Raw genomic sequence first — 72089 nt, 5'->3', positions numbered from 1 at the left:
TGAAGTTTGGAAACCCTAGAGGGGGAAATACAGTTTTTGAAAACTTGTGTTGGGGCAAAATTTTTAGTTTTTAAAGTTTGGGGTGCAAAAAGAGATAAAATTTTAAGGAGTTAGGGTTCTGTTAATTCTAACTGTTTATGAGTGGGTATTTGGTATTATCAAAGATAAAGGGTGAAAACTTGAGATTGCAGCTTACCTTGGGTGGAAAATAGTCCTTTAGCCAAATTATTACTATATTTTATGAAATTTGATAAAAAATGATAGGTATAAATAATTATTTTGTTTGATTAAAGATAATAAAATAATATTAGTATATTATTTTACTTAAATACCTTTAGGTTTAATTATTCGAATATATTTTTTGTTTTATTTGTTGTTTTAATTGAAAAAATATATTTTTACCATAAAAAAATTAATAAATAAAAATATAGTTATCATAAAATCAAAATTATATTAGTAATCTTTTAATACTTAAGATAAAAGTTATAATCAGATTATTATCTCTTATACATCATTATTGAAAATAAAATATTATTAAAATTTTTTATTATTTATCAATCAGATAAAATAACATAAATAATAAAAAATAGATTATCAAAATAATTTTTTATCTCTTGAATCAAACGCCACTTTAAAGCTTTGTTCATCGGTTTGTCGAATGAGGGGACTGTAAATTATTGATTGACAAACCAATAATGTATACAATAAATTTATGTTATTTTGTGAGCACATTGCAAGCACTTTGGCACACAACCATTATATGGACATCTAAGTGACACATGGCAAAAGTTAGTCACTGTAATACACTTCACTTCCTATTTTGTTTTATATGCCAACGAATGTTATACTAGCGTCGAACCCTTAACCTTGAAGAGGTTACAAAACCACCCCGGAAGAGCCAAAGACTAGTATCTAAAAGCCACCTCCTATTTTGTTGGTACATGTGAACAAAGTGACATAAATCCGTGGTACGAAGTATTCTTGCGGTTCTTTATATTCAACCTTTATCACTGATTTTGCTTAATATCTTTTGACAGAAATTACAAATTTAGAATCTGGACAATAATGAGAGATTAAAGGGATTTTCACCTATCATAAAACTAAAGGGAGTTGGGTTGAATGTTCAAAGGAAGCTTGCTTGTCTAGTGGAACATAGCCATATACAAGGTTAAAACTACAGGTCGGTGTTGGGTCACTAGTATCACATGTCTAGTGGAACATAGCCATATACAAGAAAATAGACTTTGACGTTCAAGCCCAGTCATCCATAACGATCTTGCTTGTTTACCTTTGCCAAAATATTGAAAGAAAATCCCTCTAGATATAAATTGTCTGTTGGCCTTGATTTCAATGCCTTCTTATCCTATAAGGCATAAAAAAAGCTCTAGGGTTATATGTGTTAAGAGGTGTTAATATTATGGTGCATTTTGGTTATAAAAAGAAATAACAAAACGCAACGTTTTGGTTTGGTTTAATTAAGAGTGAAAAATGTTTCTCGGTATCTGTCCAAAGATTAAAAAAATCCTAGATTCTCTTCTTCTCCCATATTTCTCTTCAACTGGAATAATATTCAGATATTGATTTATCGAATTATTGAAACAGATGATGTTTGTATTTCTTTTCGAATTAATCAATGATTATGAAATGCTGTTACAAGGATTGCCAACATGGCAAATCCATATTTGTATAAATAGTTTGTAAACCCTAATATTTGATTGGCGAATAAAAAGTAAGAAATTTCCATGATCTTTCGAGTATTTTTTTTCTCTTCATGTTTTGGCTACTTTATTGCAGCTCCTGAAACAGTGCGTTTTATGAACTTTTATGACTCTTAAGCAAGATCTCGGTGTTGGATCTACATTTCAACCAACTCATATGAGTTCAAGAAGTTTTTCGGTGTCGAGTCCGCAACCTATCAACTCTAAATTGAGTGAAGATAATTATCGATATTGGTAAGTTCAAGCACTATTTTTTATAGGAGCTTATGAGTTAGAATGTCACCTTACAGGTTTGGTACTATTGAAAAATAAAACAAGCCAACTTTATACATTCTGAAACAATAAAAATTTGCGTACCCGGTTTTAATCCATTCGTGTTGATGATGATTACAATCCAAGCATGATTTGAAGTTTGATAATTCATCATTTCCATGACACGATTTGCTTTATGTATTTTGTTTGGATTCTGTAATTTTAAGAGACAGTTCTTCGTATATGTGCTTTTGATTCTTCAGGAGAAGAGAAAAAATATGTTTTCTCTGTACTTTGCGTTAATCTGCTGAGAGAAGACAGTTTTTGGACATATATATATATATATATATATATATATATATATATATATATGCAAGTCCAATTGCCCAGTTAACAGCCCTCCAACTGTCCATTAACAATTAATGAAACTGGGTCAGGTCGACCCATCATAGGTGGATTCAGACCTAATATCTCTCACTCACACATGACGGGAGATCTGAACCATATACTTAGACACGGAAATCTCATACAACATTACATTTCATACTTACAAATGTGTAATGCGATCTTATGAGAAACCTACACTTGAGAGCTTATTACTATATATCTATTAGGAATAACATAGTTACTTCAATCCGAATAAAAATATAGTAAATCATTAGTCTCATTGTACCCTAGATTTATTTGATAACATTAGCGCCTTTTAATCTCTTTTATGAGCGACAAGATTGGCTAGTCAATGGACATGTGTAATATATATAAGTCTTCCTCTTCTACTTCAAAATTCTTAATTTAAATTTAGTTATTTTTCTAGTCATGTTTCATAGAGCAAATCATGTGTGGTCATAGGTGTCAAGCTAAGATAACAAACACTAAAAGTAAATACAAATAATAGTAAAAAGTCTCAAGGTACCAATATGAGGTAATTCTCATAAAGTCTCATACAATGAAGGAGTAGGGATTCATACTCTCACTACTTCTATTAGGCATCTTACTTATGTACACATGATATAAATCATGTGTTATAGTGTGTATTCTTCATAAATGTCCTTACTTCGACAATATACAAATCTTAATTTAGTTGTTGCACCCAGTGCCTAACTTGAATTTTTAATAATCTCTCCAAACTTGCATGTTTTTATATTTATTAAAAACTAATATATAGCGTTTACAAGTTATTTGAACGTGGGGAAGCTAAACCAATCATTTTCAAATTTATTTGTTTATGACCTCACCTTGATTAATCATCAAGGCGATATTTCAACTTTAATAATTCTTTTCTCGATAAATTTGTCTCCCATTTGCACGTTCTCTGAACACCACTTTTCTTAAGAATTATGTATCATTTTTGCTCGTTCTCTCATAGCCAAAGGTGATTGCTTGTATGGATGAGTCAATCTCAAACTTGTATGATATTATAATCTTATTGAGCTTTCATCTAAAAACAATGTGTATATAGTGAAACACTAAGAATTTTGGAATGCCAGTTCAAAAAACAAAATGAACATGATTTCATGATTTTCAATGTTGTGTTGCCAGTTTAATATGTAAGCTCAACAACTTATCAATTACAATCTATACAATTCAAGATATTTAACATGTGCAAGATATACATCTCTCAAAATAAGTTTGGTCAAACAGATCAGTGACTATATGATCTTAGAAATATATTTTACGCTCATTTTCCTCTTAGAAATGATGTCTATTATAAAATTGTGTCTAATGTCAATATGTTTGGTTTTATTATAAAATTTGTGATCTATTGTAAAAGCTATCTAAGCTTAATTATAACAATAGAAAACTTTTGCTCTAGCAATATCGTCTTGTATCTCGAATTCACAAAAAATCTTTTTAACCAAAAATTTTCTTGCACAATCACTAAACAAGCTATATACTTAGCCTTTATACTTAGCCTTTATTGTGGATATCTATGATATGAGCCCTTTTGTAGTAAAAACGGATAATTGGAAGTGTATTTGCATTATTCTAAATCACCTCCCTAGTTGGCATCTGAATTGTCCAAAGTTTGGATATATCAATATCCTTGATAACATAAATAATAATCCAAAGTACCCTTTAGATATATCAATAACCTTTTAACAACCTTTCAGTGCTCTTTTTCAAGATTTGATTAATATCGGCTAACTAACCCAACAATAAAAACAAATTTCTAGATATATACACACTACAATATATATAAGGCATCTGATGATATTTGAATAAGGTACTTTCGACATTTTGCTTATGTTATCTTGAGTTTCAGGATATCTCTCTAGGCTCAATAATTTGTCATTTCACATAGGAGTATTAACAAGTTTGCAGTTTATTATATTGAATCAATCTATAATCTTTTGAATATGATACTCTTGTGATAAAGTCAAAAATTTGTTTTAAATGATCTCTCTTAATTTTAATTCCAAATATGCAATCTGTTTCACCCCTATCATTTATGTCAAAATTTATAGATAACCAACTTTTCATTGTCATTACATATAACTTAGTTTTAGTTATCAACACATCATCTATGTATAGTGATAGAATTATAAATTTGTCATCAGACTTTGTCACTAGACACAATGGTCTTGTTTAATCATTTTAAAGTCATAAGACATTATAGTCTTATGAAATTTCCAGTTTCACTGTTTAAATGACTATTTTAGGTCATATGTCAATTTTTAAAGCTTGCACACTTTGCGTTTCTAACTATAACAACAAAATCTATAGATTATTTCATATAGATTTCTCTATCAAGATTTCTACTAAAGAAAGTTATCTTGACATTCATATGATGCAACCTTAAATCCAAATTTGTCACTATAACTAAAATCAAACAGATTGAAGTAAATTTTACAATTAGCAAAGATGTTTCTTAGATTTGTATGCCTTCTTATTGTTTATAGCCTCTCGCCACAAAATGAGTTTTGTATTTGACTATTGAGTCAGCCATCTTATATTTGATTTAGGGAATCTATTTATTCCTAATAGGATTTTGAGCTGATAATAAGTCAACCAAACTCTAGACTTGGTTGTTTCTATGTATTTCATCTTTGCATCCAATACATCTTATCATTTTTCCTTATCAAAAGATGAAAAAGTTTCTTTTTGCTTTTAGGTTTTTCATCATCTTGAGGAATGGAAATGAAAATCTCATTTTCAATTTTGAAACGTTGTTTAGTTGCCTTTAAATAATCACTTCCTTACAATTGAGGATCATCACTCCCACTATCTGAAATAGATTAGAGTTTAGTCTCATTTTTTTCCACTATCTAGAACATGGTAAAAGTACTATCTCGTGGGACTCAACTAATGGTCACTGAGATATACCTATTCTCATTATTTTTCTATCTCATATAGATGAAGACCTTTATCAATTTTACCTCTATTAGGAAAAACATCATCTATCGATGTAGCATCTTTTGATACAATTTCAGTTAATCTACTAGCAGAATCCTCCCCAACGAACACATATTCTTTAGAGTGTTCAGAGTATTTTATAAAGATACACCCTTTTCCTCTTAGTCTTAATTTTCCAAACTTGTGGGGAAGAGTCATGTGTAAACACTACTAAGCTCTGAGGTCACAATTAATTTAACTTAGGTTTTCTATCTATTCATAACTCATAGGGAGTCAAAGTAACTAATTTAGTAGGCACTCAGATAAGTACATAGATAGTAATCAATGTTACATCATCCCAAAATAATGTTGAAGATTTGTCTGCACCATCATTAACCTAACTATTTCTAATATAGTTCAATTTATCTTCTTTATTATACCATTTTGTTGCGAAGTTCTTGGAATTATTAGTTGTCTTGCTATTCCTTCTTCATTACATAGTTCCTTGAACTTTTCAGATTAATACTCAAGACTTTGGTCAATTCTTAAAGCTTTTATCCTTTTGTCTAATTGATTCTCAACTTTATTTTATAGCGTCTAAAGTAGTCTATTGTTTATAACCTATGGGAGATCAAGCAGACAAGACTAAATCAAGTATAATCATCTATAAAAGTAATGAAATATGTAAAACCATATTTAACTTTACATTCATAGGACCACATGTGCTTGAGTATATAAATTGCAAAGGAAGTTTAGCTCTTACAATTTTACCAAATGGTTTTCTAATAATTTTTCTAACTAGGCAATGTTCACATGTAGGCAGTTCAAATTTTGTGAAAGTTTCTAATAAACCTTCACAGGTCAATCTATACATTTTATCTTGGCCAATGCATCATAATTTAACATATCATATATTTGCATCTACATTCATACTACTAAGAGTTGCAAATAATTAAAAACTAACATTATCATTATCATAAAACCATTCCATAGCCAACCAAATTTGTATAAATCACCATTATTATATATTTAGACAAAGTTCATAGAGAAATTCAAATTGTATCATAGTTTAAGTAGAACAAGCATTAAAACCAAAATTCATCGAATATCTAGAGTATATCAAGCTTTATGTATGTATGGGATTTGGCTATTGCAAAACTAATTTTCACGTTCTTAACCCTTTTATTTGAACTCTTGTATTATTGACTACATAAATCCATTTTGTTTCCTTCGGAATTCGAGAAAATTCCATAAAAACCTCCTTTATCATAAGTTGCATGGTCTGTGGCTCATGAGTATATGGTATTAGAAACTAAAATGTTATCACTTAAAGTAGAATGAGAAATATCTTTTTCGGGTTAGTGTATTCATAGGCAAAATAACCCTTGTTGCTATAATTGCAACAAGTCATCTTGGTTTTATCTCTTCTTCTAGTACGTTTGTCACTTTTTCATTTTAATTTCTTATTCTTGTTCTTTGAGCCTTGTACGATCTTCTTTCATTTCTTAGACTTGTGCCACTTACATTTGAAGTCATAAATAACTCTTAGAACTCAACTCTATAACATATACATGAGTACTTGGTCTAACTGCCATAAGATGCTCGTCCTCTAGCTCAATGTAGCAATAAATAACAACAAAAGTCTTTATATTCTTATTGTGGGTCATATGGACCTTCATATATTTCCAACTTTCAGAAAGAGATTATTTTACTACATGAACTTATTATTTGTTTGCCAAGTTGTGTGTTTAGCTGACTTTAGTTCCATAATCATATTTGACATGTCCCTCAAATGCTACTTTATTGACTTGTTAGGGACCTTTTATGTGTGTTAAATTTGATAGTCAACTACCTCAATTTAGGGAATACAATTCCTCCAAACTTTTCTTTTAAAACTATATTTATGATGTGTACAATTAAGAATTACTAGTACTCATATGTCATATCATCATTCATGGAACTAGTCAAGATACCACACAAAGTGAGTGTTTCTTCTTATATTGTATGATATGCGTCCACATCACATTTGTGTAAGACACTATTCGAGTTTCTACCCTTTAGTCAATTGCAACTCTTCCAAAACCTAATTTGGGGCCTCAAAGGCTTTTTGTTCATCTAGGATATAATGCATCTTTAAATGTCATGCATTATAATTATCCATGTTTAGTTTTTCACCCTTATTCAAATCAGTTATAATATTTTAGGTAGCCTTGGTTAATAAGATCACAGCGACATATCAAACACAACATTAACTAATGCAATTAAATACATATCAATCATAGCAATTGCGTATTAGAAATTAAAATATCTCATATAAGGCACAAAATTGAAAGTTCATTATGTTCATAATCATCTTCCATGACTCAAATGTTTGATATTTTAAAATTTAATCTAATTGTGTTAATATTAATTCTATATGAGAATTACATTAAACTCTATCAATCTTAGAATTCTCATATTTAACATTTATAATATGTGATACAACAATTATATAACTACTATGAGTAGGACCATATCCTTATCCCATGTAAATCTTCGAGTCACGTTATCCATGATAAAGTCACTATGTTATTTATGATAGGCCAAATGTCTCGTATTTCGTTAATTTGTGAATAACAATAAAGAGGCGGATTTTCTCATATTCATTATAATGTGTCGCTCTTTAGCAAGCTATAATTCATCCACATAATCCCAAAACTTTTCACATTCTAATCCCAAAAATTTTCACATTCTTATCCCAAACAAGACTATTTATTACAAGAGTCTAATGGTCATACATGAATATAATTAGACTATATATCGTCTATTTTCTAATTAAGGGAATTGGACTTATTTTTAAGTCTAAATCTTTATTATATATATATATATATATATATATATAGAGAGAGAGAGAGAGAGAGAGAGAGAGAGATAGAGAGTCCTAACATGCACCATTAGATTATCAAATGATCATATCATATATTTATTATATATGATGGTCCTTAGTCAGTAAGCTTATATAAATTAGAAACATATGTATTGAAACACTTATGCATGTTTACATGAGCCAAAATGACATTACATGCTTTTACATGCTATAGGACCCATAAAATTTGTTCTAAGAGTTGATCCTAACATAACATAGTTGTCATGCACTGAAAAATGGTTTTCATACACCTACATGGGCTGGAAATAGTAGTTACGCTTTGTCACGTGCCAAAACATGTCTTCATGCACCTTCACGCTTCGAAATAACATCCTTATGAGTCTTCGTGCACTAAGACTAAGCTACATATGTTGCCACACATAAGAGAATGTCTCTCACGTGCCCTTACATGTTGACAAGACTAATTGCTAACCAATCATTAACTAACGATTGGTCAACCATTGATCATGGATCGATCAATTAACCCATGGGCATTGGCTAATTCGAGTAAATCAATTGACTTGATGGGTTGACCTGTTGACCAACGAGTTTGGGCACCCATTGACCAAACGAGTCAAATAATCAGATCTTTTACCTGATTATAACTTGTGTTTGTTGTGAAAAACCCTAGTTTGGTCCACCGTTGATTCTCCATTCATGGCCATCAAACAAAAATAAAAGCACAGGGGTTTTATAGAGCCTTAACTAAAAGATCTAATTATACTAACAACCTATGTCAACATCACCAGAATCTAAAAAAACAACGACTGAAAGAACACGACTTAACCTTTTAGTTTTTGGTCAATTTTTATCTATTTTGATGTTATTTTGACGCAATTTTTCAGATCAAAATGTGTAAAAAAAAATCTAGCAATTATACTAACATGTTTCTATACTTCATTTTCATACAATTTTGTTGAATTTGATTTGTGCCCAAAATTTGAATTTAATTAAATTCAATCCAGAAATTCTAGATATTTAGAATTTTATTTTACATTATAAATGGCATAACATAACCTAATGCTCTTATACCAATGTCAAAAAATAAAACATGCCAATTATGTATATTCTGAAATAATAAATATTTGTGTACCTGATTCGAATCCATTCATTTTGATGACGATTACAATTTGAGCACGATCCAAAGTTTGATAATTCACTATTTCCATGACACGATTTGTTGTATGTAATTTGCTTGGATTTTGTAAGTTTAGGGGATAGTTCTTTGTATGTGTGTTTTTTGTTCTTGGGGAGAAGAGGGAAAATATGTTTTCTCTATACTTTGCATTAATCTATTGAGGGAAGGTAGTTTTTGAACATATATATACAAGTTCAACTGCCCTCCAACTACCCATTGACAATTAATGAAGTCGGGTCGAATCAACCCATCATGGGTGGATTAAGACCTAATATTTTACCTTACCCATTACCTGTCATTTATGTCAATTTTGATAATAGTGTAAGTGATATGAAACAACAAAATATTCAATACTTGATATATAAACGTTATGATAAATTGCTTATGAGTTGGTTGTTGCTCTCAATCTTAGAGGCTATGTTTAGTCAAGTTGCAAATTATAGAACTACTAGTGAAATTTTGATTGTAGTTTAATTTTATTCCATTTCTAAATCTCAAGTGGAATAATGAATCTTAGAAATACCTTACAGACTTTGAGGAAGGGTAGTTTGAGTATTTAAGACTACATTTCTAGGTTGAAAGATGTATATGTTGTTTGAATGTCCAGTGGACAAACAATTGTTGAGAAAAAATTAATCAATATTATGATAAACTGTTAGATTCTAGAGTTTGATCCTATTGTGGTTCACATAATAGCATTGATTTTTCTATAGAAGACATAACTTTGGCTAAGGTGAAACTTGTCTTGCAAAAGTATTAATAAAGGCTTTATAAGACCTCACTATTTCATTTGGAGTCTAGTAGTAGCGCAATAAATCTAGTTAGTCAAAGTGAAAGGGTTAATTCTGAAGTTTTTAGTGGTTGACCTTCACAAGTAGGAGAAAATGTTAGTGTTTTTAATTCTAACACAAACTTTGGATAACCAAATAATGGTGAGAATATAGGGCAAAAACATTATAGGAATCTTGCAACTAAGCCTTTTTTTCTTCATAGAGAAAAGGTAGAGGGAAAGATACCAATAGACCTAAACTGATATTTCAAGTTTGTGGTAAATAGGACACATTGCTTTACAATGTTATTATAGATTTGACATCACTTTTATAAGACAATCATAATTTTTTATTGACAACATTATGAATCAAGTATGTCATAATCAATAGGATGGGCATTTAAGGTGTCAAATAACATCTAAGTATGACCACATTATGATATATAGATGGAATATTTGATTAGTTGTGCTATGTGCAAGGTGTTGAAAGGTCACCTACTTACTAGGTGTTGTATCACTCACATGTTCCTTTGTTGTGGTTTTGCAGATAGACAAGGTAAGTATTAGGGGATACAAGAGAGTCAACAATCTAACTTAGGATGTTACATGAGGCAGAAGAACATTTTTGTTATTATTATATTTTGTTGTTACATAAGATTGTATATATTATTGCACTATGCTACTATTGGATTTGTTTTCAAACACTTTGGTAAATTATTATCATTGTTTATTTATGAATTTGATGTGAATTAGCTAATTGTGTTTTGCATGTTTTGCATGCTTGAGTTATAATATTAATTATCATGCTTATATTTTGTTGCATGTTAAGTCAAATTTTAAGTTAACATATCTCTTTAGGTTCATATTCCGTTTAGGGGTATGTATATGGAAAGGGGTATTACATGAGTTATATCAAATACTTTCTTATTTTGTGTGAGTCATATGTTTTCTAGTATATAAAATCATGATTAATCTATAATTGATCATTTTTTTATTTAAAGGCTATGAGTGACCACTAGCAAAACATTATGGTCACCCAACAAATACAGTATTAGCGTTACCTGATTTAACTTTTTAATGATACAATTGTTATTTAATTAAAGATATAAATTTACCCAATCATACAAAAATTGTCGACAATTTCATATCATAAAGTCTAACTTAGCAAAAGATAGCCATCTACTTACCTCACTTCTGGCAATGCTAGTCTTCATGTGTCATTGAAAAACTTTCTGACAAACCAACAACCTTGCTCCAGCACTCACTAAATCCTTACAACCTTTTACTTTTTCTCTCCCTTTTTGCTTTGGAAACAAAATATGCAGAAAATGACGTTTATCAAGCCTTGTGCCTCTTTTTATTTTGGTGAAATAACACCATGTACAATCATGCATCCTTCATGCACGAGTGTACCATTAGTTTCATGGCAAAAACCACAATCCATGATTACCGAAAATGTTTTTATCCAAAATTTGAACTCTACGTACGACCACACGCCACTTCATGTATAGGCATGCATTGTGCTTCTCAAGCATACGAGTATGCATCTCTAACATGTACAGTCGTGCCTCAACCAACACTTAGCTAATTTCATGCATCATGCACAGAATGACCTCTTTGCCAATCTTCGCTCATGTACAAGCGTACACTATTGATGTGTATGACCATATATGCTTCCAAAGAATCAAATATATGAATCAAATATGAGAAAAAAAAGAAAAATACCCTTAGGCATACCTGTGGGTGTTACGACATGAACAATTGTGAAAGGTTGGTCTTGAACATTTATGACATCATCAAGTACAAGTCTATATAGGGTCAATGCATTGTCATGCATAAGAAAAAGGGAGTGCCCATCTAAGATCATGGACAATCATTCTTGGACCTACCCCAGGTGATTTTTAAGGACATATATGGAAGGTTGAAGTATCGAGATGTGCTTGAGAGAGAGAATGAGATACGACATAAAGATTGAAGGCATGTACATTAGGTGAAAACTAGATAAAGGCCCATGATGAGACTATTCAAGGGTTTGAGAGAATAAACTTAGAAAACATATATCCGAGATGAGATAGAACAAGAGATGATATTGGGTGATAAATAAAACATAGAGATCTTGTAGAACACATGTGAGGCCTAAATAACCCGAATGTGCATGTGAGGGACAAAGAGTTCCAATAGATTATAAGATAAGATACCACCCATGGAAATATGTACTCTTGATATGTTGTGAGAAGGCTATTATGACGGGGCATCCGTAACATAGGCTTTGACTCATAGATGGAGTTTTAAGATTGTTTGTCGATTAATGTCCATTTTTGTGTATGTCAAGACTGAGGGCTTGTTAATTGGCGTATGAATTAAGACACGTCAAGACATAAAGAGTTTGTCAATTAGAGTAGATAGTATGACATGTTAGAACTGTGAGTCTATTGATTGGAAACTATAGTAGGACAAACTTGGAAATAGATAGCCTTTGAGATGAGTCACACGACTAAGGTACTGAATCCTTGCCTCAACCTAATTTGATTGACATAGAATGAGATATAGAAGAATGATCTATTAACATGCTTTAGCCATAAATTTGATAGATGATTTGTATATGCTAGCATTCAAGCTCAATCTATATAGGTTGGAGACGAACCTTAGATGATTAGGCATTCTAGGTCAATCTATATAGGACGAGGACAAATCCTAGATAATGAGAGAGATTACGATAAGGAATGCAAGATCGATTTTGAAAGGGGATAAATATTATATGATTGATGTAGGATAGATTCTCCTTAGGGGTGTGTATAATTCAGTTCTAACTATAAAACCAAACTAAATAGTTTAAAATTTATGATTTGGTTTGTTTATAAAATAGTTCGATTTGGATTAATAAATTTTACAAAAAAAATTAGTTTACAATTTAGGTTGTAGTTTAGATAATTTCCTACCCCCAACCAAACCAAATCATAAACCATATTTTTAGTAAACACACATATATAACATATTTGACAAAATTTGTTAATAAGTAATCAGGTATACCACTTGTTTTTCATATATATAATTTATCTTTTTTTTTACATGTTTATTGTATATGTATTTTTCATATTCATTTTACATATTTATTTTATATCGTAAATTACTGTAATTCAATTATTTGTTTATTAAGTACAAAACATTTGAAAGTAAATAATTTTTAATAGGTTCAAATCATAATCCAAATCAAATCAAACTGTATATTTGCTGTTTGGTTTGGTTTGGTTTAAAATATAAAATGGTTCGGTTTAGAATTTTTATAAACCGTTTTTTTAGTTTAGTTTGAAAAAATTCTTAAATTGTTTCAAACTAGACTATACACATCTCTAATACTCTTACTTACTGAATGTTTTACCACTCACCTCTTTCTATTTGATTATGCATATAAGAGATGATATGGCAACGACAAGGCAGTTATTGATGTTTGGTTTTATACGAGCACTTTGTTATTTTTTCATTTTAGTAGATGATGTTAATTTGACACATGAGATTTTTTTTTCCATGATTATTATAATAAAGAGCATTTTGGTAATTTTGGAAATGTTTGAATGTTGTTTATTACTTTAACTACTTGTAGGGATAAGATTAAGTGGAACTTTCATTTGAAGGTTAGGACTTTTGGAATGAGGTGTTACAAGGTCCTACTTCTAGTGTCCAATTATTGATGGAATTTTTCGTCATCAATCGAGTGCACAATTATAAGTCTTAAGCAAGTCAAGTTATTGTAGCAATGATTAGAATGTAATAAGGGTCTAATGTCCACTATTGTGTAATATGTATATAAGAGAATTAAAAGAAAGTAACGATAATGAAACATATGATTTTTAACATGGTTTAACTCGATGGTAGTAATTCCTAAGTCTATGATGTAGATATTAGTGGGTGTGTATCCTATAGAAGATATATATACAATGATATGTGTTCTATTGTGTCTATTTGTCTGACTATCTGATTCTTTTCTTCCATTTTCCCTTGGTGATCCTTTATACTTATAGAAGAGATGAGAAAAGTTTACATTCAAAATTAGATAAATAGAGGATTCCTAATTCAAGAATGATTTTAAAATTTTATTCATATTTTAATTGAGCTAAAAATGAATATTTGTAATATCAAAAGCATTTCGACTAAGAAGGTATAGATAACTTCCCTTTGGTGTTATAGATTATAGATGGGAAAATCCTTGTAAGATATTTTGAATAGATTGTTTAGTAAACAAAGGTCTTCTCGTTGCTTCAAGTTGGAGAGTGTACTCGCAACAATTGTTGTCTAGTAGATGGGAAATAGTTAATCTAATGTCTAATTGTTAATCACAATTATTTGAATAGAATCCTTCAAAGAGATATTTCTCAAGAGAAATTTTGTGAGTTGAAGAATACTATATAAGAAAGTTAAGTTTTTAATTGAGTTTTGTTAACTAAATTAACAAAATGAACTTTGTTTTATCAAAAAAAACACTTTTGAAAAAAATGGATTACGATTCCTCCGATTTCATACTTATTGAAACCAAACAATAAATCATAAATTATTTTTACTGAATTTCTAAAATTAAATCAAACCATTCTTTAAATCAAACTATAATTTTTAAACAATTCAGTTCAATTATTTCAGTTCAGACATGTACACTCCAATTTTATAGATTTAAAAAATCATCCATCATCAATTTTTGAAATTGAATTACTATAAATATTTCAGTAAGTGACTCATTCTTCTTATTAGAAACATGATTGTGCCCGTGGTCAACGTGGCTCACAAACGAATTAAAAAAATAAGCTAAAATTTTTAGAAAAATAAAAATTATATAATATAACAAGCTAGTCCGTTAAAAGCCTACAGGGGTGTGGCTCATGAATTTGTCTTCCGTGGACCGGCTCACAAGACTTTTTTGCTTTGACATGACGCAATCCGTAAACCATACCCAATTTGGCACACCACCGCATTTCTGATAAGACGCTCTACAGAGGGACACCAAGTTGCATCGTTTTTTGTTCGAATACGGAGACTAGTCCACTTCATGCACAACCACCGCCTTGTGAATTTGTGATAAATATCCTTTCACTTCTGGAGACACGCGCAAGACGCAACCTTCACGTTCAAACGTACCATTTCATCACATAAAATATTTTAGGGTTTGACTCACGTGTATATATTAATTTCACCTGGAAAAAAAAAGTTTCACCTGTTTTTAATTTTATACTAATTTCTATAATTTTATTTAAAAACTATTTTGATTCATTTTTATTAAATATATTTTCATATTTTTTGTCTAATTTTTAATATAAAAATTGAATTTAAATTTCATTTTAAACGAACAATAATTCCATATATATAAACACGCAAAACATGTTGGATTATTACATGAACAGATGGACGAATATCCAACACTCATTTTCTGAGTCCAAGCTTATCTGGAAAAATGACCAATATCATAATACTGTCTCAAAAAGGACAATTAACTAGTTGTTTTAATTTTTGGGACGGTGGGCACGATTTTCTACCTTGACCAAGTACACAAAATTCCAATTTTTCTTCGTAATGCATCAATCAAATAACCATGACTTTCGAAATACGAAGGCTCACATAAATACAATATGGACGGTTTACTAGGTACAGGTGGAATCAACCGGCAGCCGCCGGTGGAGGAGGCAACAACCAACCGTACGTGAGTACGGGGAGAGATTGTGGCGGTGCAACCAATTTAGAAAAAGGTCAATAGAAATAAAGAAATTAAGATTGTATCATGGAAGACAGAACAATTTTGTTGTGAGGGGACTAGCTAAGATCCAGCTAGCTAGCTACTTTGTTTTCAGAAGCTTCCTGACTAATGACTGAAATAGTGAAAGAGTTTGACGTAGAAATTTTAATAACTTTTAGATATAATTGGTTGATTTGGTCGGTATAAGTAAAAGCACGTCATTTTTGTATCAAGTCTATGTGATGTGCCACCAATAATAATGGTGGAAAATGTTCCCGTTTAAATACGTTTTACACCACATAAAAAGGTAAGTAATAAAAATGTATATATATAGGATGTTAAAAATGTTTATCCTGGAATATTAATCATTATAATTTATATAATTAAATAGTTTAATATAAATTATAGGTAAGTTTAACATGATAATTTAGAATTTCTCACCTATCTAGCATGATCTCAATTAAAGTTAGATTTGAATTAAACTAATTTGAGTTTAAGTTTTAACTCAATTTAAACGAGTTCAAAATGAGTTAAAGTCAAATGAACTCGAGTTTAAGCTTGAAATTTCAACATTTTCAAGCTTGAACTTTGAAGTGTTTAACTTATCAAACTCGCGAACTAAAAATTTTGATACAAAATGATTTCGTTTTGACTAATATATATTAAAATGAGCTAGTTTAAAGCTCAATCTCGAATCAAACTCGAGTTTGACTCTTTTGAAACAAACTGAGTTCGAGATTATTTGAAGCGAGCTCGACGAGTCCAAACTCGAGCTCAATTTACTACAAATCGAGTCAAACTCAAACTTGATTCGACTTCAGTCCAGTCCTAACCTCAATGTATAATTAGTTTGGGCCATAATATCATTAGACTTTTTATAAACTGATTTAATAATGTTTTATAAATAGTATTATATATACATTCTTATATAAAAATAATAATATATTATTATATAATTGAATTAGAGATAAAGTAATATTCAATCATATATAAACATATCATTGGTTACGTATATAGTTTTACTGAATCTCCTATATTCTCAGATAAATTTCCTCTCCAAACATAACATAATAGTTTATTCATTGACAGTCATCATGCAAAATGATCTAAAAAGATAAAGATCAATTACTACAATCCAAAAGAATTTAAGTGGTTTTATGAATTCTAAGAATATAACTCAGTCGAAAAGAATTCTTACAAATTTTATATTTGATTCAATATTTTATAATTTATGCTAATATCTTACACATTATACCGATTTTAGCTCATTTACGTAAATTTAATCTTAAATGCAATTTTATCACCTTGAATTAGCAATTGAACATAAAAATTCAATAAGTTTCTCGTATTGAAAATTGTAAAATTTTATTGCTTAATAGAGATTATTTATTATTTGAAAAGTCTTTTAGGTTCATACTAGAGAATATTCATATACTGTATTATTATAAATGCCTATATTTAATAACGTTGTAGTGTTAATACAAAGAGAATATATTTTAATTTATTTTTTCTTAAATGAAAAGAATTATGCAATGAAGCTAACTTTATGTACGTACAATAAGGAAGCCCAATTCCAAAAATGGAAAGTGATGATACATGGCTAAAATAATGAAGTAACATGCAGAATTTAGACAGAATCTTTTCCAAAACTTTAGAAATATAAATAAGAAACAGGAGACATGAGTCAAAAGATTTCTAGAATTTATAAGATTAAGAAGGCTAATTATAATTAATTCTTTTAATTTTAATTTTGTTTACCATGAATAACGTGTAATCCCACTGGTTATGGAGCAAAAACATGTTGAGGTCGGACTCTCTTCACTTTTTAACATTGATTTAACGTATATTAGATTTAATTAATATTATTAATCAACAATTAAGCCTTTTTTAATTATTCAGAAACAGCAATTAATTATTTTATTTTTAGAAAGCTACGTACGGGTTTCCAGCTCCACAGAAAGTTCAAGTCAGTGGGTCTACTTTGACTGACACGTGTCAACCTCTAGCATTCATGTAGGAAACTTCTGCCAGATTTTAAGAAATAGCCTATGAAGGTGATAGATAATATTTTTTTTTTTCCTCTATATTTTATTTAGATTACCAAGAAGGAGAAAATTAACTTTTCTTTGATTAATTTAGAAAAATCTCAGCCCTTGATTCTCTGCTTTTTTGGATTAATTATTTGGTAATTAATCTTAAGAATTGACATAACAAATAATTTTTTTTATTTTTTACATAAAGTGATCTTTTCAATATATTTAAAAAGTGAACCTCATTATTTATAAGTCTTTTTTCAGTAATTAATTTTGTCAATGATCATAAATCAAATTTACAAAACTCATGTTACATGCCATTTCAAAACTTTTCAAAAAGAACTTCCGTAAAAATCTAAAAATGTCATTCATTATTGTATCATGATCAAATAGTTGATGATATAATTTCATTAATAACAATTTAACGGGTGTTTCTGATTGTTTAATAAGAGTTTTGATTAAGGGTAAAATTAAGTTAAGAGTTTATTATTCTACTTATTTAAAAATATCTGTTATTCATAATAGTTAATTATAATAATTTCATTTCTTTATTTTTCTTATATGAAATAAAAAAATACACCTTCTTCTCTCTTATATTTTTACACCATTCATCTTTAATTTTCAGATAATTTTTTTATAATTTATTTCTCTTTTTAAATATATCCACATTTAACAAGATCAATAATTTTCACTTGCTAGTAATTAAAAAAAAAAAAAAACCTTCCTGGGAATGCATATATTTTTTTGGTTTTACCCCTTGTCAATTAGGTTCAACTAAGTATAGATATTGCTGATGAAAACCCTAGAACATGCATAATAATACATGATAAGTACTAAACTTAAATCAATATTTAAAAATGGTGTAGAATTAATTAGAATGAAGTAGAAGGTGGGGGTGTGATGTGATCGCATGCGGACATCATCTTGAAATAAATACAACAAAGAAAATGTGAATATTGCACACGCATTGACAGCCTCTTCCCCACTCAACATACGTAGTTACTTGGAAACTCACTCCCAACCATAATATTCAGCCACACTGAACTCTAATTTCTATCTTACTGTCCCCCCTTGACATTTGAAATCATTACAAGTAACTACCCTTAAGGTTTCGATTCTGTGACAATTGAGGAGGAGCATTTTTTACATGAAACTTGATTGTGAGGGGAAATGTATATTTATGAAACATCTAGGTGTTCAACAGAATATACCTACCTAAATCCTTTGCTCTTCTTCTCTATAAATATTCCTCAAAGCCTTAGTCCTCACTCCTCTAAAGTCTCACTCAAATCTCAGTCCAATATAACTCAACCACCCAAATGGAACATCACCAACAAGGCCTCGCCCTCCACAATGACCATCCGGAGCCAACCTATCGCGGCGTCCGCAGGCGCAAATGGGGCAAATGGGTGTCTGAAATTCGGCAACCGGGGACCAAAGCAAGAATTTGGCTTGGCAGCTATGAGACACCGGAAATGGCAGCTGCAGCCTATGACGTTGCTGCATTGCACCTGAGAGGACGCGCAGCTCACCTCAACTTTCCCGAGCTGGTCGACAGCCTCCCTCGGCCGGCGAGTTCCTCCTCTGAAGACATTCAAATAGCGGCTCAACAGGCGGCTCTTAGGTTCAGAAGATCACCCAATGAAGGCGGCGAAGGTGTCAGTGAAGTTGAAAGTAATAATTTAGGGCCAGTTAGAATTGGACTGTCGCCGAGTCAGATACAAGCTATCAATGAATCACCATTGGATTCGCCCAAGATGTGGATGGAGTTGGGAGCGGGGACGTTCTCGTTAGGTGAGGGAGGGTTTTCTGAAAGTTTTCAAAGTTTTAGTGGTGAATGGGAAGAGGATCAAGATATGCAGCTCGTCGAATCTATATGGGATTATTAATTAATTAATTAATTAATCATAAATCAAAACATTTAGGTCGAAAACATATTAATTAGTTGAATTATTGAATATTCATATCAATTATTCATCCCAAAGGGGTGAAATAAATTTAAAAAAATGATTTATTTCTGAGTCAATTGAAATTGATGAGTTAATTTTTTTTCGAACTCATTTAGTGTGTAAAAGATGCTCAATTTTGTTGGGTACTACTGCTATTGAGAACAGTGCAAGAAAATGTGCAGCTGTTTCAAAATTCTTTATGTATAATGAAAGTACATTTATTTATTTATATGGGTTTACTCTGTAATCTTAATTTCGTTTCTTTCTTTTAAAGTTATCTCAACGTTAAATGCTTATAATATTATTTTAATAATATAGTCTTTTTTATTATATTTTAGAGTAAAATTTCAAGATATAGTAGGTAATTACATTTCCAATTGGAAAAATGTATGAGCCATGTCAAAGCACATGGGCGTCTAAAACCAGTGAAAATTTGAGCAGCATGGACATAAATTGGTACGACGAAGTTTCATTTAGAATTAAAAATTATGAAGTAGAGTTGGTGTTAAGTGACTATTGATCATGTATCTCTCTCTCTCTCTCTCTCTCTCTCTCTCTCTCTCTTAAAAGAGATGGCATTGGGTCGGACAGGGCCAAATCCTGTAAGGCCTATCGAGTATAAGACCTAAATAATAATGAACCAAATTGATATAATGAAAGTATGAGACTCATAGTCTTACTCTATATACATAAATCTGAACCGGGTTAATCCGTTAATTATTTTGAAAAATATTTTTTTATTAAATTTTTTTTAAATTATGTTTATTTTTTAAATCATCAACGATAATGGTCATGTTGGGTCGACCCATTGGTCTATAGCTTAGCTCAAACAACCCATGGGTCAGGCCTTTTTGTGTTGAGCTTTTTTTCTTAACTTTGGGTTAGGTCACAAGCCAACCTAGCCTAATTCACGTCTCTACTCTCTCAACTAATATGTAGTGTGTTTAATTGAAATAATAAAATTATATGTGCATATTTTTTATATATAATTTAAATACATAGATAATGTATTATCTTGTAATTGAATACTTTTGAATTAAAAAAATAATATTTAATTTTATAATAATACGTTATTTATATATTCAAATTATATATAAAAACTATGTACACATATTATGAGTACCAAAACAAAAGTCTTCTTATTAATATTTAAATTTTCTATGCAATACCAACTAATCAGGTCACAGTTCTAAAATTTAGAATTATCCTTTTGGGAAAAGGAAATTTTGGCTAAAAGAATATTTGTCCTGCAAGTTTTAGTTAAACCTCAAAAGTATAACTACAGTAAATAAAATATTTAAATACTTATCTATAGGCTAATTACTGCTAAAATTTTAGTTGGAAACAAAGATAAAATAGTTATTTTACCCCTAGACCCTAAAGTCTTAAAATTTTATATTATTTTTTTCCCTTATTTTAAAAAACTAATAATTTTCTTCTATAATTAAACAATTTTCAGTCAATGATCTTCTCCAACAAAGGACAAGTTTTTATTGTCTAGATTGGGAAGAAGTGACAAAAGATGACATTTTGTCATAACAAAGTGTCGTCCTTTATCACGATTTTTAGACAACAAAATTGTCCTTCGTGATCTAATTTGAAAGATAAGTGGAAAACGTTGGTTGTTGGCCAGAATGGTGGTGGTTAGAAAAGGGATACAAACCCTAGAGGTGAAATCTAAAATTTTCAAAATTTGAGAATAAGTGAAATGTTAGTTTTAAAAACTTGAGAGGAAAATGATATTAACTTTTAAAGTTTTAAAGTTTAGTAGTAAAATGATGATTTTACTCTTTTCTCTAACTGAAAATTTTAATAGCAGTTATCCATAGATGCGTGTTTGAGTTTTTCATTTATCTTAAGTGTGTTTTTAAAATTAGGATAAAAGTTGGGTGGAAATAGGGCTGGATTCGAGCCGAGCCGAGCTCGGCTCGCAGCCAGCTCGGGCTCGGCTTGACTTTTTAATGGCCGGCTCGAGTTCGGCTCGAGCTCGACTCGAGCCGAATTCAGCTCGGCTCGAGTTCGACTCGTTTTCAGTTCGGCTCGGTAATGGCTCGGCTCGGCTCGTTTTTTATATCAAAACGACACCGTTTTGTATATATATATGGATCAAAACGACGTCGTTTTGTATAAAAAAATTTTAAAAAAATATACCGAGCCAACCCGAGCCAGCTCGGGCTCGGCTCGAGCTCGATCGAGCCGAACTGAGCCCGGCTCGTTTCGGGCTCAAACCGAGCCGAGCCGAACTCGAGCTCAAGCTCGAGCTGGCTCGGCTCGAATCCAGCCCTAGGTGGAAACTAGTCTTTTGGCCTATAAATTTTGACAACTTTACTAATTAACTTTTGTTATTATATTATACTTCAGGGTGTTCTGTCGTTTTAAGAATAATAATTAAAACCTGTATTTTCAATAGTCAAGGGTAACTATCTTGTAAAGGAAACATATTATACAAATTTATTTATATAATTTAGTATAATAATATTTAATTGAATAATTTTTTAGTAAATAGAAAAAAATAAATAATTATATTATTCAATCATAAATTATATACTTAATTTATATAATTAAAATTTATTTATATACTTAATTTTATTCGTATTAAAAAGTTATGTAAAACTTTAAGAGTTAGTATATTAGAATATACCCGATTATAAGTATCAAGATTCTCTCTTTCTCTTGGCTTCAACAAGAATGATTTCTATAGATAAAGTGGGAAAAAGGATCAAAGAATTAAGAAGATTCTCATCCACGTTTTTCATAAGAATCTCCAAATTAATCTACCCAATTGGAGCATGGATGAGTTATTTTCTAATTTGTAACCCCACCCCTTCTTCAAACTTCTTATTATTTGTTTTTTAACATAATCTTCTTAATTTATAATTTCTTTAAAAGAAAATAAAACACAAAAGAAAACATAAATATGTTTTGCTTTAATTCAAGTCTTTGTTGAACACCGTCCAAAGCTACAATGGGCCCTATTAGGGTTGGCTTTATTTTCTTTCATATGACAAGTCAACATCCTCGACCAATTAAGGCAATTCCTCACCATAATTTAAGTTTCCATCTTTAGTTTAATTATGCAATCAATAACTCCTGCACATGCAAGTGTTTGATGATATATAATATGATATTGATACACAATTGATCCTTTTACGCGTAATTAATACGCGTTGTGACATTTCTATATTATTTAAAAAGTAATATTATATGTATCTATTTTGAATATATAAATATATATATATATTTATATATGTTATTTTATGATTAAATAATATTTTATTATTAATTCAAAATTATCTAATCATTTGATGATATAAATAAGTATGTATATATTTATGTACCTAAAATAAGTATACATAATTTTATCGATTGTTTAAATCATGTATCATTATCTTAATCTTAATGTTAGACTTACAAAATTCTTTTATTTAACGGTTTCAGCTTTTAGGTCAAATAACCCTTTAATATACTATTAGAATTATTGGTTTCAACTTTAAGTCTTTCATGTAACTTTCCCTTCATTGATTCAATTCATGGTTATCAATATTTTATGATATATAATACGTATTAGATAATAAAATATGATACTGATAAAAAATATTTTAAGGTGTATTTAATTAATAGTTAATACAATATAATATGATACAATACTTATTACTAATACAAGTTGATACACAATTTTAGAGAAAATGATGATATAGTAGGAGTGTTTATGAAAAATTTTAAATGTGTTTGTGATATTTTCTAAAATAATGATATATCAATTAGTCTTTTTGTTATTGTATTTATATTTTACTATTTTATTTTTTAAAAGGCTAAATGTCTATTTCCCACCTAAGGTATGCTGTTTTCTCAAGTTTCTCCTTGTTAACTTTGAAAATTTTATTTACCCACCTGTGGCCGGTTAAAATTAATGGTTTCAAGGGTAAAATTGTTATTTTGTCTGTATTATTAACAATAAACTTAAATTTGATTTTATTTTTCCTCCTAAACCCTAAAAACTAACAAGTTTCCCCAACTCAAGTTTTAAAAAACAACATTCCCCCCCTAGGGTTTTCAATTTTTCAGAGTTAGTTTTTTGGCACCGTTTCTTCCTCTCCGGCGACCTCTAGGCGACGCCTCTTCCTCTTCGATGCGATCTCCTTCCGACGGTTGTTCTCAGCATGATCGTTGACGAAGACGCGTCTTCGTCGACGACCATGCTCATGGCAATCGCTGGAAGGAGACCACGCCGAAGAGGAAGAGGCATCTCATGGAGGTCGTCAAAGAGGAAGAAACGACACCGAAAAATTAACTCTGAAAAATTGAAAACCCTAAGGGGAAAAATACTGTTTTTTCAAATTTGGGTTGGGGGAAAAATTGTTAGTTTTTAAAATTTTATGAGGGAAATGAGATAAACTTTTTAGGAGTTAGAGTTCCGTTAATTTTAACAGCTCATAGGTGGGTAAATGGGATTTTCAAAGTTAACGGAGAGAAACTTGAGAAAACTGCATACTTTGGGTGGGAAATAGTCCTTTGGCCTTTTTAAAATACACATCCTACAATAAAATACGATATATGACATAAAAAATTAAATTTTTAATACATAATACAATACGCAATTCAACTACAATAATTCAATCTCTTTTTGAGCAAATTAAAGCCTTATCCTATCTTGTTTGAAATATAATTTGAATGTAGTTTTTCATAGAATTTAGCTTGAAATTTTTTTTTGAATATTATATCACAAATATTCAAAAATTAAAACTATTATCATATAATTGAAAGATCTTAAACCTATTTTATTTTTTGAAAATTATTTTTGTATTACAAATGAAATAGGCACAACTTTTAAGTCAAGCAAGATCAATTGTTTTCTTATGTAACAATTAACAGTTATATTGCTATAATTATTAATTAATATGGTTACGAGATTTTACTCTTAAATCTTAACAGATAGAATTAACAAAAGATTCATATTTTGTATTTATTATTTTATTAAAAAATTTAAAAAATGTAGTTTTATTCGATTTTTCTCATTTTTTATCATATGCAAAGCCAAATTGTTGGGATGACTTGTCAAAAACTAAGAATTTTCTTTTTTCAGAACAAAACATAAGAGCAATTTCAAAGTTTATAGATTATTTGAACTTTGTAATCATTTTTTATTTTATTTAAATTTAAACCCTAGCTTTGTTTTGCAAAGAGAATAGTGAAGAAGTAGAAGCTTAGAGAGAAGATATGGGAATTTTTTTATTTTCTGGAAAAAAGAACTATATGGGAAAAAGGGTGAAAAAAAAAAAACTTTGTAGTCTAAAAGGATATTTTTACCTTAAGTAAGGTTTAAAGTGGTATTTCAAAACAAAAATGGGGTGTGGAATGGTAGTAAATATGAGGCCTAAGAAACGTGAAAAAGTTTTTACTTTAGTGTAATCTACTTATCAGTTCAATAATTTAAAAACCAATTTAACACTTATATCTTTTTCTATATTATTTTATGTAATGGAAAATATAAATAAAAATCAAATAAAAATTTCATAAGTACTATGATACATTGAAAATGTAATTTTATTTTCCATGTAAGATTTTTTTTTTAAAATAAATTTTAGAACTTGAACTTGAAGTATTTTCAAAATTTTGAACTTCTAATAAAGCTTTGCACAAATATTAGGGAAAGTAGGCAACAATTTCAGAATTTTATAAGTAATTTTTTGCGAGGATGCTGACTCAACATGTGACATGTCATGCCATGTCAGCAACCTTGGACAACCATTGGCCCAACCAAATTCTATGTGGGTCAGCCCATGAGAACCTTGGCCCAACATAGCCCTTGCAATGTTTTAGTGAGCCTTGTGCATATGGACATAGTATTGAATAATAATTTAATTTAAGTGTCTGGTTTGTCCAAGAATGTAGGATTTTGTTACACGTGTTTTGTTTGTGCCAAGACTTTAGGAACCAGTTTCCAAGTTAATGGCTTCTGCACATTTAAGTTAGGGGACAAGATTGTTAAATACATTTAGTTACAACAAATCTATACATTTTGACATAAATGGGAGATCAATAAAAAGATAGGAGGCTTCAAGAGCTACTTTATAAGTTCAAACATGAGATAAGGAGTCCCCATTGCCTCTAAGTTATGATATCAAAGAACTCATTTCTCTAAACCTTCGAGCATCCTCAATGCGACCAAAACGGTTAAGAAGTTCAATCATTATCGAGTAATGTTCTTCTGATGCCTTAATGTTATACTTGCGAGACATTATATGAAAAATCTGGCAAGCTTCGTCTGCAAATCCAGCTTGGTTGCAGATTGATAGAAGAACTTTGAAAGTAATATGGTTTGGAGTGAAACCACCATATCTCATTTTGTTAAAAAGACTAAGTGCCTCTCGCGACAGTTCATTATATCCATAAGCTTCTATAATAGCAGTCCATGTTATAACACCCTTGACAGGGACAGCGTCAAACACTGACTTTGCACTGTCAATGAATCCACACATGCCATACATGTTGATATTTTCTGCAGCGACAAAAGGAATGGACTCAAAATCTTTCTTCAAAACTTGTCCATGGATCTCCTTCCCAAGCTTTAGTGCTTTAAGTTGACCACAGACACTCAACATCCTTGACATTGCAACGGAATCTGGTCTGTGTTTCGATAACTGCATGGACTTAAACACAGTAAGCGCCTCATATGGATGCCCATTTTCTATGCATGAATCAATCATTGCAGTCCATGAGATCACATTCCTCCCCTCCATGCTGTCAAATATTTTCAAAGAATACTCCAAAACTCCACACTTTGAATACATTATCATCAACGATGTAGTTATTGATACATTCGGCAGGAACCAACTCTTAACAGCGTAAGCATGAATCTCCTTCCCGTGCTTCAAATCTCGCAACTGGGCACAAACAGGAATAACAGTTGCAACTGTCACAACATCGGGCCTGAAGCCTTCCTGCTGCATCCAAACTATTGATCTTAAGGCCTGCTCAAGCCTTCCATTAGAGATATAGCCTGACATCAAAGCAGTCCACACTACAGCATTCCTATCAACCGTTGCATAAAATGCACGCCTTCCGGAATTCATATCTCCACATTTACAATACATATCAACCAATCCAGACTGAATAAATGGCTGCTCTAAAAGTTTCTTTCTTTTCAGCACATAAGCATGAACCTCTCGGCCTAATTTTCTCGCACAAACGTCTCCAATCACAGGAAGTAAAATAGTCAACACAACTGAATTTGGATATGTCCCTTCACTTATCATCTCCCTAGCACAATCTAAAGCTTCTCTTTGCAACCTATTATGTGCAAAACCTGAAATCGTTGCTCCCCATATCACAATATCTCTATCATCAATCTCTTCAAACACACGTTTCGCAAGCTTAATTTTTCCACATTTAAAGTACATATCAATCAAAGTAGTCCTCAGAATGGAATAATCAATAAAACCATTCTTGATCAACAATGCATGAGTCTTTAAACCTTGCGTAAATGCAGATGCCCCTGCAAAGCTCTTGATCACACAAGAGAAAGAATACACATTCAAATCTATCCCCAATTCACGCATTTTCATATAATTAACAAGCACGTCACGATAACGCTTTTTCCCCGCGATTACAGTCCCTCTCAGCAAAGCATTCCACGGATACACACTTCTACTAGAACTTTCCTCAAACACCTTATCCGCATCCTCAAAAGACCCACAAGAAGTGTACATGTGAACAAGTTTCGTCCGCAAAAACGAATTATGCTCAAGCCCGTTTATTCTAATATGAACATGAACTATTTTCCCATAATCCAAAGCTTTTGTTCGAACGCAAGCGGCTAAAAGAGCAGAGAAAGTGGTGGGGTTGACAGGGATGCCCTCTTGGTCCATGTAGTCCAAGATGGCGAGAGCTTCTTTAAGCTTGTTCTGTTTGGCGAATCTTTGGATATCCTTGTAAATGGCATATGGGTTTTTGGAATGGAGTGGTAAAGACGAGGGAAACACGTCTTCCTCTTTGAATGGCTTTGGTTTGTTGGAGTGTCTCCTTGCGCGGTGTTTGCTCCGGGGATGTAACCGAAAGGACTGGGACTGAGACTTCGTTGAAGCATTGAGTCTGAAGAACTTGAGCTTCGTGTTTGGAGGATTTGGAAAGGAAATAAGCGTACAGAGAGATAATGGGCAAGCTTGTGCGCTGCTTTCCATCTTCAAACTCAAACGCAAATTCAATACATCATTTATTTATAAATATTATTATTTGATAAATACTTTTGAATTATAATTTTCTAGAATATAATAAAATATAAATATAAAAAATTATATTTAATTTTTTACTTTTTTCTTAATTGTTTATATGTGTATATCACTTATCTCAAACTTTAAACAAAAATACTATAGCAATAATCTATTTTCTCAAAATATTCTTATTGATGAAATTTATGTGGGAAGAAAGAATACCACAATAGTAATTTCTCCCTTTTTCTTTATGTTCTAGTAAGAGAAGAAAAAAAATTTTTAACAGAGAAGATACATATGATTGAACAATAAAATTCATGAAAGAAAATCATTATAAAGGATTTAACTTGGACATAAGAGAGGGAGAGACGAAACTTGTCAAGTTTCTTTAGAGTATTCACATTTGTTACAAAGATTTCATAGTAAAATCATCCACATTTAGGTCGGTATTGATTCAAGCTCTTATGTTATGTGTTTTCTTGTTTAACAATTGAAAATCAAATAATATAAAGTAGATTCATGTTTATGACTTCATGTGAAATATAATTTTGTTATGATTTCATGTTGTTAGATTGTTTAATATTGTGATTTCATATTATTGTATTGTTTAATGTTGTTATAATATTGTATTAATGGTTAAAAGATACGAAAATTCAATTTTGGATTAAAATCAAATGAAAAATAGGTCGATGGAAAGCCAAGGGTTAGCGTTGACCCCGACCCCCCTAGTCCTAGATATTTGTTTAAACACAGATGTTTAACATAGTTGTTTAATGCCAATACCAATCTATTGCATGCCTTATAATTCCCAAGATTTAAATAGACATTTTTATGTTTTTAGGTTTATTTTAAGTGAAGATGGAAAAAACTGTATTTAAGATTTGCTATGACAGGTAATGGACTTCAAGTGATGATAATGTTACGAGATATGTTAGTAGGAATGAGAGAGGGATGTACATTGACACAAGGTTGATTTTGAAAGATTCATAGTGAGAATAAACTATCGCTTAAGACTCAATCTAAGTCAGTCAAATGTGTACGCATTTTTCCTTGGTGATGTAAGTCCAATAGAGATTGTAGACGATGATGATTTGAAGTATTTGATGGTTGAAGCAAGAAGTTTACAATGATTAACCAAACTTTTTGTTACCTAAAGTCCAATTGATAAAAAAGACAATTAATAAGCCAAAGATGTTCATGAGGAAGAAAGGCAAAATCATCTGATAGACTAGTGGGCACAACTATAAAGTTTCCAAGAGTTTTGTGGGAATTATGGTGATGATGATAATGATGATGACGTGGATAAGGATTATGAAGTAGAGAGTAATGAGTATGGTGACGATGATGATGATAATAATGAATTCTCGAGGTTTGATAAGGATATGTAGTTCTGAGCCAAAATATTGACATAATTTAAGGTCATGCGTATAATGAGGAGGCCGAATGTGGCACGAGACATTATGGGTCAATAAATATTGGATCATATCTAAGTCAAATTCATAATCTAAATTTGTTTCAATATGTTCATGAGCTTGCTGTTGATGTTGAGAATGTAGGTATTAATAATCGAGGGACACAAAAGGACAATCATTTGCAAGTGATGGGTTTTTATAATTCGAAGACAAAATTAATATCATTATTTCAGATATATTCATTAAAGACAAGAATTTGATGGAAAGTCGATCACCTTGATAATATATGGTATACGATTAAGTGTGTACATTCATAATGTAAATGGTGGGCACAAGTAACGAGAGAGAAAAAAGTAGACTTAGGTGTTACGACGTATGAATAAGACACACATTTGTCTACGAGATCAAATATTATCACACCATAGACAAGTTGGTGTAAACTCGTTGGGGAACATACTTAAATCAATGTTTATGGTTGATCACATTTATCAATCGAAGGAAATTATTTCATACATGGCAAACAAGTAAAAAATCAACATTTCCTATACCTAAGCGTGGCATGCCAAAACATATGTACTAAATGCATTATGAAGATCTCCGGAAGAGTTTTCATGCTATTGTGCGAGTATTGTCATAATTTGAAGCTTAAGAACCCGAGAACTATGACATATATTGATATCGATCCGAAAAATAGGTTTAAGTTTTTCTTCATGTGTATAGACTGTTTAATAAGAGGGTTTCAATAATTTTATCATTTGGTGATATGCGTTGATGCTTCACACTTAAAAGGAAAATAACTTGGGTCTTTTTTTATTGTTGTTGCAAAGGATGGTAATAATCAAATTTTTTCGCTTCCTTTTAGTATTGGGCACAATGAGGGAATCGATACGTGAATCCCATTTTTGATGTACCTACGCATATGCATAGTGATTTGCCAAATTTAGCTATTATTTTTTATCGTCATCATTCAATAATTATGTCGGCGGTAAATATATTGTCTTATGTCTATCATAGGTTTTGTAATGATATATAAAGGGTAACATATGCACGTAGTTCAAAAAAATCAAACATATTGAAGAATTATTTTGCTAAGACATTAGTAGATTTGTCTTTCAAGTTGTTATGAGTAGAATTACCCGAGTAAATTTTGCTACGATAGCCTATTTGCCTAATATTAGGTATAAAAAATGGGCGCATGCCCACTTTGGAGGATGTCGATACAATATCAGAATAACTAATATTACTAAGTCTTTCAACGCTTTGACATAAACTACTCACACTTTATCTATCACCATATTAGTTGAGTTTTTGAGAAGTACAATACAATATTAGTTTTTCAATAGGTGAAACATGGCTAGTACATATGACTAAAATTAATTTGATGTTCTTTTTTTCACGCGTTTATTAGTTGTTTTTATAGGTTAGAGATCTCACCTATTAACACCATGGGCTGAAAATAAGCTTGTTGGACATGTGTTTAAATCTACTAATATGGTGGTTAAACCAATTAACATGCAACAATATGAAGTTCATGATTCACGATAGCAGGTGTTTATCGTAAATATTCTCGATCGAATTTATGATTGTGAAAATTTTCAACTTTCCTAGATTTCATATACATACGTCACAACTGTTGTAAGGTACAATAACCTCTCAAACTGTGTTGGATGGGTCAATGCATATTACTCAATAGATTTTTTACAAAAGGTGTGTATAGAAAATATTAATCCACTAGAGGACCAATCCACTTGGGCACCATCAAATATGCATGTGATTTATCCTCCAATGATGGAACAACAACGGTCTGGTTGTTCTTCCAACCATGCAAGAAGACATTCACAAGGAAAAGAAGTTCGACCACAAAACTACAGTCGATGTCATCAATCTGGCCATAATCGCTTAAATTGTTCGAATCTAGCTCCATTGCCAGTGGTTGGCTCATCCCAAGCATCAGGTAGTAGACGAGGATGAGGTCGTCATAGTCACAATGCAACCTATATGGGTGAATAGATTATCATAGTTAATTTTTTTTATTGTCTAATACTGTAATTTTAAGTGTATATATATTGTATGTTTAATTTATCTATTGGGTTTTGTCCAAATTTTAATTTATTAATTTTTTATTTTCGGACTCTTACATGTACGCAATGACAATGGTTCAAAACAATTGAATAGAATTACGATCGCATTTTTTTTTTATTGTTCATTTTATGTATATATTAGATTTCATTATATTACACACCATGTATTTTGTATTAACATATTTTCTTAATTCATTTTATTTCATGAATAAGCATTAAGGAATAATCAAAAGGAAGTTATGCTAGCAAATGCAAATACATCGCTGAAATAATAATAAAATGAAATCCAATTTGTATGCATCCTACCCACACCTTAAGTGAAATTCTTAAAACCTAACAATTCAATTGAATTTAATAAATACAATCAATTAACTAAAGTCTAAGAACAAATGAATAGACCTTAAACTTTAAATACTTACTGAGGGTCCTCCCTTGGAATATGGCATCACCATGCACCTTCTTAACTTCTTAGAATGTTTGGATGTAAAGTTAAATGGACAATCACAAGCAAGGTATTCTATAAACATAAGCAAAAAAACACTATAGTCCTCGCGTGCTATATCTTGTTTCGGCACACCATGAATGCACTTGTATTGTAACGTTAGTGGAGTCTCTAGCGATTAGATTCCCTTGGATGAATAAAAATTACTCACCTTCATTAGGTAAGCCAGTATCCTATCTGACATCACCAACCTCTTCATTCTCTCTAAGTTAGTGGTATATTAAGTGGAGTCGTATACATACAACTTTCAGTCATTGATATCCAATACGCCACACACCTAGTGTTGGTTGTTGAAGTTGATGAGAATGAATATCTATTAACCAATAAAGAGAAATAAGTACAGTTATCAGTAATCGTAAACCTTAAACCACTTAAGTTCATACACCACCTTGTTGACACTACTCCATGGCCGAAAGCATTTATTCGGTTGTACATGTGAGACACTATTAATTTGATCTAGGAAAAACAAGGGTCACTCCATATTTGCACCCAAACGTTTGAACTTATTGTAGCACTATAGGAGATATGCAACGAATAAGGTGGTAATAATCATCCAGTTACTATCTCGAAAAGATTTACGAAGTATTCCCATGAAAGCTTTGATGTGTTGTATACGCAAATAAGTTAGACCATAAATTGAAAGTGATATCCCATATAAACAAATACAAAGGAATGATGAATACCGTGTTTTCCAACTATTGCTCTTGAGTTGCGCTCAATTTGACGATGCCTATAGTGCTTGTTCTCCTATAAACTTTAGAACCCGTATGTACCACTTAAAGTTATGCTCAATTTCAATTGGACGAAATGGAGTTATAATCCCTTTTTGGAACATTGAGGAAATTTATAAAAATTAATGAAATGAAAGATAGAACAATAAAATATAAATCTACAAATAAGCAAATTACTAGAGGAGCGTCCCAAAGTATCAATATGTCATTCCAGGTCGATAGTACAATTGTCGTCCACTTCAACATATAAGGGACTTGACCATTAGCTTCCAAATGCACATAAGGAGATAGATTGTGAATCGTCTCATCAATAGAATATTACACAATGTACAACATTTACAGTTAGTATTTATAATTGTCGGTATTAATGTTAACTTCATCCACTATGCGATACTTATCTGAAAAGCAATCAGGTATCCCAAAATATTATAGTTAAGCAATGGGAGCAGACTCATGTAGGGTGGGTAGTATTCCAAATAATACTAATATTTGCTATGTCTGCCCTTTCGCATCAAATCAATTGTTTTTTTCCATGTCACTGTCCCCATGGGTACCGAATAAATGCGTCTAAATTGTTGGCTAAATGGAAAAATGATAAGATATTTTTATTCTATTGTTTGTCTTTATGGTCTCGTAAACGCAAAAAAACAATACCTTGAACTTCATAATGTCCCCATCATTGTCTCTCCAAATTTGATCGTTAGCTGCTTGCTCGATCTCCTCATAGGTTAACAACTTGTTAATACCCGAAAAGTATTCTTTTCTCAATCCAGGTGTCCCCATACAATAAACGTAGTTGGACACCTCTGTGTCCTCCCTGAATATCAGACCAATGACTAGCACAAACTCAATAAGGCTAAATCAAAATTCAAAACCATTTAATTTGAACCATATTTCTCCCACTGGGTTATCGCGGTTAATCATACGAAGTAACATCACATGCATCAAAACAACACTAAACCTTGGCTCCACCAAATCTAATAAGCGTCTGAAACATGTAGTCCAAAAAATAGCTTTATAAGTAAGTGTTAGTTTGCTCTTAATTGTAGTTACAGTATCCATCTTTCTTTGAAGTGATATGTGCACTCGGAATCTGTATCCTGAGGGTATTGCATGTGCCATGGAATTTGTACACCCCCTCTTGTTAGTTGATTACAAATGTCTAAAAAATATATTAATTCATTTATTACATTAATGAAAGATTAATCAAAGATTATTCAAATAAATTGGATTATCATTAAATTAATATGGTTGGGGTCAACTAATTCAATTGACTCTGTTTTTTAAAATTAATAATGGCCTTAAAGTTATTTTTTAAAATGAATTTTTTATGAGATATAAACTATACATGAAAACTATTAAATTTGATGTAAGATTATTTTTTTCCTTTATTTACTTCATTTATTTTCCTAATGTGTTTCTAATATTTTCAAATAAACTAATTACAGTCCTAGTTTTAGTTTGGCATACTTGAGTTTAAATGTGTTAATCTAAAAAATTTAAACTCAATCACTAATATACTTGATAATTTTCAATCTCTTAACTCAAGGAATAATTCTATACTTAATAATTTAAAAAAATTTAAAACTCAATCATCTATACTTGATTTTCAATCACCAACATACATAAAATAAATTTTACTCAATTAACCAGCTTTAGTAACATTTTTATTAAAATATATATATATGTGAGATGTAAAAAAATGATAAAAATTGGTGGCAAAGGGATAGTGGCAGAAAGAGTTGGCTAGTGTCGCCGCCAACTTATTCTTCCACCCCTTTCAATTTGAATTTAGCTTGAATTTAAATTAAAACAATAATTCAATCCAAATCAAATCGAGATTTATATTGAATTACATAATTGATAATTTACATTGAATTATTAATTACATTGGAATTGAATTAAATTTCATACGATATAATTATGCTTCCATTTTATAGGGGAAATGTAACATCCCTCCCTAGAAGTACTACCCACCGAAGGAGAAATGTTACGAATTAATATTCGTAGCGTCTATTTTTTTTTCTTTTTAAAAATACTTTAAAATAAACGCATCATTAAAAGTGTTTAGGAAGTATTCCAAGAAAACTAAAAATCTGGAAGCGAACAAAAGATGTATATGCTCATATGAAGACTCATATGAAAGTATCTGAAAACAGGGAGTAATCATATGTAATTGTACCATAATCTCAAAAAGTCAAAAGTCGATAAGAATATGCCACTGTATGCATGTAATATAAACCAGAGATAACCTGCTCCAACCGGATCTACCTACGCTGACCTGACCCTGCCTCGCAGCTACCTCGATCACCTGTACCTGCAATCATGAAAGAAAAGGGAGTGAGTGATAAAAACACTTAGTAAGAGGAAATAATCAAGTAAACTATCTCTTTTTTTTTTCCTGTTCTAACTCACTTTTGGGACTCAACCTCACATCCTAACCTCTATGAGAGATTAAGGGGGTAATTTAGTTCACTCTTTACTATTTGGGTCATACTTTGTCCCGTCTAGTGTCTATTTAATACTTTCTGGAAGCTAACTATAGGGATTTGACACTTTTCTAAGCTCAAGCTCTTTTTCTTTCACTACACTATTTCTGAATCTGAATTGAGCTCTGCTGCAAGTATGCTCTACTGCGAGCGGACCCTACTGGGGGTCTATGTCCTACTACGGACGTGTCCTACTGCGGACGTGCCCTACTGCGGGCGGTGTAGTGTAAAGTGCCCCCTCATAGTTTATAGCATGCATACGAGTCTTATATCTTACTAATTTTACTTCCATTTAAATTTATTCATAACGCACCAAACATTACTCTTGGGATGACCCCTAAATCTTGAGCCCCAAATTCTTTTTCTTGTTTTTCTTTCTTTTTCTTTTCTTCTTTTCTTTCCTTTCCTTTCCTTTCCCTTCCTTTCTTTCCTTTCTTCTTCCTTTTCTTTCTTTCTTTCTTTCTTTCTTTCCTTCTTTCTTTCTTGCCCAAAATTATGAAACACTGTTCACAGAACAGTCATTTAACAGGGCAGCCTTCTTTTTCATACAATTTAACATCCCAAACGGTTTCTACTTCATACAAGCTATATATCGTTGAAAAGAGGATTCAAAGATCTTTCCAACGAGCTATAATAGCACTCATAATTCAATAGATAAGATAGTCAAAACGTGAGCTAAACTCAGTGATAAAATTACGAAATACTGTTCACAGAACAGACATTTAGCAGGGCAGCATTCTTTTCATACAATTTAACAGCCCAAATGGTTTCTAATTCATACAAACTATATATCGTTGAAAAGAGGATTCAAAGATCGTTCCAACAAGCTATAATAGCACTCATAATTCATTCAATCAGGCAGTCAAAACAGCAGATAAATTCAGTGGCAAAAACTGCCTCCCCTGTTTATTTGATAAAGCAATCCTTTCGGTTTATACAATCTTTAACAGTCCATATGATCTCTAATTCATACAAGCTATATATCATTGGAAAGAGGATTCAAATAGCTTTCCAACGAGATATAATAGCACTCATAATTCATCAAATAAGGCGGCCAAAATGTGGGACGAACTCAGTGGCAAAAACTGTAAGTATTCTGCAACTTTCTGCCATGAACAAAATCACATACATAGAGATCCCAAATGGCAAAACAACATTCCTCAACATCAAAATCAACATTTATAACATAGATCTAAGGAACCAAAAGCCTAAAACGTGTCACATATCAAGGAGGGTACCCCTTACCTTGTTTCAAGCCAAATCTTTGTAAGTTGACTTTCTCCTCTTTATTTTGCTTCCTTTATCATCAAGATCACTTTAAATCAATACCAAAACACACTAATATATTCACATAACATGCATATAAACATAGATAAAAGGAGAAGGAAGGAGATCTTTGGTTACCAAAGCTTCCAAGTGCTTCCTTTTCTTTTCTTTTCTTTTCTTATCTTCCAACTCCCTCAAATCCTTCCTTTTTCTTCAAGAAAGCAAAGGAAAAACATGAAGAATGGTGGCTGCTGGAATATGGACGAAAATGATGAAAAAGTCTTCTCTATAAAACCTTATCTCTTTCTCTTTTTCTCTTTGTCTTTTTCCTTTTTCTTTAGGTATATATATATATATATATATATATATATATAAACACACATATACATGTAAAACAAATATATGTACTTAAAATAAAAAATATCTCTAAATAGAGTCAAAAGACATAAATACCCCTGAAACATACCTGAAGGTATTACAGGAAAACCTCACCTATCTCATGTCATTACGTTGTCGCTCCCAATCCAATAAGTTCTTCATGCATGAGAAAGTAATTCGATGACCTCTTATGTTATATATGTCTAATACTATTATGTTATATTATATGATCTTCATGGGAAAACAAACAAATATGTATGCTTTTGTAGAAAATATTTGCAAAAGCATGCATATATGTACATTCACATGAATTAACACATGGAAGCAAACAAGTCTACAAAAATATTCTTAAGATTATATTCTCTGCAATATTATATGCAAAAAATATATTTTTTGCTTCGTTTATACAAAAATATGTATAGTTAATTGACTGATATTGTTTTTTTGCATATTTTATATTTGATCTTATCTAACACATATATAAATTTTGTTTCAAATATTGATATTAAATTTCTACATATGTTCTCTCTCTGCAATGCATAACAAGGATAATTTAGGTATTGCCTTATTTGATTTCTTAAGGTTAAAGATAAAGATAATTTAGATATTCCAACATATAAAATAGTAAAAATATTTATGTGTGAAAAGTGTGGTATAAATATATAAGTGAGCCCAACTTAAGGTAAAAAATTCAATATCTCTATAAAAAATATATAATATACAAATAAAAATAATAAAATAAATATGAAAAATTATTTATTGAAAAATTCTATTAAAATATATATATATATATATTAAAAAATAATTTATTGTTTGATTTGGTTTAAAAATGGTTCAAAATGCAACTTAAATTTTTATTTTTTTAATTTATCAATTTAAATTAAACCATTCTACAAATTAAACTATAATTTTTAAATAAGTTGGTTTGATTGTATGCTTTCCGCTAATCAGATGCTCTATCTCCCTCTTCATCTCTTTGTTACTACTTTCGCTTTAACTTGTATCATCAGCTTCGCAAAGTTCTCATAAATGATGACAGAAGAAGTTAACTTTGGGGGGACCATGGATCCCACTCCCGCTGCAGCTTGCATGGTGTGCTTAATCACCTCTCACACCCCTTCCTATTATTCTTATCGGGTAAAGGTGCCAGTTGGGCCGGCAAACTCATGGCCTGATCTGAAACCCTGAAAAGTGGTTTGGCCTGATATTATAACGTGTTGAGCTTGGCTCATGAGTCTTCTAGATCGAGTTACAGGCCTAAACACAATGCCGATGGGATAATCTCACCTGTATTGTTTACATAATATTATAAAATTAAAAAATTAATTAATTAATTAATAAATATAATATTAAAAATTAATTTTTTATTAAAATTAATGAGCCGATTTGACCCTATATATATTGGGTTAGACTATGAGTTTTATACAACTATAATGGGCCTTAGGCGTGATCCATGGACACCTCTGTTCTCTAATGAGGGTTTTTAATCATATTTTACTGCATTTTGAAAATAGGGTTTTCCTGCTCTCTGTTGATTCATTTAATGTATGTTAGGATTTTGGCCGTTTTTGTTGTTGAACTTGTGGGTTTCAGTCTTTTTTATTGCTGGATTCTCAAAGTCAACTCAACGACTGTTTTTAAGTTTTCAACTCTGAAATTTTGTGCTAGTATGTGGAATTTAATTAAATTAACACTTTTTTTTTTTATTTGGAGCTTTGTATTAACTTACAAATGCGCTCATTGACTAGTAGGGAAAGGGTAAACAATCATAATGTTATTGCTTTTTGAAGAGAAACAAAAAAAAAATTGTTGGTTGGTATTTTCCAATTCTTGGGACGAAAAATGTAATCTACTCAGGGGCAAATCTATCTTTAATGGGAAATAAAACTTTTGGGATGTTATTGAAATGCCTAAAATTAAGGTTAGCACAAATTGCCCTTATAAAAATTACCCAAATATGCCCTTATTTTGTGAAATGACCAAACTGCCCCTATATATAAACAAAGAATTTTACATAATTCCCACGGCCTTTTTTCCCTGGAATCACTATTCAAATTCAAAGAAAAAGGTTCTTCCACGAGTGCGACAACTTTTTGTCTTTTTCGTTGACTTTTTACGTTTTTTGACAACCGAAAATAGCAAGGAAGGTTAGTACATCATCCCCAATCTTGTTTAGATCAATTTATTGATAGGATTATTGAGATTTAAGAGAGATTTTGTGGTTTGAATTTTTAGTGTTCCGATTTTCAACAATGCATAAAATGTTTTGATTCTTGGTTGTTTTGCTTGAATTTGTTGAGAGGTTTTGTGTTATAGGATATTTAGATTTAATTTGTGTTAAAATTAGAGGCAGAAACGACAATTTTAGAACTGAAAAATGGGTTAGAATCACTGGCGCTCTGGTCCGTGGGAATAGTGGATCCCACTGACTGAATGAATTCTCCCACGGGCAGGAGAGATCGCCCATGGGTTGGAGGGAAGTAGCTTTTTCAAAATTTTAGGGACCTGGGAAAGAGGGGGTAGTCCATTGGGGGTCTTTGTGAAATTTTACATAAAACCGTGGGCTGATGCCATGAAAACCGTGGGTTGGGGAGAAATTGACTTTTTAAAAAAATGCAGGGGCGTAAGAGATTAGAAAATTGCTGAAGGGGCAAGGAAAAAATATTGGACCTGTTAGTAGAAATTTTTCTAAGGGGGTAAATTGATATTTTTCACATCTAGGGTTTTTTGATGTGTAGTTTTCGAATTTCATATCCATTTTTTCTGTTTTAGGGTTTTTTAATATGTAGTTTTCAAATTTGACATTTGGTTTTTATTTTTGTGTTTTTTGACACATTTTACGATGTAATGATGAAATTTATTATCGATATTTCAGTTTTTTCATTTTTAGGGTATTTTAATGTTTAGTTTTCGAATTTCAGTTTCGTTTTTTCAATTTTCATCATTTTAAGATATATTGACTCGTATTTTTCAAATTTATGAGTGATTTCTCGATTGTTGCATTTTATAATATTTCAACGTATAGAATTCCAGAGTTTTATAGAGAGGAGAAATATTTTTGGCCCTAAAGCATTGTGGATAAGGTAATTTTGTACTAGTTAAATGTAAATATAATATGATTTAATATGAAAATATATTTATCTAAACAAGTTTAATCTTGTAGATATACATCCTTATCAATTTCAAAAATGAGTAGTGGGTGTGCGGAGAACTTGATTGCAGGGGATGGACATTGACCGTCTATGACTCATTATCATATATAGTCAATTCAGATCAGTTTGAGGCCTTGATGATAGCATATTATATTTCTATCATATATGCTAACACAGATGAGATATTAATTAGACTTGGGATTCCTTACGTGCATGAGTGGGTTGACTATTAGGCGGTGTGCATAAGTCCCTCAAAAGATGCTTGTGTCTGGAGATTATGGGGATTTATGTTGATGTTCATTGAATATGTTAGTTGTGGATGTGCATTTTATTTTACTAAGGACGATTTGGTTGCAATAAGGAGACGTTTGGCGATAAATCTATTTTGCGGTCATGTACAAGGCTTATGTATGTATTTTTTTTTTATTTTTTGAGTTTTTGTTAGGCCAAATGACTTATTCCACCCAAAGATTAGTGTTTTTCTAAGTTTCCACCGATTAACTTTAAAAAACCTAAATACCTACTCATTTATTAATTTTTATGGTTACTATTAAAGGTAAAATATAATTTAATAAAAATATTTAAAAAATAAAAATTTATCACATTTTCCCATAGGTTTAAAAATCTAACAATTCCCCCCTCCCACCCAAGGTTTGAAAAGTGACAAATTCCCCCTTAAGGTTTTGATGTCTTCATTTTTGAAGAATATCTTCTTCCTAGTCATCAGTGTTCTCCCTACTAGTTAGCTCATCTCTCCCTCTCAATCTCTTCATGGCCCTCCTCTAGCCGTTTTCATTTTTGACGAAGATGAAAACAAAACATTGAAGGACCTGACAATGTTAGTTGTTATAATATTGTAATGAAACCCACTAAAATAAATATACTTCTATCTAGGATATCCAATGTTGGTCAAATAGTCAATTGCGACAAGATTAACCACATGAATTTCCTCATAGCATCATCAAAATCATAGAGACAAATCCTTCAACAATCTTTGTCTTTCTATATATAACATGCATGTTACATTTAATATGTTGATTACAATAACCGTGGTGGATATTAGGGAAAACGTTGGCAACTACCGCATTGATTGCATTGTGTCGATCTACAATAATGGACAAGTGAGGAAGGTTATTAATGCACCTATAAAACCCCCTTATGAACAAAGTCCACATCTATATTTCTTCCTTTTCCATCAATATTGAATACTAACGGATAAATTTGATTATTACTATCTTTCCCTACAACTAAAAAAACTGTCTTATGGTTCTTGTCTTTCAAAAATGCACAGTAAATGCAAATCATCAAATGATAAAATTCTCATAATGTCCTTATTGAGCAGCCCTAAGCCATAAAGAAAAATTTAAATTGATTACTAGCATTTGTCTCAATATATGTTAATGTCTCAAGGTTTTGTAACTATCCACCATATTGGAGATAATTTCTTTTAGCCGATAAATACAGTCAACCATAAATATTGATTGTAGGATTTTCCTGAGCCTTTGTGCACCAACCTATCAATAATGTGACATTATTTTATCCCGAGGACAAGTGTGGTCATTATCTAGACAACATAGCTTAAGGAAGTTACACCCCTCCATCCATATTGCATATGCTTGCCATCGACATTGCTTATTTAAACCTTTAATCTCCCATTGAGACTTGGTAGACTGCATAACTTTGTACTAAAAACCACTTTTTAAAGCATGCCTTTTAAATGCATCTTGTAACGCTTCCTTATTGTTAAAAATGTCATGCACTTTGAAACTCACAATGTGTCGTCTATCGACATTTCCAATACCCTAATTCTTAATATCCACTATTGCCAACATAATCCACTAAAATGGATCAGGAACATGAACATTTACCAAAGATGCCCCATGATTAACCAAACCTTGACATCCTGCATGACACTCGACTCCCCCACTCTGATCAACTCTAACATTATAAACATTAATTGGACTTCTCTTAACTTCATCTCTTCCATTGGTATATCATCTATCTCATCCCCTTTGTCAAATGCATCCTAAATTGGTTCCCTATCCTTTTGACCACAAACCCATTCTTAAGTTGTTACATGCAAATTTAAACTATACTCAAAATCTTGATCAACATAATTCACATTACTCTTTTCATCTTTCGTTGACTCAAATTGTCATTGTGCCCTTTCCAAATCTATAGGAGTCAAAAAGTCAACTTGTGACACTTTCGTTTGTTCTTCCTCAACATGCTTTTCTTCAAGGTTTGTTCTTGTTTCCTTACAACTCTTCGTAATATAAAGATGTGTTGTTTATGTTTTTCTTCTTTTTACTAACACCATCAAACATTGAACGTTATAATCATCTCATACCTCAAAGGGTATTCCATGCAATGAACTATCGTCTTCGATTGATTCTTAGATGAGAGGACATTGCCTCAACCAATCCTTTATAATCAGTTTTTGCGTCAACTAATATCATTCTTTCGTTCCCACCTGTATATCTTCAAATATTGTCATCTTTGGTATTCCACTCCCTTCCATATCCAACCATAAATACTATTTCAATAATTTCAAAATGAAAAAATGTTCCTACGATTAAAACAACACAACAATTCAATAAAAAGGTGTAACAAAAAATATTTGAAAAAAAAAACCTCATACATTGTCATATATTTCATAATACAACAAAAAAGAGTTTTTTGAGTTCTTGTAAACAGTAACATAACAATTGCGCTCCATTAGTTTTTATGGAAAATTTTATTACTTTAAAAAATGGAAAAATTTCTATTTTTCATACTTACCCTATGCCTACCCATCCAAGCCATCTTACCCCCCAGAAATTTTCCAAATTTGCACAGTTTCGGTTTTTTTATGATTTAACCCAATGTATTTTTCATGTAAAATAATCAATCATTTAAAGAAGTCAACTATGAAATAACAACTTGATCCAAGTAATAACAAATTAAAAAATAATATTATAACATAAGGGATATTTCATTATCTAGGGATTTCAAATATTCTAACAAAATAAGTGTATAAATATTTAAATTTAAATTTATTTGAATTAGAATGAGTTTGATATAAAATTTCTGTGAATTTGATTTGATTTTTGAAAGAGTAGGATGAGTAGTTTGATACAACAATGGGGGCTTTGGTTCTTAAATTTGAAGATAATGATAAACATGTAATAAATTATAATTTTGGTTAAAATTGGATAATAAAAAATGGGATTAATGTATAAACAGATTTCACTAAAAAGTTTAACAAAAATGTTAACTCTAATCCAAAACACCAGTCTAAAGCTAATCACCAACCCCCTGCCACGGCGCCACCAAGCAAACCCAATATCTTCTCCATGGTCGGTGGCACGAAAAATGAAGTAAAGAATGGTAACCCTTGCGCTGTCTTTCATCTTCTGTGCTTTATCTCATCAAAATGGTGATTTTTCTTTGATGGAGGTTTTGAATTTGGGTTTTTTTTTTTTTTTATGGCTCCAACACTTCTTTGAGGAAGGCAGATTTTTTTTTTTGAGACGAAGAATAGCTATAGGAAGTTTTTATCTTTGTTTGAATAAACATGGAAAAGAAATTCAGAACTTTGTTTTGTTGCTGAATGTTTAATGTTAGTTTAGAACTATTTGTCTTGTTTATATTCTTCTTTTTGTACTAAAACAAAAAATGAAATTAAGAATTAGTTTCCTTGTTTATGAATATTCTTTAAATAATGATGTGAAATTAATGAGGCCATCGAATTTGTTGCCCTCTAGCTTGTTATTAATACTCGGGATTTTTTTCAGTGCTTGAATTAGAAGTGAGTTTCGTTGAATTAGGAGTTTGTTTCTTTTTAATTTTTAATTATTTGTAATATTATGAGAAATGCTAAATGTACCCAGGATTGTCCCTTTATTTATAAATCACCTGTATCACCCTCTTCCACCTTCCATTGCCCTGGATTTCAAGCATCTCTGCACTTAATGATGGTAACCCAGGAAACACAAAAACGCAGACATTTCTGAAACATCTTGAAAGTGATACAAAATGTTTCAGGGCCGCTTCAGAAAATAAAAAGAAATTTGAAACGTGTTTCTTTAAAATGAAAGTTAAATCAATTAAAAAAATCCATTTCACCTTCACTCTCCCTCAGGCAGCCCTTTCAAACCCCAACTCTAAGATTCATCTCATCTCTGGCAATTGAAGCTTCTCTCCTCTTCGGTGTGTTAAAACTCATCTCTTCTTTATTTTCGGCTTCTCCAACTTTTGGCGACTCAACAAATGCTCAAAAAATCAACTTCGGCAAATGACTCAGACCAGTCACCACTCACCCGTCAACGAAATTGTTTCGTCTTTGGCAGTGCATCAACAATGGAAAATCATCTCCTCTCTAGTTAGTCAATTTTATTTGGTTACTCTGCATTGGTTTGTCACTTCTATTTATATATGTGCTCTGTCAGTTCTTAATAATGCTTTCAATTCTCTGTTTTTCTTATTTTGGGGGAGAGGGTGAATGGATCAATATACATGAACTTTAGGTGGGAAGGACTTAATCTCATCATGGGCAATTTTATTTGGTTACTCAGCATCGGTTTGTCACTTCAATTTATATATGAACTTTAGGGTGAATGGCTGTTATGTTAGCTGGAGGTGAATTTCCTATCTTGCCCCTTCTTTGATTAGTCCCAGTGACGAGCAGTCTATTATCAAGTACTTAATGGAACAAGTTGTACTGGGAGAAGATCAACAAAAATGGATGGTGATGATATTCATTGTTAATTTCTCTTTTGAACTTGTTCACATGCATATTTTTTTCTAGTTCTCTGGTGGGCTTATCTTGTTTCTCTACACTCACAATAGAACATGAACAAGGTCTGGTTTTTCATCTCTCAATGTGAATATGGGCTATGCTAACATGTTTATAAACTTCATTGAACTGGATTATGCTTCGGTTCTCCTGCTTAGACTAATTATTCATGTCAATATATACATCCATAGTGACTCTACAATTACCATTTTAAATTTAGACTTAGTATTTTATTTGCTTAAGAATTGAAAGTCAAAGTGTTGCTCCTTATTTCTCCCTTGGAAGTTGAAATTCGTTTTCTAGAATAAGTTTTATGATGATTAAATTCATATGAGGTTCAACCTTGTTGGTGTAGCTCTTTTTTTACTCAACTTGGACTGACCTACATATCTCATTTTCTTTTTTTCTTTTTTTTTAATTTCAACTATATATATATATATGAGAGTGGTTCTTTTTGTTTGCAATTGGAGAATTTAATTTCAATGGAATTCTGACTCAGTAGCTATTCATTTTTATTTGTTTCTATGTAAATATAACAGTTATGCATATAGTTATTTGACCTGAAGTTCTTAATTTTAACGTTATTATCATGTAAATGTTTTGGTCTTTGGTTTCTGATCATGTGTGAGTGTTGAAGCTCTGAGTTCTATGCTACTGAAACAGGCTAAAGTACTTACAGTTTGTCAATCCAGAAATGCAAATTCCTTAGAAGGTAGTATAATCATCTGTTACTATTGTTTTAGTGCTTTTCTGTTTCTTTATTTTGTTTGCCTTTTGTTCATATGAGTAGCAATAATTGAAGGTACCCGCCTTGCTTGTACCTACCTTTCCCCTTCATCATTCGGTGGGGAAAAAAAATGAAAAATAAACGACAAAGTCCTGATTCCATAAATGAAATTTCACTTGATCTATATTGGTTTCTTTTCCATATTTTTTGAATTCACTCAACAATCTTTTTGTGGTAATCATAGAGGCAGAAAATGCTGAAGAAAAAGAAGAAAGATCCTATGGTGTTATAATGATGGAGAGGTTAACTGGAAGTGCTAAAGGATGGATAGATCACATCCTTCAGGTTTGTAGTGCAGTTTGATGCTTGCATTTACTACTATTTCATGATATTGCAAATCTTATAGTGTCTATACATTTGTTATTTTGTTGTTAAGTTGATGCATGCTACCCTCCATTGATGCCTATGCTGAGTGATATATATGACTTATAATTTTCCCACCCTGAAAGTCTTAATGTTTAACACTCATTAGCCATTTGGAATGAGTTTATGATCTTAGTTAAACGATGTCTTCCCTTTGTTAATTTTAGAAGAAAAAGCAACAAGTTTATACATTCTGCATGGAAGGCAACCACTTGCAATGCTGTTATCCTGTGAATTATTTCTCAGGGGCTTTCCGAGTATTGTTGTCATCAGAATGTCATAGCGCCAGGATCATAGATGAATCATGTATCTAAAGACCCAAGTAGTTATTTCGATGGGCAATGAGGGTAGTGTTGGGATTTGGGAATTGTGGTGTCTTATTGTTTGTCAGTCCTTGGCTTAGTAGTGTCTTGCAAGTTGCTAGCATCAATTTGCAAAATACTATATGAACATAAATATTTGTCAATTGTCATGAGAAGAATGTTCAAAAGGTGATGGACACTGTATAAGATACTTACTAAGTACATTAAGGATATTGAGTTTACACTGTTGAACATTTTGTCTAAGTGGTTCCTTCTTGTAATAATAGACATGATAATTTAGTTTTGTTTTATATACCATCAATGCAAGCTCATCTGCTGATTGCTCCTTCTGTTCATGCTTGATAATGCCGGATAAAACCTTTGAGCATCCTTATTTACAAGCTATTGGATTGCATATGTAAGTACTTTCTAGTCTAAACCAAAATATATTATCTTCTATATACTTCAAGGCTGTTATACAGTCTTCATGTATACATTTTTATAATACGTACCATGCTTTTTACCCAATAAAATGTGGTATCTCATTAGGTCCCTCAAGGAAGCTTGTCATGAATGTTTGATATGTTATATGGAGCATATTAATTAAGTCAGCCTTTGACATACATCTTTCTGTGATACGGGGAGCATTTTAATGTATTAGCCTTTACTGTTGTAATCATAGAACTTCCGGAGTTATTAAGTAAAAAGGGTATTCTGAAGATGTCATATTTAGTTCTTTGAAACACAATTTATAAATTCTTTTCAACTCCCCATAACAATTTACACCTGGTGGAAGCAACTGCACTCTTTTGCTTTTGGGTGGCATATGAGTTTGCATAGTGACCATCGCATGGACTTGAAGCCATGAAATATGTTTTCCATTAGAAATCATAGAATTTTACCCTTCTACTTAATGTGCTTGTGTAGTGTTAATCATAATCATACAAACTTATCAAATTTTGCATCTTTTTGGCATTCATGTATAATGAATTTGTAAGTTTGATGAAGTAACTCTGGAAAGGATGATTAAACCATTTTGGCTTAAATGTTTCTAAAACAGCACTTGATGCTATCTTTTTATTATGTCTATAGTTTGTAGTGATGTTGCTAATTTTGTTGAAGTACATGTGCATTTGCATTGGTATGATTTTTGATGTTTAATTCGAGTCTTTGTGTTAAGAAATTATTAGAGGGATCATGATACTGCCCTTTTCATGGTGAAACACTTGTACCGAAACATACCTGTAGACCCCAATTTATCTGCATCTTCAGGTGAAGGCAACTCAAAGAGTGAGTCTGCTTTCACTATTTAGTTTGATCGAAGAGAGGCGGTAGAACAAGAACTTTCTCTAACATTCTCCGACAAAATGATGGTTAGAAACTTCTCAAGGAAGGCTAAGAAGTTTATGAAGAAGCCTTGATTCTATCCAAACTCAACCTCTATCGTTAACCTTTGTACTCATTGACGATGCCACAACATTGAAGGTAATAGCATTCACGAATTTGGGATATTAATCAAGATAATATGGAATTTTCATTGCTCCGAAATTGCATGAAGTTATTGACTGGTAAAACTTAACTCTTGATAAATAGATGATAGTCAGCAAGTGTTTGTAAAATGTAGTTTTTTTTTCACAGTAGATGCTTTGTTCCCAGTTGTTTATTTATGCACATAGATAGGCACACGCACCAAATCAAATCATTTTACTCTGTAGAAAATATAAATGATGAAAAAAAATTAATATCATAAATAGAAACAAAATCATATCAACAAATAATTAACTGTTGCTATATGAAAATTTTAAACAAATACCACAGACATGGTAGGAGTTTAGTATTGTCAACCTCCTCCTTCAATGGTTCGATACAGAAAACACAGTCACATTCCTCAGTTTTCCTTTTATAGTTCTTTCGGTAGTTTGCAAACCTTCAAAATCACTTGTATTTTAATAGTTTGACGGTTCTCACTGTTGGCATCTACGAGAGCAGCCTTGATAAAGTTGGTAATATCATACTGCAATTTTCTTTTTTGGTCTTCAAGGGGTTCAACTCTAGAGAGTAAGTAGGAGTGTTGTGATTCAAATAGTGTCTTGTGACCAAGTATGATAGGAGGGTCAATATTTTTGAAGAAAATATTATGTAGGAAAGAGGAAACAAGATGGTGAAGTGAGTCGTCAGAGTGATGATGGGTGACATGTACTATAGTGTAACGAAACTTGTATAGAGCATCTGGTGAGATGAAGTAATCACCATCTTCTAATAATATTTCGTTAACAACTTGGTGTATTTCATAATCGTAAGTGATTTGGGAGTCTGAAGAAGAAGACATAGAGAAAGAATTTGAAAGAGAATGAGAAAATAATATAGTGAGTGGCACATGTATGTATTTATTTATTTATATTATATAGATGTTAATGAATATCCTAAACCTAAGAGGATTAGAGTTGGGTTTTCTATTGCTATAAGGATTATGAAACATTTAATTTTAAAAGATTAAGAAACTAGAATTAATAATAATAATAATTGTAGAAGTAGGTTTCCTAACAAAAGCTGGATGTATTGGCACTTGTACAAATATTAATTAATTTAAAATTTCTTAGCCAATAAATTTGAATTTAAATTATAATATATTAGAAGTTTAATTCTAGTTTATTAATAAATAATTTCCAGAAGTGGACTCGACAGTAAATCTACTAAATTGGTTTTTATCTTATTTTACCACTTCATTGCCAGATTCAGAAATGTGATACAACAGTAAATCACTTCTAATATTTATTTATGATTAATGATAATTAAAAAAAATTCATTCCGGAATAATCACGGTAAAAAATGTTACATGGGTAATTTTCTTTTCTAGTAATTAGAAAAATAAAAATCAATTTTATAGAATTATTTTTTATCCTAACCTATCATGAATGGACATTTCTCTCCCTTGGTTTCTGAAAAACCAAATATTATCATTAAATGCAATGTTTTTTAAATCAGACTAGGCTAGTTGATTCAACTGGTTAAATCGAGAATCGGCTCGAAGTTTAATCCAATTAACATAAAAAAGTGATATATTTATTGACTCAGTTAAACCTGATCAAAATCAGATTTGACTGGATGAATTGATCAAAATTGGTTGAACCATGTTTGACCAAAATTTAAGATATTTTTTAAAATTTTAATTATTTTTGAGTAATTTGATTATTTTTTATTAAATTATATGAATTTTTAAAGGTTGTAAAGAAAGATAAGTTAAAAAATATAATTAAAAAAGAAGAAAAAAATATATCTCTTATCCATTAAAATATCTTTTATAGGCAATAACTTGTACAATTATGTTTTTTTTTTAATCATGAGATTGAGACTTTTTTAATTTTAATTGTTTAATTGAAATCAAATGAATAATTGTTATTCCTTAAAAAAAAATAAGTTCTAATCTCCATAGGTGTGAATATTCTAATTGATTTTATCTTTTACAAATTTTGAAGCAAAATTTATTTATTAGAATTTGATAACAAATTGAACCGGTTGAAATCCGGTTGAACTTGTCGAATCACGAATCAATGAGATAATCGGTTCAATCACCGATTTGGTTTTAAAAACATTGGTTAAATGAACTATGAGAGGGCAATTTTGTCAATTCATTGCACATGAATCCTTCATCAATGCTTCTTCTTTGCGGGGGGGGCAAGCCCATTGAGCTACCAAATCCTAGTAGATTACATGAAAAATTAAAACTTTAGGGGAGAAAATGATAGTTTTTTAAAATTTAATTATGAACAAAAATCGTTAGTTTTCTTTTTAATTAAAATTTAATATAAAATAATAATTTTATCTTTATCCTAAATAAAATTTACCCTATAGTTGAGTTTTGAGATTTTTGAACTACGATAAAGATACTTTTAAAATTGCTCAAAACTTAGAGCGGAGAATAACCCTTTAACCTACAAACCATAATACTAAGATGACAGATTTAGTATTTCAAGTTAAGAAGTCTGTCAAACGGGTGGTATTAGTTTAAGAAAGGGTATGAGGACAGGTCCGGTAATTCCATGGATACCCGAAAAGAAAATTACTGTACTCGAAGGGCTGCAGCATCGAAAGCGTCAAACCATAACCATAAACATTTCAAGCACCGGCGGTGGGAGTGCCGTTTCCTTTCCCTTCCATTGAAAGCAAAGTTCCAACTCTGTTGATAAATGACACTCACAGTTCTCATTTTTCCTTAAGCCTATTGGTGATTCAAAGAACAAACAGCAAAGCTTGACTCGTTTCCCTTCCTTTCTTCATTTCACAGTCAACTCCCGCCCCTCCGCCACCACCTCAGCTGTTAGTTTCCAACAGAATCCCCCCTAAAGGTATGTGTTTCCTTCTCTTATCGCTTGTCTCTTTTTTTTTTTTTTTGTTTGGTAAAGTTCCAAACTCTAATATATATCTCATTGTAAACTTGGAATATAATCTGCTTGAGTGATTTGTGTTGTTTGCTTTCCTTTGTGTTGGCCCGTCGATGGTTATGGATTTTGGGGCGGTTGCAACAGAGATGATCCTGGCAATTTTTTTTTTTCAAATTTCTATTTTTTAAAAGTAATAATGTAGTTGAATTTGTTAGTATGTGTTCTGATGAAATTATTTTAATTAGCTATCTTTTTGTTTTTCTTCTAGAAATGCTTCTTTACCCATAACTCTAGGCATTTGTCCTTAGATTAAACAAAACATTATACCTAAATTAATAATATATCTCAAACCAGAAAGACGATGACAGACTATTGAGCATTTGCAGCCGACTGGAATCATCTGAAAATATGCAGATAAAAAATCTAGCTTTTCCTGAGAAGGTGCACAACAATCTCTCCAAAGTACCCATGGGTTAAATAGTAGAAACAGACCAAAATTGCGGTTTTAAAGCCTAAATTCATAAATTTGGGGTAACATAGATGTTTCCAAAATTAAGCAGAGGAAAGTTTTTTGTTATGGATTGGGGTGAAAATGATATTTAATCCAAACAGTTGCACAGAACGGCAAGTACCAGGATGGACTAATAATTGAATAAGTTAAAAATAATAATTTCACAATTTTTCTTTCTAAAATCTATAATCCCAACACGAGACAGGACTGCCTCTATCCCTCTTTGACTCGTTTTCGTTTCTGGAGGTTCTCATTTTCCTTCAACTTTAATCTTAATTTTTGTTTATTTTATTTATAGTTTCATCAATCTGTAGCTGCTTTTTCCATCCAATCAATTTTCGCTATTCTTTGAACGCCATTCAATTTCTACCAAATATTAAATAAAGTGGTTTCTGGGTTTGGCTTATATTGTTCTTGGGGTATTTATTAGGCATTTTGTGTGTTTGGGTAAATGGATTTTAAATTTTTTGAGCACTAGAATTGTCACCATCTATTTGTAAAAAATCTTAAATGAAATTTTTTGAGTGTGTATATTTTTGGTAAAGGAATGAAAATATTTTTAGCTTTTTATTTTATGTATCAGCGTATCTGATGTTTTAACTTGATCCTACTTTGATGTTGTGATGGTATGCAAGCTGTGAGGCTTAGTTTTGTCGGTCCAGTATGTGTGTTTGTTTTGTTTATGAATGTTTTCTTGGATTATAGTTTATCTATATGCAATTATCTTGGCTAGGACCTGGTGAGAAATGTTGGTGGTTTATGCTGTAACATAAAAGGGGTGGTAGCAGGTGGTAACAATACCAGCAATCTTGACTCTTGGATCTTGATCTAAGGGTAGATTTAATCATGATCCCCCACCACCAGCCTGATGAATTTTATTTATGCCTTCTTTTGTATGATTCCATATGCATCCTGAAATATTGTATTTTCATGTTTGTTTGTGAAAACTAGGATTGTTTAGCATCTTCTAACTGACCGATAAATTTGTAGATATGTTGCTACTTCTTGATATATCTTCTGTTTCATACTATAATTTCTGTTACTCTTGTAAATACTTGTTTTGTTACTGTATTTCTTATTAAAACTTTTCTGTTTAGTAGTTTTCTTCCAGTTTTGCTTATGAAACTTCTCAAATGTAAGCAATATGTTATATGAGCCATTTGAGATCAACAAACTTTCAAACATTTTTTTTTCCTAAAATTATAAGTTTAATTATTGTTGTTAATTATCTTTGTATTAAGATTTTAAGTTTTAATTACTTTTTCTTTTAATATTATAAGGAATGAATGAGTAGTTGTGTAAGAGTGGGTGTTTTAGTTTTTGTATATGAGATTCAACATGGGTTGGTAGATATCATTAATAGCTTTTAAATTTTATGCTGTGTGTTTTAGTATCAGAAAAACTTGCCTTTGATTGCCAGTGGACAATAAATAGAGGAATCAAAAAATTTTTCCCCATAATTTATTGACTTATTGCAGCTGTTACACCCAATGTTCTCAAGAAAAAGGGATGTGTAGAGTTTGTAGCTTCTCATTAGGCCCTTGTTGGTTCTTTTAACCATTAATCAGGCCAACATTATGGGTTTATTTTGAAACAGAAACCCTTGAAAAAAATCTTTGCCACCACATCCCTGTATTAAATGAAATCAATGATTATGTGTTGTTTCAAGAGTTGATACATTGGTAATCTATCTATGTAAATTTGTTTCAATTGTGGATCTATTACTATTTCTAAAACGGTGCTTCAAGTGTTAGATGATGTTATCAACATTTTGCATATATGAAAATATTGCTTTTGAATGATTTTGATTGTTATGTAGAAACTATTGTTTATTCATGTGTTTCATGTTATTTGAATTGTTCACCTTTGTTTTGGAATTGATGGTTATTGGATGGTTATTTTGTTAAGCCAAAGTTTTGTTGTTATCATGTTTCATTGGTTTTTTTTAGTTTGATCAGTTAATTATTAATGTTTGAACTATGAAATTGTTTTTTATGAGAATATTATGAGTGGTTTGAGATCTTAATTTGTTTTTTGTTTTACTTGCAGGTTCATTTTCAGCAGTTTTAATTAGGTAGATTAAAGTTGGTTAAGTTACTAAAAAGCCAAGGGTGCTGAGCAAAAGGTATGGCCTAGAAGTAGATTAAAACTTTGTCATATATCAGAATCCATTATGAGAATTTTATTCTAGGGCTATAAAACTGACTTGAATTTTGATCTGTTTGGAGTAAATTGAACAGAGAGTGCTTTGTATGCAATTTTAAGTAATAATTATGTTCAGGCATACACTTTTGGGCAAAACATGTAAAATATGGCAAAGTTATGAATGGGATTCCTAAAGATAGTGCGAGCTTGAGGAAAATTTTGTTTATAACCCAAAAATGTATGCCTAACAAATGGAAAGAAAGTTTTAAACGACTGGATGTTCAAAATAAATGCCCATGTGTTTCTTGTGATGAATATGTGATGGCTGACCTTGTTGCATCTCTGAGAGACTTTTCAAGCCATGGACATTTGGGTAAAGCATTCAAAACGTTTTCTCTTATACGTCTTCATGCTTCCTCTAGAGATAACTATTTTGATATTTTACTTTCTATTTCTTCTCTTGTATTATGTTGTAACAAGGTTAAAGCATTAAGGCAGGGTAAACAACTTCACGGTTTTGTAATCTCATTGGGGTTAGAACAGCATCCGATTTTGGTTCCAAAGATGGTTACTTTTTACTCGACGTTTAATTTACTTATAGATGCTCATGTTGTTGTTGACCATTCAAGTATTTTGCATCCTTTACCTTGGAATATGCTTATAGCTTTGTATGTTAGAAATGGTTTGTTTGTGGAAGCGTTGAGTGCTTATAAACAAATGGGAAGCAGGGGTGTTAGAGCTGATAGATTTACATACCCATCTGTTCTCAAGGCTTGTGGTGAAACAATGGACTTAGGATTCGGCAGGGAGGTCCACAGGTCTATTAATTCTTGTCATGAACAGAGTTTGTTTGTGCATAATTCATTGGTTTCCATGTATGGGAAATTTGGTGAATTGGGGGTTGCACGCCAGTTATTTAATGAAATGCCAGAGAGGGATGTTGTTTCTTGGAATACCATAATCTCTTGTTATGCTTCTAAAGGCATGTGGGAGGAGGCTTTTGAGCTGTTTGAGAAAATGCAAGAGGAGGGTGTTGAGCTGAATATTATAACTTGGAATACTATAGCTGGAGGCTGTTTGCAGACACGCAATTTCAAAGGAGCTCTTGAGTTGCTCTCCCAGATGAGAACTCGTGGTGCTCATTTGGACTCAGTTGCCATGATTATTGGCTTAGGAGCTTGTTCCCACATTGGTGGCATTAAATTGGGTAAAGAGATTCATGGTTCTGCTATTCGTTGTGATTGCAATGAGTTTGATAATTTTAGAAATGCATTGATTACCATGTATTCAAGGTGCAGTGACTTTAGGCATGCCTATACTGTATTTCAGTTGATAGAAGCAAAAAGTATTATTACTTGGAACTCCTTGCTTTCTGGTTACACTCACATGGACAGATCTGAGGAAGCTTCCTTCCTATTTAGAGAGATGTTGTTTTCTGGGATTGAACCAAATTATGTGACGATTGCAAGCATTCTTCCTCTTTGTGCTAGAGTTGCTAATCTACAACATGGTAAGGAGTTTCATTCCTACCTTATGAGGCGTGAAATCTTTAAGGACTATCTGTTACTATGGAATTCTCTTGTGGACATGTATGCAAGATCTGGAAAAGTCGTGGAAGCTAAAAGAGTATTTGATTTGATGTGCACACGGGATGAAGTGACTTATACTTCCTTGATTGCTGGATATGGGATTCAAGGAGAGGGGCAAGTTGCACTAAAACTATTTGAAGAGATGAACAAGCTTCAAATCAAACCGGACCATGTTACCATGGTTGCAGTTCTATCAGCTTGTAGCCATTCAGGTTTAGTAGTTGAAGGTCAAAGGTTGTTTGAAAAGATGTTGACCATTTATGGTATATCACCTCGTCTAGAGCACTTTGCTTGTATGGTTGATCTCTTTGGGAGAGCTGGTTTGTTGAATAAGGCAAAAGAGATCATCTCAAAAATGCCTTACAAACCTACCCCTGCAATGTGGGCTACTCTATTAGGAGCTTGTCGTATACATGGAAATACGAATATTGGAGAATGGGCAGCTGAGAAATTGTTAGAAACGAGAACGGAAAATTCAGGTTATTATGTATTGATTGCTAATATGTATGCTGCTGCTGGTAGTTGGAACAAGCTTGCAAAAGTGAGGACTTTCATGAGGGACTTGGGTGTGAGGAAAGCTCCAGGCTGTGCTTGGGTTGATGTGGGCTCTGGTTTTTCTTCCTTTTTGGTGGGGGATACATCAAACCTCAAGGCAAAAGAGATTTATCCTTTATTAGATGGTCTGACTGAGCTAATGAAAGATGTTGGATATTCTAGAGAAGAACTTACTTCTGATGATGAACTTATTGAAGGAATAGGATGAAAGTGGATATTTCAATTCCAAAATTCTTGTTCTTTAGCATTATGAGTTGTAGGATTCTCTGGATCAACAATTCAATAACCTTGTTTATACATAGTTGATGTCACATATTCTTGTGGAGCCAAAGTGAATTATTTGGCACGAAGAATGCATGTTGACAGATACCTTAGCACTCATCAGTGGTATATCTTGGCACTTAGTGGGTGTTCATTGTTGTTTCAACTTTGGACAAATGTGAGCTGACACTTCTTTGTCTTGGATCTGTTGCTAATTTTATTCTGTATGCACATGCTTCTTTTGCCATCCTCAAATTCTCTTTTACAAGGCATATATAATTGTTAATGCAATTTATCAGTTGATCTTTACAATCTTCAACAAACTTTAAATACTTATGACAATACTCTTTTACGTGTACTCTGCACCCTTTTGACTGGTAAGGATGGGTTAGTTAATTGGATTTTATTCTAATTTGTCTTCTCTTTGCCAACTTGAATTTTAAGCCAACTTTCTAGTGGAAACTAAACCTGAAACTTTTGATTTTTACAAGAAATGATTTGATTACTGATATTTTTCTATTTGTCCTGACAAAGGCCTCTCTTTAGAGAAATTTGTTTTAATTTCTTTTATAAGCCTGGTTCATCGCATTTGAAATATTGTGGAAGTGAACTTTTGAATAAAATTTTTATTCATTTTTGTCTAAATTATTATGTCTTCTTTTTATCTCCTTCATACTTGATTCATCTGTAGGAGATAACAGGATTTAGGCTGAAGCTGAAACAATCGGCTGTATTTTTTGCCAAAACACTTAACTTGATGGCCCTTTTGCCATGAGCTTCTCCATATCTTGTAGTTTTAAAGCTTTTGGTCTATTGTTCTGAATAGTGGTTCATTTTTAATTCCTATGTAGGTTGTGTTGATGGATCCTTGGTGGAAACCAGCTGTGAAGTGACAGGCTCCGGAAAGAATCAATCAAAGATGCCAGTATAAGCCAATCAGATGAGCTTTTTACTTACTGCAGGATCTCTGAAAACATGAGCCACATTTCTTTTTTCTAACATTGTCATATTCATTTGTAGTGATCTGGGATTTGTTGGTCGTAAAGTTGGTCCTTATGGTTTCCTTACATTCTCACCGACGTTTGACATAAACGTATACATTTGTTTCATTGGTGAACACTTAAAAAATGGCTATGATAGCGCTTTTAGTATACATAGTATCTTAAGCACTGTTGAATTGTTCATTTCCTTTATCAGCTTGTTGCTTTGCTCTTTCAAACGAGCTTTTGTGACTTCAAAGGGGATTGCTTAATTATCTTGATATGGATAAAAAATTGGCCTTGAAGCCACCAGCTATATGCAACATTTTTGTTTCTTTTCATTGCTAAGCTGTTGGAAATTGAGAAATTTGTTGTGGCAAAATTGAAATCTTCTACTCTTAATTGTACTTATTTTAATTTTGGTTTATTGGCTCATCACTTTTGAATTACAAAATTGTATTGTTTACTTTGATTCATGAAACTGTGTTGCCATATTCAAGTCTTTAAATTCATACACGTATATTTAGACTCCCAAAAAATAAAAAACCCATATTTGTACATGTTAAACTTAATAATTTTTTTCATAATTTTAGAAAAAGGAGAAGCTCCAAAAGCTTTGACCAACGAAATTGGGAAAATCTATATCTTAAACTAAGGGAAAAAAAAAAAAAAATGAAAAACCTTTAGTTAAAATGGCCATACGTATGAATATCAAATAACTTTATCATATGGAAAGAACATCAATATATATTATGCATACGTCAGATGTTTAGGAGATTGCACATAAAACATAGATTGAACGTTGACATACTTTATTTTAATCGTTGCAAGACATACAGGCTTCTATATCATCAATCTAAAGGTCAAAGGTAGGCAACATTTTGAAACTCCAAAAACTAAGGTAAAAAATATAAGACAATATTCTAACCAAATAATCATATTTTAGCGTTGTATATTTTATAAGGTAACCACAAAGATACTTGTGATAATGCCAACAACACAATTGATCTTCTGAAGAAAGAGGAGCAGATTTATACTGCTTTCTTCATGGCTTTTTTGAACATTATATGCATTTGTCTAACATTCCCAAGAATGGTCACATCCTGCCTAACGAGCCAAGATTGTAAAATTTACCTTTTCTTGTCAAATGCTTCTTGTGAAAATTTTGGTTTATAATAACAAACAGCACTTATAGTGAAATTTTCGGTTTTCAAATTGATTTTCTGAAAGCCAAAATAGCAGAATGTAAGTCACAGAATCAAGTTGGAGGGACCATTGTAGACTTGCATTCTGTTAACCTCTGATCTTCATGTTCTGTTTTTGGTTCTGTATGATGGATGGAGCTTGAATGTGTTAATATCTCTGGGTTTTATTAGTTGCATTATCAGATACCAAAGAGGTACTTGCAACCGAGCCAAAGCAACCCATTCCTGAGAAGCTTAAACCTATGACAGATGATGAACCAAAGAGTTATACCCCTGACATTAAGTACACAAAGCTTGAATTCGAGGTCAGAAATGGAACTTCGAATGAGCTATATATGCTGCATGATGAATCTTCGTACTGATTTGACATCAATTCCTACATATCAGGTTGACACGTTCTTCGCTGTTGGATCACCTCTTGGTGTCTTTCTTTTCCTCTGCGATATCCGTATTGGAATTGGTAGTCCTCAATATGCTTGTATGATTGAAATTTTGATGCGTGAATTTTCTAATTGTTGGGGCATGGCATTAGAGAAATATTTCAATATTTGTAAATATTTATATGGTTTGATTGTGGGTGTGGACAATGGAGTATATCTTTTGTTCCTCATGGTTTTTGGGAAATGTGTTAAGATTGAGACACTTGTCATCAATCCAATTGTCCATTTTTATTATAAATGTATGTTTTGAGTTCTAAAAGATAAAAGAAGAAAAATATTAGGGTTTGGTTTGAGGGCATCCATCTTTGGTTGATTTAGAAAGGTCTTCGACGCCTCGAACGACCGGAAAATAGGAGGTCCCAAACTCCTCGAATTGTTCGGTTTATCTTTGTAATGTTTTAGTTAGTGAAATAATTTTAGTTTACTATGTTTTTTGTGTTTTAATTTTGTGTTTTGGTTGAATAAGAGCTGGGTTACTAACAAATGGTATCAGAGCATTCGATCCAGCAAGAAAGATACATGATGGTCGGAAAAGTGAAGAGTCGTCGGAAAATGTTCATGGAGGAGGCTGACTTGAAGAAAAATCATCACAGGGAGAAATGAGTTCGAAAGTGCAAAAAGAGAAGAAGAGGAAAACGAAAATAGAAGAAGAAGAAGAAGAAGAAGGAGAAGAAAATGAAATGCCGGCGGAAGCGAGAAAAGAAAAAAACAGGAGACAAAAGGAAGAAAATGCAGAGAAGAAAGAAGAGAAAAAGACAAGGAGAAGAAAAGAGAAAGGAGAAAGAGAGAAAAAAAAAAAAAGGTGAAGGCAGTAACGGTTGGTTTATTGGGAAAAGGAGAGTTATGCTTGCTTGGGAAAATAGAAGGGAAGACAGTAGGTGGGTTTATTGGGAAGAGAAAAAGAAGAGAAGTGGCGTCGTTGGAAAGAAAATAAAAAGGGGTGAAGAAGCAACAAGAGAGAGAAAAAAATATATATTAAAAAAAAGAAAAAAAAGACAGCTGTCAATGAAAAAAAAATTTTTGAAAGTAAAAACAGTGGACGGGAAATAGCTTTGGACAGACAGAGACAGCTGAAAAAAAAAATTCATCTTGAGGATAAGATGATTTTCAAGGGGAGGAAAATGTTATGATTGAGACACTTGTCATCAATCCAATGGTTCATTTTTATTATAAATGTATGTTTTGAGTTTTAAAAGAGAAAAGAAGAAAAATATTAGGGTTTGGTTTGAGGGCAGCTATCTTTGGCTGATTTAGGGAGGTCTTTGGTGTCTCGAACGGACAGAAAATGGGAGGTCCCGAACTCCTCGAATTGTTCGGTTTATCTTTGTAATGTTTTAGTTAATGAAATAGTTTTAGTTTACTATGTTTTTTGTGTTTTGGTTGAATAAGAGCTAGGTTCCTAATAAAATGCTTCATCTCTAGAATTTCAAAACTATGTGGTCATTATTGAAGTCTAAAGTTTTTCATATTTTGGTTAGTGGACTTGAGTGTACATCAGTTTGAGTGGGAAATTCTGGATAAATTATAATTTATATGAAGAATTTGTTTTTCATGACTTTGCCTATATATTTTTATCAGTGTAAAATTGTAACTTTGGCAGTTTTTGTTAATTAGCAATTGTATGTTTCTTAAAAGCTCATAATTATGCAATATGTAATAAATACTTGTGTATTTTGATGCTTGTCCAATCAATCATACTTACACTTGAAATATGTATTTTCAGCCATCCTCTAAAATTCTTCCTCTTTTGTTGTTTTTTAATTTTAATTTCTGCTTTTTTGCTTCAGAACTTATGTTGTACTTGGTTCCATTCTTGAAGCTTTGGAAATCCATTTTTCAGTTGTTTTACCTTCTCAGTTCATGAAAAGGGTAAGATTATTGAGATGAAGAAAATATAAGTGAAGAGTTGCCAGCTTGTCGTCAAATGTTCAACATTTTTAACCCATATGTTCCAGCAGCATATAGGTTTGTCTTTGAACATCCATTTTAATGCTACAGTATGCTTTACTCATTTTTTCCTGACCTCTGAAGTAGTGGACTGCTTTTCACCACAAAGTGCTGCAGTAATGGCATGATTATACATGAACTTCCTGACCGATCACACTGGAAGTCTGTCAATGCAAAGTGGGACAATCATATATGTAGTTTTAAAATCACCATTGGTTTTACTATGTAAAGACAAATAACAGTGGGAGTTATTTGATAGATTTCAACTATTTAACCTCTCCTCAGGAATAAGATTGCTCTTGTTGATTCTATATCTTCACTGGGAACGGGTTTGGGACCTTGGGTTTATATGTATAGTTTGGCTTCGTTTGGTTCAGGATAAGGTGAATCACCATCTGTTTGTTCTTTCTAGTACTTACAGTTTCTTATAAAATGAATCAGCATCTGTTTGTTCAATTTTTTATTTTGCATATGCGAAGATAGTGTTAATAAGAAACTTCATTTGAACATTGTAAATGTATATATTGATCAATGACAGGATATTTAAATTTACTAATGTTTTTTCTGTGTAACCACCATAAGTAGAAATTTGGAATTTTTCATTGTTTCACAAACTAGGAATATTTCTATCTAATGTGATGTTGTTCTTGAACTTCAAGCTTTGTAAAGCCCATTTGAGAGTCTATATGGTAATACTGTGAAGATAGTTAGAATGAACAGAAATCAAGAATGTTGGGAAAAAAAAAATCGGTCTTTTGCATTTCTCCCTGTTTCTTTTCTCTCTCTCTCTAGCTATCTTGCAAGTTTATGCCTATTTCTTCCTCCTATCTTACCTCTGCTTACATCCTGTTGAATTATGTTGAAAAGCAATTATATGGTTCACAAGTTTGCGCATTTGAGTTTTTAATTAAATGCCGTATATTGCACAAGGTGAAGAGATTCCAGTAGCTTATGTTACACGTGTATGTACATTGCTTGACTCAGAGCAAAACTAATGTGACTATGATGCTTTTGAGTTGTTTATTTTCATGTGAAGACATGCATAGCTTATATATGTGTGTGTGTTTTATTTTATACTTTTGTCTTTAATATTTTGTAAATCTGGAAAATTTGTAGATGTTGTGTCGGGGTTTCTTACAGAGTAGACCACTTGTTTGTAAAGAGTTCCTCACCTCAGTTATTATCCCTTACCACAGAGGTGGAAAAAGACTGCATATTGGAATTCGGGTAAACTCCCTATAGCAACACACAATTCAGCTTTTAATCTACTTTTTCCTATCCGAGGAGCATTCCTTTTAAAAGAAAACTTTCCCACATTGTAATATATCCTTATACATATGTGATTTAGGAATTTACTGAAGATTTAATTACTCGATCTCAGGCAATAGTGGATCAGTTCAACTCTGTAAAGGTGAGGTTCTGATACTATTCATTGCTAATTTATCTTTTGAACTTTGTCACATGCATAATTTTTTCTAGTTCTCTGTTGGGCTTATCTTGTTTCTTTACACTTACTATAGAACTTGAACAAGGTCTGGTTTTTCATTTCTCAACTTAAATATTGACAATTTTAACATGTTTACAAACTCAGTTGAATTGGTTATGCTTTGGCTCTCCTGCTCAGACTAATTATTCATGTCAGTATACGCATGCACAGTGACTCTAGCATAACTAGTTTGAATTTGTACTTGGTATTTTATTTGCTTAAGATTTGAAAGCCAAAGTGTTGCTCCTGATTTAACCCTTGGAAGTTGAAATTCTTTTCCTGAGAATCATTTTTTAGATGATTAAATTCATATGACGTTCAACTTTGTTGGTGTGGCTCCTTTTTTGTCAAGGTAGACTGTTGCAAACCTGATTGAGTGGCTAACAGACCTCCTTGCTATTGGTTCCAGCGGCACTCAGCAGCTCCTCCAGCAGGTTCCAGGCACAGCTCCTTCCCACAGGTTCAACAATTCCAGTTTCTTTCCAACTACAGCCCAATCAACAACCCCAAAATCACTCACAACAAAAAAGAAAAGGAAATAGGAGATAAATCACAGATGCAAATTCACTCTCAATGTTCTTCCCATCATTTGTAATTGAACAAGTTGATAAAGAGATTAAACAGAGCAACGATAATATTTCATTCCATATTCATAAAGTGCAGAAAATAGCTACAACAATGAACCAAGTCTGCAACAATAGTTTCATCTGGAAAATCAAGAACTCCAAGATTAATAACAAGAGCAACCGTAAATGAACAATAACACAGCTGGGTTTTGAGAGCCAGCCCTCTCCAAACTTATCACTATCTACTAGTAGTAATAATCTGAATAATAATCACCCCCCACCACACCCCCCCGCCCCTTTCTTGGCATGCATCTCCCATTATATGCACAACCTTCTAACTGTAACTGGACCCCACTACTAAGGATTCTTCTCTGAATTCTGGAAGAAAACTTCAACTAATTTCAGCTGCTCTGGTGAACTGTCCAATTTGCCCTCACCCATTTGGTCATTACATTTGCTCTCAGTTGGGCTAACACTCACACCTATTGGGTTGCCTTGTGGGTTTTTCCCTTTGGGCCTGTAATGATAGACTTTTGTGATTAGATTCCCATCAATAACTCCTCCCCCTCCCATGAAGTCGCACCTTGTCCTCAAGGTGAAAGGAAGGAAATTGCTCGTTAACTTCTGCATAGTCCTCCCAAGAATTTTTACAAGGAGGGAAGAGATGCCATTTCAAGAGAACCTCCAGGCGACCATTCTTAGAAAAACAAGTTTCCAACAGGGCCTCGGGCTACAGCTGAAGCTCCAAATCATCAGAGAGATACTTAGGTAATGGTTGGGATGGTGGTGCGAACCCTACTAATTTCTTAAGCTGAGAGACATGGAAAATGAGGTGAATTTTAGTACTCGGTGGTAATAGCAAACAACACGCGACTAACCCAATCTTCTCAGTAATTTCATAAGGCCCATAAAATCAAGGGCTTAACTTCTCATTGGATCGTCTAGCCAATTTTTTAAAGCGATAAGTTTGTAACTTAAGAAATACTTTATCGCCAATGTCAAATTGAACTTCTCTCATTTTCAGATCTGCTTGTCTTTTCATGTGCTCTCCGATGCAATTCAAGTGATCCTTTAACTCAGTCAAAATACGATCATGCTGTTGAAACAAAATACCCACTTTATCAATTTTGGATGCTACCGAACCCCATCGAAGTATTGTGGGAGGATCACGCCCATACAAAGCCTTAAAAGGCGTCATGCCAATAGAATTGTGGAAGGAAGTATTGTATCAATACTCCGCCCAAGGAAGCCATTTAGTCCAACTTCGAGGCTATTGAACACAAAAGCAACAAAGGTAAGTCTCAAGGCTACAATTAAGAACCTCGGTTTGGCTATTAGTATGAGAGTGATAAGTAGTACTAAACTTCAAGGTGGTTCCCATAGAGCGAAAAAACTTACCCCAAAATTGACTCATGAATAGACGATCCTGATTTGATACAATAGAGCGAAAGCAACAAGATATGAGCATCTCTTTTGTCGTATAAGGGTGCAACAGTAACAAGAAATAAGCATACTTTGTCAATCTATCAACTATGACCAATATAGTGTCACCCTGACTTGTTTATGGTAAACCTCTAATAAAATCCGTAGAAAGTCATCCCAAACCTTATCAAGTATTGGCAGGGGTTGCAATAACCTAGTTGGACTCATAGGCTGATATTTATTCCTTTGACAAATCTCGCAACTGGCCACAAAATCCTTAATAGACTTTTTCATACAAACCCAAAAGAATACTACTGCAATCCGTTTATAAGTGCAAGAAAACCCTGAATGACCACCAAAAGGGGAAGCATGAAACTTAGACAAAATAGCAAGAAGAATGGTAGAATGGGGAATAAGCACCAATCGGCCTTTATAAAAAAGGATCCCATTTTTCAACAAGAATTTGGCATGGCTAGTTGGGTCTTGGAGCAAATCTTGTATGATGCCTCGATAATGCTGGTTAGAGCGAACCTCCTTAGCCACAATATCACCCTCAACCCATAAACTAGTAAAGATGGTGGCAAGATTAATGTTAGTATATAATCTAGAAAGGGCGTATGCCACTCTGTTTTCTATCCCTGGCTGATATTGGATCTCAAAATCAAAACCCAATAATTTCATCACCAAATGTTGTTGGTCACCACTTATAATTGTCTGCTCCATTAAATGTTTGAGGTATTTCTAGTCAGTGTGGACTATGAAGTGTTTACCCAATAGATAATGTCGCTATTTTTGTAAGGCTAGAACTATAGCCATTAACTCCTGCTCATATATAGATTTTGCTTGACCCCCAGGTGATAAGGCTTGACTCATAAATGAAATAGGATGATCCTCTTGCATGAGAATTGTTGTAATACTTGTAGCAGACGCATCTGTCTCCACAACAAATGGTTGAGTAAAATCAGGCATCGCTAACATCAAGACCATAGTCATAGCCTTTTTAAGAGTCTCAAATGCCTGTGTGGCTTCCTCTAACCAACTAAAGGAATTCTTTTTCAAAAGGTGAGTGAGGGGAGCAATGACTCGTCCATAATTGCGAATGAACCGACAATAGTATCCTGTGAGACTTAGAAATCTGTGAAGTTTATTAATATCTTTAAGGTGTGGCCAATCAATCATACACTGAATTTTTTTTGGATGTGTAGCAACCCCTATAGCTAAAATAATGTGGCTTAAATATTCAAGCTGTGATACGGTAAAAGAGCTTTTTTTTTGTTTTGTTTAATACCAACTAGTGGTTGAAGAGCAAGGTCAAGGTTGTATCCAAGTGCCCAATGTGATCTACAAGGTCTCTATTATAAATTAATATATCATAAAAAAAAACCAAGATAAAACGGCGCAAGTGGTCTTGGAAAACCTCATTCATCAAAACCTGGAAAGTGGTCGATGCATTGGACAATCCAAATGGTATTACCAGGAATTCATAATATCTATTATGAGTCTAAAAAGTCATTTTTTCAATGTCATCATCAACAATTCGAATATGATGATATCCAGACTTTAAATCTAACTTACTAAAAAGAGTGGCACCAAATATCTTATCTAATAATTCATCAATAATTGGGATAAGAAACTTATCTGACACAATGAGCTTATTAAGGGCCCTATAATCCATGCAAAATCGCTAGCCATCATCTTTTTTTCTGAACAAGTAGGACCAGGCTAAAGAATGGACTAATGCTCGGATGGATGATATCGACCTTTAACATTTCCCGTACTTGCCTATCTACTTTATTTTTTTGATGATGGGGATAGTGATACGATCGAATGCTTGGTGGAATGGCTCTCTCTATTAACTGAATAACATGATCATGAGAGACTCGTAGGCTTTTCAAAAAGGTGTTGGAAACGCTGTAACATAGTAATAATTTTCGACCGATCTAATTTGTCTGCCTCAGAAACAGTGAATGTTAATTCAAGTCAATATGCTAGGTTGTAGTTTTTTAAAGATTTGTAGAATCCACGAACTGAAGTTTCCTCGGTAATTAAAGAAAGGTCTCTCTAGAGAGTTACTTGCTGGTCATGCCAATCAAACCACATAGTCAAAGATTGCCAATCGCTACATACAATGCTTAATGTTGACAGCCAGTTCATCCCAAGAATTTGATGGATACCTCGATGATCTGCTGACAACAGAACCTTTACTGGGCTACTTCATCAGCTCTTACAACCTCCCTTGTATACCATTCTCAGTTACAACACAACATGTAATGAAACAAGAATAGTAATACAAACACAGAAGATAATAAAAATATGTATTATATTGAATATTTTCCCAGGAAGTTTTCAAATTAATTCTCTAATACAATGACTATTTCCATTTACTGTTACTGCTAATCAATTACAATTCTGGCAACCATTTAACATCCGGAAAGTTACACAAAAACCCAGTTGAATCCCCACAATACATGTTCAGCATCCAAGAGAACCACTCTCTCCCCATTTTTCCTCATTTGTTTCACCTACCTCTCTTTCCAACACCTGTTCTCCTTTTTCAACTCTTTCCATAGCTACTTCTTTCTCTGCCTCCCCTGTTTTGCCACATTTCATATTTTAAGTGGTTGGTTTTGCATTAAGATAACAGTCTCCTGATTTTGCATTTGGGTAATAGCCTTTTGATCCTTTCCTCCAACTGTTACAATTTCTCCCTTTTGTACCCTTTCTTTTCCTGCGGGAAATATATATATGAGTCTTAACATCTTCCCTCCCATCGAGAGGCACCTTGTCCTCAAAGTGGAAATGAGGGAATAAGTGGCGAAAGGAATTAAATGATTCATACGAATTCTCACAATCAAGTAGATCTTTCCATTTAACTAGGATTTCTAATTCACCTCTGTTGGAATACCTATGTTGGAGGATTTCCAATGGCTGCAGCTCTAGTTCACCATTATGTGTCATGCATTCTGGGAGCTGCTGTATGTTGGTAGCTGCACCGACCTATTTTTTGAGCTGAGATACATGGAAAACTGAGTAGATATTCGCTGATGGGGGTAGCGATAGGCGATAAGCCACAACACCAATTTTTTCCAATACTTTGTAAGGTCCGTAATAGGGATTGAGCTTTTCATTAGGTTTCGAAGCCAAAGAGCAAAATCTATATGGTTGCAACTTCAAGTACACTTGATCCCCTGGTTGGAATTGTAACTCTCTTCTTTTCTTATCTGCATATCTCTTCATCTTTTCTTGAGCCTTGGTGAGGTTTTCCTTTAGTTCATCCAAAATCACATTCCGCTTACTGATCATTTTATTAACCTCTTATACCTTCGATGTTTCCTCTACCCAACATAACAATGTAGATGGGTCGTGACTACCTAAAACCAATATTCTGCCCAAGCTATCCATTTAGGCCACTATCGCTGCTACCTGAAACAAAAGCACCTTAAATAATTTTCCAAGCTCCAATTCACTACCTCTGTTTGGCCATCCGTTTGCAGATAATATGAAGAACTGAATTTGAGGGACGTGTCTGCTACCTTGAATATTTTCGTCCAAAATTGACTCATGAATATGCAATCTCTTTCTGAAATTATCGATCGGGGAAACCCATATAATCTCATAACTTCTTGAATAAATCTTCGTGTCACTTCTGCTGTTGTAAAAGGGTGTTTCAGTGTAAGGAAGTGACCATATTTAGTCATTCGTTCAACTACCACGAGAATTGTATTAACGTTGGCTGTCTTCGGAAGCCCCTCGATAAAGTCCATGGAAACATCTTTCCACACCTTAGTTGGTATAGGCAGTAGTTGAAGTAAACCTGCTAGTGAAACTGATTCATATTTAACACACTGACATGTGTCGCACTCTGCCACAAATTTCTTTATATCTAACTTCATTCCTTCCCAAAATAGCACTATAGCTGCTCTTTTCTAGGTTCAAAAGAACCTTGGATGTCCTCCATAAGGTGATAAATGGAACTCTTGAAGAAATTTGGGGATGAAAGAAGAATTTTTGAGCAACACCAACCTGCCATGATAAAGAAGTCTACCATTCCTCAAGTGGTATCCTTCATGTGTCATAGACTTATTTAATAAATCATGGATTATGCTCTAAAGCTTCTCATCCTTAGCCACTTCTTGCTCAACTTTTTCCAGCCCTTCAATCTGTGCCACGGTTACAGCCTGCAAGGTGCCTTCAAAAATTGGATTCCGAGAAAGTGCATTGGCAATCTTATTCTCACACCCAGGTTTGTATTGAATCTCAAAATCAAATCCAAGCATTTTCATTATCCATTTTTGCTGCTCACTTCCCAGAACTCATTGATCAGTCAAGAACCTCAAGCTTCGTTGATCCATTTTAACTTTAAAATGGCTTCCTAACAAATAATGTCGCCATTTTTGGAATGCCATAACAATAGCCATTAGCTCACGCTTGTACACTGATTTACTCCAATTCTGAATTGATAATGCCTTGCTGATGAAGGCTACGGGTCTGCCTTCTCACATTAATACAACCTCTAATCCCAATCCTGAAGCATCGGTCTCAATAACAAATTCTTTACTGAAATCTGATAATGCTAAAACAGGTACTGACACCATTGCTTCTTTCAACTTCTGAAAGGCCTTAGTAGATTCAGTAGTCCAAATGAATTAGTCCTTTTTTAAAAGTCTTGTAAGAGGCTCCACAATTTTTTCATACCTTTTCACGAACCTTTGATAATACCCTATGAGTCCTAAAAATCCCCTTAAATCGCGTAAGTCCTTATGTAATGGCCATTCCTTCATGGTTTGCACCTTATGTGGGTCTACCTCTACGTCCGCTGCTGAGATTATATGTCCCAAATAGTCTATCTTCCTTTGCCCGAAAACACACTTTTTCCAATTTACTGCAAACTGGTGGTCCTTTAATAATTTCAGTACCTCCCTCAAATGCATTTCGTGGTCCTTGAATCGACTGCTATACACTAAAATGTCATAAAAAAAACCAAAACAAAACGACGTAAATAAGGTCGAAACACCTCATTTATCACCCCTTGGAATGTCGTCGGTGCATTTGAGAGTCTAAAAGGCATTACTAAGAACTCGTAATGTTCCTCATGAGTTCTGAAAGCAGTTTTTTCCTACGTCCTCTTCACGTACTCGGATTTGGTGATAACCCGATTTTAAATCCAGTTTACCAAATACAATGGCTCCGACTAACTCATTAAGTAATTCGTCAATGGTAGGTATTGAAAATTTATCTGAAATGGTAATTTTATTCAAGGTGTGATAATCTACATAAAATTGCCACCCTTTGTCTTTCTTCTTCACTAAGAGCATCGGGATGGAAAAAGGACTTGCGTTAGGCAGTATGACTCTTGCTGCTAGCATTTCCTTTACTATCCTTTCAATTTTATTTTTTTGAAAATGAGGGTATCGGTACGGTCAAATGTTTAGAGGTTGTGTATTAAGGACGAGTCTAATAGCATACTCCTAGTCTCTCTTGGATGGCAGTCCTTCTGGTTCTCTGAAGACACACTCAAACTCTTCTAATAATTTTATCATCCCTAGCTCTACTACCTATTTTTCTGACTTCTCATCATATAACATTCCATCGAACTCCACCAAATACCCTTCCCCACTATCAGTTATTGAGTTCACCAAAGCTTTCAGAGTGGACTTTATCATACTTAGAGACAAATCCCCTTTCAATTCCACGTGACTACCCTTCCAATAAAACTTCATAGTCTGCCCCTTCCAGTTTTTCTTAGTCTCTCCTAGTTGGTATAACCAATCCATCCCCAAAATAACATCAACGCTGCCCAAATCAAAAAGGAAGAAATCTTGAATTATTGAAACTCCCTGAAATCTTAACTCTACCTGATTACACCTCCCCCTCCCTCTAACCTTCCTTTCATCTCCCAATGTAACAACAAACTCTGCAACTAACACCGATAAGTTCAACTCATTTGCTATCTTTGTGGAGATAAAACTATGGATAGCCCACTATCTAGTAGAATTACTACAAGTCTCTCTCTGATTTTTCTGACGAATTTCATGGTCTTGAGACTGTTTAAGCCTTCCACTAAGCTCGAATTTAGCGACAACTCCATTTCTTTTTCTTCAATTACCGAGTCCCCATCATTAGCGCCACCTCACTTTCGTTTTCCTTTTCATCCTCCGACGTAATCATAACCCTAATCTGTCGATTCTTGCACCGGTGCTTAGGGTAATACCTATCATCACTCCTGAAACAAAGTCCCTTCTCTATCTTCGTTGGAAATTCTTTATCAGATAATCGTCAGTATGTTTTTTCTTGCGATGGCTGATTAACTAAAGCCGTTGAACTCGTCACCCCCATATTTGAACAAACTTCTGCTGAATTCATTGAATGAGTGTTTCGGGTTGGAGTAAGTTATGAGTTAAATGAAGTTTGTGGGTCGGGCTGTCGATTGGGTTGACTGAAATTTGGGATGGCCAGTTTGAGTATTAGAATGGGTTGAAGTGTTTGTGTTGGAGTTGGGGAAATAAGGAAAATTTGGGCTAGAGAATAAAACTTTTGGGCTTGGGCAATTCACTCGGGTTTCAGGTCGAAGCCCCAGCTGAGTATCAATAACCTAGTTTTTTTCCTCAAACTACTTTGCTCTCTCCATCATCATCTTCAGAGTTGCCAGTGCAAACATTTTCACTTCAGTCCAGATGTCGTCAGCAAGCCCATTCATGAAAAGCATCGTTAATGTTTCTTCCGTCACACCTTCTACTATGACTAATAAAAGCTCAAACCGATGTCGAAATTCGTGAACTATATCCGTCTGGCGGAGCGACAATAGTTCTTTGTAAGGTGTCCGATCCTGGTCTACTGAAAAATGTCTCAGTATTTCGTTTTGAAACTCTACCCATCTTGAGAAAGACTGCCTTTTTACTCTCTACTTAAACCAGCTCAAGGTCTTACCCTCCATGCACACTCCAACAACTATAAGTTTTTCTCTCTCCGTCAAATGATTAACCTCAAAATATCTTTCTGCCTTGAATATCCAATTGATGGTGTCATCTCTTTCAAACACTGGAAGGTTTTCTACCTTCCTCTCGTCACTGGTGGCTTCTCTTTCAGTTATCCTACCTTCACTCCTTTCAGTTTGAGGCACTGTCGTCTCCTTCTCTAGTAGCAAATAAGAGGGTGAGGGTTCTTGTCCCATAAAGGCCTTTCCCCTGTCCCCGGTTTCCCTTCCTACAGTAACTTCTCTTAAGTCCCTCAAGTAACCTTTAATGGCCTCAACACTCGTTTCTAATCCTTTCATCCTTTGATTCATTTCGCCCACTTGGGAACCCATGTTTTCTATTTGCTCCTTTACCATTGATAACTCCTTTTCCACCGTCTCCACTCTAGATTCCATTCTCATCATCTTCTGATACCAATTGATAGATACCTAGATGATCTGCCGACAATAGAGCCTTCACTGGGCTACTTCATCAACTCTTACAACCTCCACTATATACCACTCTTAGTTACAACACAATATGCAATGAAATAGGAATAGTAATACAAACACAAAAGATAATGAAAATATGTATTGTATTGAATATTTTCCTAGGAAGTTTACAAATTAATTCTCCAATACAATGACTATTTCCATTTACTATTATTGCTAATCAATTACAATTCTGGCAACCATTTAACCTCCGAAAAGTTATACAAAAACTCAGTTGAATCCCTACAGTACATGCTCAGCATCCAAGAGAACCACTCTCTCCCTACTTTTCCTTATTTGTTTCACCTGTCTCCCTTTCCAGCACCTGCTCTCCTTTTTCAACTCTTTCCACAACTACTTTCTCTCCCTCCCCTATTTTGCCACGTTTCATATTTTTAGTGGCTGGTTTTGCATTAGGATAACAGCCTCCTGATTTTGCATTTAGGTAATAGCCTTCTGATCCCTTCCTCCACCTGTTACAATTTCTCCCTTTTATACCCTCTCTTTTCCTGTGGGAAATATATATATGAGTCTTAACAAAATCACATCTACATTACCAAGTTGGAACATGTAGAAGTCCTGAAGAAAATGAATAGAGCCCAATTGCAATTGTACTGTCTTGCATATTCCTCCTCCTTTGATGCTCTGATTGTTGCCAACAATTTCTATAAAGGCCTTTCGTTGGACTAGAAAAGCTAGTTTTGCAACCAATTATTGAGAAAGAAAGTTATGACTAGTGCTGCAGTTGACCAATACCACCACGGATTTTCTAAAAAATTTTTCCAACAATTTTATTGTTCTCAGGGAGTTGATACCCGTTACTGAATGTCTAGATAACTCAATAGCCTTCTCTTTCTATTGTTGTACCTTTACTGCTTCTTTAGTTGGATTGT

At 32.6% G+C, this 72089-nt stretch overlaps 4 protein-coding genes across 11 annotated transcripts; 3 read left to right on the top strand and 1 right to left on the bottom strand.

The window, feature by feature from the left end:
- Positions 1-19004: 19004 nt before the first annotated feature.
- LOC123229175 (ethylene-responsive transcription factor ERF022-like) lies at positions 19005-20042 on the top strand. The gene has a single exon (XM_044654811.1). The coding sequence runs from the start codon at positions 19184-19186 to the stop codon at positions 19751-19753; it is 570 nt and encodes a 189-aa protein (XP_044510746.1). The 5' UTR covers positions 19005-19183; the 3' UTR covers positions 19754-20042.
- A 5740-nt stretch (positions 20043-25782) lies between these two features.
- On the bottom strand, positions 25783-28002 carry LOC123228955 (pentatricopeptide repeat-containing protein At1g71460, chloroplastic). The gene has a single exon (XM_044654481.1). The coding sequence runs from the start codon at positions 27991-27993 to the stop codon at positions 25927-25929; it is 2067 nt and encodes a 688-aa protein (XP_044510416.1). The 5' UTR covers positions 27994-28002; the 3' UTR covers positions 25783-25926.
- Positions 28003-43104: 15102 nt separating this feature from the next.
- LOC123228679 (phospholipase SGR2-like) lies at positions 43105-47873 on the top strand. 6 transcript variants are annotated; one of them, XM_044654143.1, is made up of 4 exons: positions 43109-43403; positions 45472-45523; positions 45783-45883; positions 46129-46572. In XM_044654143.1, exons 1-4 carry the CDS (start codon positions 43401-43403, stop codon positions 46273-46275), a joined length of 303 nt encoding a protein of 100 aa, XP_044510078.1. In that variant the 5' UTR covers positions 43109-43400; the 3' UTR covers positions 46276-46572. The 6 variants fall into 6 exon arrangements, 3 of the variants coding, with proteins under 3 accessions (XP_044510080.1, XP_044510078.1, XP_044510079.1); XR_006504747.1 differs by having other exon boundaries at positions 43112-43403; positions 44628-45523; XR_006504745.1 differs by lacking the exon at positions 46129-46572 and adding an exon at positions 47536-47873 and having other exon boundaries at positions 43113-43403; positions 44158-45523.
- Positions 47874-50225: 2352 nt separating this feature from the next.
- On the top strand, positions 50226-56859 carry LOC123229854 (pentatricopeptide repeat-containing protein At1g71490-like). 3 transcript variants are annotated; one of them, XR_006504947.1, is made up of 3 exons: positions 50226-50609; positions 53206-53281; positions 56558-56859. XR_006504947.1 is itself a non-coding variant. In XM_044655842.1 (2 exons), exon 1 carries the CDS (start codon positions 53479-53481, stop codon positions 55651-55653), a length of 2175 nt encoding a protein of 724 aa, XP_044511777.1. In that variant the 5' UTR covers positions 53288-53478; the 3' UTR covers positions 55654-55884; positions 56558-56859. The 3 variants fall into 3 exon arrangements, 1 of the variants encoding a protein (XP_044511777.1); XR_006504948.1 differs by lacking the exon at positions 50226-50609 and adding an exon at positions 51064-51402; XM_044655842.1 differs by lacking the exons at positions 50226-50609; positions 53206-53281 and adding an exon at positions 53288-55884.
- The last annotated feature ends 15230 nt before the right edge of the window (positions 56860-72089 follow it).

The sequence above is a fragment of the Mangifera indica genome, chromosome 11, assembly GCF_011075055.1.
Source record: "Mangifera indica cultivar Alphonso chromosome 11, CATAS_Mindica_2.1, whole genome shotgun sequence".
Taxonomy (NCBI): Eukaryota; Viridiplantae; Streptophyta; class Magnoliopsida; order Sapindales; family Anacardiaceae; genus Mangifera; species Mangifera indica.
This window is presented reverse-complemented; position numbering and strand designations above follow the sequence as displayed.

Bases quoted from the DNA above. Each gene is read 5' to 3' on its own strand.
- LOC123229175 (XM_044654811.1), top strand. From the start codon at position 19,184: ATGGAACATCACCAACAAGGCCTCGCCCTCCACAATGACCATCCGGAG.
- LOC123228679 (XM_044654143.1), top strand. The intron at 45,524-45,782 runs GTAGTATAATCA...TGGTAATCATAG, and splicing joins AAATGCAAATTCCTTAGAAG to AGGCAGAAAATGCTGAAGAA. The intron at 45,884-46,128 runs GTTTGTAGTGCA...TGTTAATTTTAG, and splicing joins GGATAGATCACATCCTTCAG to AAGAAAAAGCAACAAGTTTA.
- LOC123229854 (XM_044655842.1), top strand. From the start codon at position 53,479: ATGAATGGGATTCCTAAAGATAGTGCGAGCTTGAGGAAAATTTTGTTT.
- LOC123228955 (XM_044654481.1), bottom strand. From the start codon at position 27,993: ATGGAAAGCAGCGCACAAGCTTGCCCATTATCTCTCTGTACGCTTATT.